General features: G+C 49.5%; 1 protein-coding gene across 2 annotated transcripts; it reads left to right on the forward strand.

Annotated features, from left to right (window-relative positions):
- The first annotated feature begins 11,908 nt into the window (after window positions 1-11,908).
- Tgfbi (transforming growth factor beta induced) lies at window positions 11,909-41,847 on the forward strand. 2 transcript variants are annotated; one of them, XM_038335292.2, is made up of 18 exons: window positions 11,909-12,104; window positions 16,663-16,761; window positions 25,499-25,563; window positions 27,355-27,515; window positions 27,782-27,946; window positions 28,182-28,328; window positions 30,008-30,149; window positions 32,816-33,028; window positions 33,734-33,871; window positions 34,390-34,535; window positions 35,315-35,451; window positions 36,123-36,253; window positions 38,638-38,762; window positions 39,696-39,798; window positions 40,232-40,311; window positions 40,524-40,548; window positions 41,215-41,271; window positions 41,483-41,847. In XM_038335292.2, the coding sequence occupies exons 1-17, from the start codon at window positions 11,971-11,973 to the stop codon at window positions 41,253-41,255; spliced, it is 2,052 nt and encodes a 683-aa protein (XP_038191220.1). In that variant the 5' UTR covers window positions 11,909-11,970; the 3' UTR covers window positions 41,256-41,271; window positions 41,483-41,847. The 2 variants fall into 2 exon arrangements, with proteins under 2 accessions (XP_038191220.1, XP_038191219.1); XM_038335291.2 differs by having other exon boundaries at window positions 41,215-41,847.
- Window positions 41,848-70,954: the final 29,107 nt, after the last annotated feature.

A 70,954-nucleotide genomic window follows, 5' to 3' on the forward strand; every position in this document is an offset into this window, starting at 1 on the left:
GGAAGGTCAGTTCTTTGAGGAGGTTCATAAGCAATGTATTTGAAGATCACTGGCTTTGAGCCAAACTGCCCCAGCTAAGACTCTTGGCTCAGTCCCTGAGCAGTGCTGGCCAAGCCCCGCCTCTCTGAGGCTCAGCCCTCGTGTGTAGAAATGAAGACAAGTGTCTCTTTTCAGCAAGGTTGTTGGAAAGATCAGATGAGCTATCCCAAGAAGAGGCCTGGCATGCAGCCCACTCTGCTGAATAGTAAGAATCGTTAACACAGTCGGCATCTTGGAAACCTTCCTGGCATGGGAGGTGGGGGTCCACTTAAGTGAGCTCTGCGCCCCCCCTTTGCTAAGCAGAATGGTTCCCACATTTGTTCCCATGGAAATCTCATGCATAGTGGGAACCTGATACAACTAGGTTCCATGTCTCCCATTCCCTTCCCTTCCCAAACTTCCTCAAAGAAAATCTCCAGACATGGCTTCTCCAAGAAGCCTCCCTGGGAGACGTAGGACCACAGTGGCCTTTCGTGCCCGTCATGGTGGGTACTTCATCAACAGTAATGGGCTGATGATGAATTCTGGGCATGGTGTAATAAATGAGGCAGGCGCTTCTCTCGCCCTCACCAAACTGGTGATCTAGTAAGGAGAACGGGAATGTCACCGGTTGGCATGGTGACAGCAGACCAACAGGGCCAGGGGAAGAAGCCCAGAGAAAGGTACCTGCCAGGTTAAGGTCACTACCAAGAGTGTCCTAGAGAAAGAGTTGTCTAAACTAAAGCGTGGGTAAGTGGAAGGCATGCTGGGTTCTGAGAGCTGAGATTTCCCTGACGCTAGCTGTGGGGATAAATATTTACTGGCCTTGAACTTGATGTCACCCACCTCCTTGCCTCTGGGACAATGGCATATACCTGGCAAACATAATCTCCTGTAAGTCTTATGTTTACCGGTCTAGTTGCTCAATTATGAAACAGTACAGCAAGCAGGCAGTAAGTGTCATTAAAAGGAAAAGAGGCCTTTCGGAAACCCTCGTGCTATGTCTTCTCTGGGCTTGGGCAGTGCTGCATGAAACCCGGTCTAGCCAGACAGAGGCTACCAGCATCCCACCTGCTGGGTCCGAAGGGATGAATCCCTAGGAAGCAATATTCTGATGTTCACAAGTGGCTCCAAAATCAGGATTTATCTGGGCGCACTTGGCCTGCAGAAGGAGTGTGTGTCCATGGATCCCCAGGCTGAGGCTCTGGGCCAGTGAGCGGCAATGACAAGACTTGTCTCAGCCGGCATCTGCTGCCCCAGACTAGAGAAGAGCAGAGTCATCAGCGGGGATGAGAGGGCAGGGTGGCCCGTTCACACTCGCTCGTTCTTAGCAATTCAGATCCAGTCACTCAGCTGATGCACTCAGCCTTTTCTTGCTGCCCCAAAATGACTGTTGACCTTTGCCAAACCCCCGCCCCCGGCCCAGCTCACTCATTTCACAGTATTCTGTTCAAGCCCTCAAAGTTCACAGACTCAGGGAAACAAGCGCTATTCACCCACAAAGCAAAGCCAACTGGGATTGGGGATTCCTTTTAAGACCCAAAATGAAGACCTTCTGTGGTGTTTCAGAATTTTTCTATTTGTGGGATATTCCTGGAAAGCCACAAACCAGAACTTCTTGTGTTCCTCAGAGAATGAACCCGATTCCCACACTGACAAACCATCCGAAACTCATGGTTGGCTCCAGGGAGTTGGTGGTACCGTGCTGGCAGCCTAACTTCCCTGTCCCTCAGCTGAAGAAGGCCACACTGAAGGCAAATCCATCTGCGAGTTTTCCAGCTTCCCACCTTCAGTGCTGATGCTCCCTGTGGTTACAAAGAAGTTGCTCAATGAGTGAGACTTCAGAGGAGACTGGAATCCAGGGGGGAATGGAAGCTCAGTGTGGGAAGCCAGGCCCAGAGAACTGACCTCAAAACTTGTGACCCACTTGTGAAGTATTTGGTTCATAGACCAGGGTGCTCAAGGCTTACCTTGCCCCGGAAACGGAGACCAGCCACTTAAACCAAGCCAGATCCAATTGCTTCCAGGGGACCTCTTTCATGAAAGCAGGCCTCTCCTGACTGAATTCTTTTATGTGCCTGTTTGTGGCCCCAGTCATTTGATCTGGTCCCGTGCATGTGGTTGGCTTTTGTAAGCATCCACAATCAGGAATAACACTCTCTTGCTTCCTCCCTCCTGGACCACAGAACAGACAAGCGTTTCATCTACAGCGAGAAGAGGCTGCTGATCTAATGGTTTCCAGGGTTCCATTTCCACAATGATAAAAGGTTTCCACCCCAAATTCAGCTCCTATTGTGACCCTGGCTAAGGACCACTTAAAAACATGCTGTGTTCCACAGCCTTCTTCTGGAGGGATCATCTGGCTGGTATGGACATTGTGGCTTGCTGTCATCCTCTCTAAGGCCCATGCCAGGTAAACATCCAACGTGGGCCAATGCCTCTAGCCAAGTGAGGCCGCTGAAATCAAAACACACAGACCCTGCTGCTGGGACCAGTAGCCACTTTCTGTTGGCCGGCAAAGGACTGCCATTTGTTATTGTCTCGGAGCTGACACCATGCCAATCCGCACATCTGGAATTGGTTAGGAAGAAAGAAGAGCATGAAAGCCAGGGTCTCATGACCCTGCCGTCTTCCTCTCCGCTGGTTAGAAGCAGTAAGTGGGCCTCCAGCGTAAGTACGGAGACTAAAGGGAAAAAGAACTCACAATGGCACAGCGGATTGTTTCAGAGGGGCTTCGGTGGGCTCCGTGTCTAAACAAACACTTGTTTGAAGCTGCACGCCATGCTGTTCTTTAGTCACATGCCAAGCCTTTGTGAGCCCAGCCTTGAGGTCCGTGTCCTTCCCGAACTTGGCCAACTCTGCCGCATAGTCCCAACGGCTCGGTAGAATTTGCACTTACTGGGTTTGGTCACACACAGAGAGTCAGGCCACAAAGACACACACTTGCTCCCTTCATCGCCTCCTTGAAACTGCAAGCAGTGTTCAGCAGGAGCCCGGACAGTACCAACAAGGGATGCTGATTGGTGGTCCCACAGATGACATCAGGATCCGACATCAGGATCCACAAGTCCTTGGTGGGGGGGGGGGGGCGCTACTTTAGGGCTTCTTGCTTTTGGAGAAGTGGTCCAAAGAAAAATCAGGTCTAATTTTGAGAAGACTGAATCAGGCCTAAGAGTACTGAGTATGTGCTATACCGCGGAGAAGAGGTAAAGGAGGGCTTAATGTGAAAAGTCAGGGTTGCGTTTTCTTTTGCTTTTCTTTTTTTTTTTTTTTTTTTTTTTTTTTTTTTTTTTTTTTTTTTTGCCAGTCAGACTCGGTACACATAAATGTGACTTCTCTGGACTCTCCTGAGTCTCCTGAATTATCAAGTACTAACAAGAACCAGAAAGCCAGCCCAGCAGTCTTGGCTCCAGTTTCTGCCTGAGGAGCTGCCGTCTACCTCACTGACACGGCTTCCTTTCGCCCAGATGATGAATCACCTCTTCTGGGAAGACTCTGGGACCCCTGCCCCCTCCCTGCTCCCCTCCCTGCCCACACCATCTGTATGGTGTGGCGTGTGGTTGGTACTTCCCTTAGGAGCTGCTTTTGCGTAGAGTCTTGTATTAGGCGCTGATTTCACTGTGCGCGCGTCTGGCTCTCTATGGGGCCTAGCGCCTTCCCCCAGGCATGACTCACTCCTGTCTGGAAGCAGCCCACTACAGGCTAGATCAGGCAGATGTGAAGACCCCATCAAGACCCACTTTCTGGAGTGTGCTGGCTTCTGAAAACTGTCAGGACATTTTTCAAAGGGCTGACTAATAGGATCAGCTCAGCCGCTAACGTGGCTGCTGAGTTAGAAATGAGGTAACTCTTTTGTTGTCTGAAGACTTTTATGTCCTAAATGTTAGACAATACCATTAGTTTAACCAGTTCTCATATACACAACTTATATTTGATCAGTATTGAAACAAAGTATTCAAAGTTTTTTCTTTCCGTATGCCTGGCATAGTGTTGCCACATGTCCATGGGCTGTGTGAGCCACCGCCTCTACCTGGGACCTTTAATTCTTAGTTCATGTGATTGCCTGGTATTTTGAAGAAATGGTGTCTGCTTCACAGGTGTGAGTTCTTCTCCAGAGTGAGCGGCACTGGGAAAAAGAGTTCTGCCCTGCCCGAGTCAGACAGAGCTTAGTGCTTTAAATGGAGAAGGCTAAAGAGGGGTCTAGACAGTCTAAGCAGGATGATAGAGGCTGGCTGTCACCTGCCAACGTGGACTTAGGGAACCCGAGAGCTGATGAGATTGCCCAGTGGGTAAAGACACCGCCAAGCCTGAGGCCCAAGTCTCATCTCTTATCTATCGTTGTGACCAATATGGTAGAAAGAAAGAAATGACTCCAACTTGGACATGCATCCTGTATCAGGCGTGCACACACAGAAAGTAAATAAGTAAATAAATAAATGTAAACAAAACAACTAAAAGAATCCCTTACAAGCTGAGAGAGTAAATTATTGTCTGGGGTCTAGACAACTCCTAGTGTGAGGACTGGGGGACCTCCCCTCCAAGAGGCCCAGGATTCAGAGAGTGAAATATTAGTCCTAAGTTACCTAGGTGTCCATGCAGATGCCAGGGATGTAGTACAAACCTAAAAATGAAGTCCCTCTTCACCTTGCAAGGTGAGTAGCTGCTTCCTCGTTGCACTTCTAGGGATGGAGCCCAGGTTAGCCCATCCTGGTTGCACTTCTAGGGATGGAGCCCAGCCTAGCCCAGCCCTCCATCATCAGGCTGCATCCCCAACCTGCTCAGTCACATTTTTAATTTTTTGTCAAAATCCTAGATGCTTCTTCAGAGTTAGCACCTGCAGTAGGGTTGTCAAGAGGGAGTAGAAAGTCACAGCTAGGGGACCAGCAGTGTAGCTGGCTGATTGGAATCCTCCTGAGAAGCCTGGGAAGCTCCAGTCCTCAGAGACTCACCAAGCTGTTGATAAGAAGTGTTCTTGTAGCCAGGCAGTGGTGGCTCACACACTTAATCCCAGCACTCAGGAGGCAGAGGCAGGCAGATCTCGGAGTTCAAGGCCAGCCTGGTCTACAGAGAGAGAATTCCAGGGCAGGCTCCAAAGCTAGTCTCAAAAACAAAACAAAAAGCGTGTTCTTGTATGCTGGGAGGTGAGGCCTGCTGTTTACTTGATAGGGCATCTCACTGTGTAGCCCAGGCTGGCCTGGGACTTGCTGTGTGAGTGGTCTGCCTGGGTAAGTGACACTAATTCAAACAACCTTGACTCTGAGGTGAACTGGAAGTTTGGCCCAGTAGCTCTTGGCTTATTTCACTCTGGTGAAAAGAACACTTGGCTACCACTCTCCTCACCAAAGCTGCTGCTTTCACCAGAGTGACTTGGAGAAGCCGGGAGGGTTTGCTCAGTGGACCTCTATGCAGAGGAAGTGATAAGGTTTCAAAAGGGTTTCAAAAGCTACATGGTGAGGGGCACATCTTCGAACACCTCCTCCAGGGACAGACCTGATTGGGGCATTGATGGAATGAAGAAAAGGTAGACACTTAAGAAAAGCTTGGATTGGGTGGGCGGGACTCTCTGGTGAGAAGCTGCAGTGTCTTGGAATCGCAGTGTGTTTATTACACACAGTTGAACAGGTAGGTGGGGTTATCACACACAGCTGAACTTGGAGGCAGGATTAGCTAATGTCTGTAGGAGCCATCTCTGTAGGGAAGTGGACTTTAAGCATAAACAGCTGTGGAGAGAAGGTTAATGATGGGTATTTTCTGCACATACTGTCAACGTTCACACTTGAATCCCCAGGAAGGCTTTCTATCCCTCTGAGCCTCAAGGGAAGGCTTTGCCATTTTCCCATGAATCTGGGCACCTGACATATATCCGTGCAGGATTTCACATACTCAAGTATTCCTCCACTACCTACGGGGCACAGCTTGCATGGTGGTTTGGGGTACAGCAGGCTGGGGCAGGGGGACTGCTTTCTTCATATGTTGACTTTGCTTTGCCGACTTTGTGGCCACTCTAGTGGGTTCCTTTGATTCTCTCAGCCTTGACTTCTTTGTGTGTGGAGTAGAGAAGATGGAAGTACCCAAGCTATAGGATTCTCTCGAGGATGGGAGGGCTTAGTGCATGCCTTTGCTAATCCACTGAAGGCTCAGCATCCCGTGTACACACATGTCCATTTCTGACGCTCCTCTTCTGGTTCTTCCTGACATCTTTCTCAGGATGTCTTTCTTCCACACAGTCTGGAGAGACCATGGAAACTGGTCCTTGTTTTTGTTGTGTTCAGAGACAATCATCCAAGTCTGTTATCTGTGTCCTCTTTATCACTACAAATGCTGTGCCCTTCGCTACGGGACGCCATGTGGTTTGTGTGCATCTCAGTGTCCACCATGTCCTAGGAACTCATCCCATGAGTGGAGCAGGGAGGAAGAAGGTGCCGGGGGAGATTTGTAAGATTGAGGGGTAGGGTGCAGCTAGCAGATAGAATACTAACAGACCTTCCCTTGGAGCCCATCTTCCTGGCTGGGCCTAGTGTCTTACTGGGTGTGGTTAATGAGGGTTGGGAGCAGTACAAACTGGGTTTCATATGGCTCTCTGTATGGGATTTAATTCTATCCTTTCAGGGCTGGGCAATATCAAGTTTCAAAATGTTGAAACACAATGACAGACTCTCACTATCCTGCCCTTCACACATCACTTACTGTAGTGTGGCTTTGAATGTCTGGGATGTTCTGGGCAGAGTCGGATGACCCCTAGAGAAGAGCATTCTTAGGACTGGGCCTCAGTTAGAAGGATGGCTGCTGCCGTCACAGCTGCTCCAGGCTGCCTTTCCCTGTGACAACATTGCAACTGAGGAAGTAGAGACTTACTTCCTCTTGGTCTTGAGGATCTGCCAGAGAGTCAGTGTGTGACTTTGGGAGTACCTTCTTGGGGACTCTCACCCCTTTATGCTTGTATGGGATGTCTTCAGTGGGCAGCCAGGGGAGGAAGCCAGGAATAACATTCCTCAGAGCCCTTCAGAGTTGTAGCTGGAACCAGAAGCCACGCATGGCTGTGTAGTCCTAGACATGCTGGCGAGCGGCCCCCTAAGCAACCCCACTGACGTCCCTCTCTAGTCTAGACCTCTCGACTGGAAAAAGCAAGAATGCACCAAAAACAGTTTAGACAAGACCTTTCAAAATCAGCAGGGCAGCCCACTAATGGGTTCTAAATATCAAGTTGATTCCATGCTGTCTTATTTTGGGGTACATAAAAGGACCACTAAGCAAACACACAGGCTATCTATCAAGTCAGACTTTCACCCTCAAAAAGAGAGGCCTCTTCAAGTGGGAAAACCCAGGAGGGAAAGCCAGCTGAAAATGCTCCAGCCCAGAGAAATTAAGTAATTTGCCTGAGCAAGACCGTTTAATGGTAAAGTTGGTTATGCAAGTGATAATATGTGTGCCCAAGACAAAGAAGAGCAGGGGGAAGCTGGTGTGGATCTGTGTGTGGGAGGAGAGGAGGAGGTGAGTCCAGCAGGAGCTGACCAAGTGCACATGCGCAAGCTGATGAGGGGAATCAAGGAGACTGAGTGTCAGGTGCACAGAAGGAGGCAAATAAATCATGAGATCTTTTGCTATTGGTGATATGGATGGATTTTTCACTGATCTCGTTTTCCCCTACATTTTCCAAGCTTTTTGTAGTAAAGCTGTGTTCCTTTTTCTGTACATCAAAAGACGAAAATAAAAAAAAATAAAAAAAAAAAAACCAACAGAGTAGTCTGGATCTTCTTCCATAAATAGTAGCCGTCAGGACTGTCCAGGCGAGCAGAGTTTGGGGGGTTGGAGTAGACGGGATGCTGGGAGAGTGGGTGAGAGAGTAGGGTAGGAGATGATGTTAAGGAGCTGGCTGTGGGTCAGTAAGGGAACGACAGCAGTCTGGGTGTTCAAGGGTTGGAGAGTGAGCAGAAGCTTTGAGGTGGGACTTGGAAAGAACGCTCGTCTTGGTAACAGAGGGCATATGGGAATCAGAAAGGGAGGAGGGTCAAATCCATATGCAGGGTTTCCTGCCTTGAATGGTGCCATAGGCAAGAGTATCAAAAAGATATGTTGGCCCAGAGAGCTGTGTGGATTCCTGGACTTTGGAATGCAAGGCCACCTGGTGCTATCTAGCTCGCCGGGGCCATTGCCTGCCTTAGAGAGAAGAAAACACAAGCAGAATGGCGTGGGTGAGGTTGGTCCCACAAGCCAGCGAACCGTCATCTGAGGGCATCACTCTGCAAAAGTATTTGAGGTTAGGCAATTAAACAACCCCAAGGACGCCTCCGGGTTCTCCTCAGAGATTTCAGCTGTGCCAAATCAATGAAGCTCTCTTTATGAAAAATCAATTTCCCTGGAAAACAAATTTGGGTTCAAACCAGCAAGTAGCATTTGGCAAACTCTCATGAAGAAAGCCAGTGTTTGGAGAAGCGAGGGAAACAGCAAGCCATTGAGCAGAGCAAGCCTGGGAGGGAGGCTGGTGCTGTTTCAGGCTGTGACAGCTGCTGTCTCCATCAGCTGGGAAATCCAAAGCTGTGGCTTTGTTTCTAAGATCTTACCACCACAAGCCATGGTTTGTCCTAGCCCCCCTCGGAGTGCTGGAAGTGGGGGAGGGAGAATGGAAATGACTTGGAGCCCCATTTCCTCTCCCTGTTCAGTGTGTAGAGGACACTGGCTATCAGCAGCAAGACACAGAGCAAAAACCACTTGACTGTCACACCTCAATGGACATCCACAATGGGAGCTAGCGTCAGCACGAGCTGAGATTTCCTCTGTGCTTGTTTCGCAGGGGCAAATATTCCAGGATGTTCCTTTTGGGTTAATCATTTGACTTGTACTCTATCGTCACCTGAAGGTTATCTGCCTAACATGACCCCATAGGCCCGGGCTTCTAGGGAACGACACAAAGGGACCCTGTCAAAATGTGGGGCCTGATTCTACAGGTCTGAAGAGAGTTTTAGAGTCTGTACTTCTAGCATATTCTCCGGTGGTGTGGATGCTGCTTTCTGGACATCACATCTGGAGTGGCAAGGCTGTGGCTCTGGAAAGTCAAATCCCACACAGCACCACACCTGTAGCAAATGTGGCGTCTTCTCGCCTGTGTACCTTACATGGATAGAAGCACTGCATGACATGTGACCCGGGAAACAGGGTTCCCAGATCTGACACATACACTCTTGGAAATCCCAGGCAAATATGCCTTCCTATTCCTTCTAGGTTGTATGTGGAGCAGGCTGGAGAGGCTGAGAGTCCTCTGGAAAAGGTCTGACCATTTCCCTTGATGCCCAAGCACTTGGGGGTGGAAACAGTAGAGCCAGGCCTGAGCTGGCCTGTCACCTGCCTCTCGCCCACAGACACGGGATCCCGTGCAGAAAGCTCGTTGGAAACAGTTTTGTCTTCTGCTACTGAAGGCCCATTGTCGAGTGTTCCCAAGTTGTTTACACATAGCTTCTGGCGATCTTGTTTGTGCCACAAAACATGAAAGCCACCGTTTTTCTAAAGTACCTGGAAGAAGTCTAGTAATTATTGTTCCAAACAAGCCTCATTTTCTTGTGTTTAGATTTTCTAACATGGAAAGAAAAAAAAAAGCTCCAAAATGAAAGGACTGTGTTTTGCCCTGGCAGCTCCGGGCCATGGGGCTGGAGGACCTCCCCACACAGCGACATCACCCTCTTTGAAGCAGCAGCTACTACCATGGGGGGTATGTTTACATTTCTCCCTTTTATGGGGCCTGGCCTGCGGTGTGGAACTTGTGGTGGAATTTTTAAAAATATCTAAACAGTAACTGAAGCATTACTGTGATCTCCTCGGTGAGCTCATGGAAAAGCTCAAGTCATCCAATGTTAGTTTTATAGAGAGGGGAGTGAGGACGGTGAGATCACTAACCACGTTCAGACCCCCTCCGCCTTGCCAGAGATGGAGGTGCTGGACTGGAGCGTGGAAAGCAAGCACTTCCCGGACTCCTCTCCCAAGTTAGCAGGGTTTCCTGGCCTGAGGGATGCTTTCTGGGATCAGGCCTGCACTTGACTCTCTATGGGTGTCTTCCAGCATCCTGGACCAGACAGTCATCGCATTCAGAGATGCTTTCTAGTAGAGCAGAGGTTGTTTGGCTCGGCTTTGTGTGCAGCCTTTCTCTCTGTTACGAGTGTCTCCCTCAAGGCCTCCCTCGTCCCACTGCATCTCCAGCCACGGGCTTATCAGCCTCTGCTCAGACCACTGAGCAGCTCTTGCCCCGTGTCCCCTCACTGGAGAATGGCTTCCAGGTCTGAGTCGCTGGATCAGGCTGCCTGTGAACATTCCACAAAGATGAATCACGTGTCCCTCAAACTCATCAGGTCCCGAGCTACTCATCTTTCCCTGGCAGGGTCCACCCATCTCCATGGCCTTCACTTGAAAACAGCCGCAGCGGCAGCCATCCTGAAGCCCGAATCCCAAACACCTCACTCACCCTCGATGCTTCTTTGCCCCCAGTACACAGTGTTTCAGTTGCTTTTCTCACTGCTGCGATCTGACAAGACACAGTTTCAGAGAGGAAGGTTTGTTTTGGCTCACGGTTCACCTGATGCCATTGTCCGTCCGTCCGTTGTGGCTGGGAAGGCAGGCAGTGGAGGCTGCTCGCATGCATTTCTGCAGATCACAAGGCAGAGCATGGGGAGTGCCCATGTTCACCTTGCCTTCTCTTCCCCCCTCTTTTTCCAACCCAGGACTGCAGCCTGTGGCATGGCACCACCCCTATTCCATGTGGGTTTTCCCCTTTCAGCTAGTCTTTGCGAACACCATGCAGACACACTCAGAGCTGAGTGTCACTGCTGCCCTGGGCATTCGTCAGCCCTAGTCAGTTGGTAGGCACAGTTAGCTATCGCATGTAGCTCGTATGTTCCTCGAGACTGCATATCTCCTAGACATACCTCCATCACTTCTCCCTCCAGCTCCAATTCCACCACAGTAGCGCAAGCTCCTATGTGGTCCCCTCCTGCTCACATGACCCTCCTGCCTCCCATCTTGCCTTATTTTACCTGATGCCCTCGAAGCCTGCTCGTGACACTAACTCTGGCCTTTGCTTGGGTCCCTAACACTGGCAGGATTCTTAGCTTATATCTGCGTCCTGCTGTTCACCTGTCTTCTGTCCAGCACGCTTGTCTCCACCCAGCACGCTTCAGTCAACTGACTAGCTTGGCAGCTTAATTTTGCCTGGCTAAATCCTGTTCAGCCTCCAGATCTAAAAGCAGATACTATGGATTCTACCTGATTGAGGGGCCTACTCCAAACTCCTAAGGCTCCAGCTTCCTCTCTCCATGGTATCTTCTTGGCCAGGCCCATGCTCTCCACATCTGGGAACTCATCCCTGGGGCTAGTAGGTAAGGGGAGGGTGATTAATAGGTGCCAGGGTGCCTGCTCACCTCCTCGCATGCTTTGAGCTCCTCCAGGGCACACTCCTAGCATCTATCTGGCATTCACGGGCTTTCACTGAAGCCAGGTGAGGGATTCCTGATTGCCAAGGTGTGAGCCCCGCCCTTCCCCACTTTTCTGTTTTCTGTCAACAGGAAGATTTGCTCCTCATCTACAGCAGATCAGCATGGGTGGTGCATCAGGATCCCAGAGGCCAGTCTGACAGGCCAAAGCTTGTGGGTGCCCGCTCACACCCTCTGGCTTCCTGCAGCCTAGGCTCCAGGCACGAACACCTGAAGAGAGAGTGAAACTTGAGGGTGCCTTCCTTTGGACCCGCACTTTGTGCGCAGTGGGAGGAGGGTGTGTGAGCCGGCTGGGCGGTGCAGGAGGGCTGCGGGTGCTTAGAAGTGGCTTGGCCTGGGAGGCGCCGGCCGCCCTTCCCCGCCCTCGGCCGCTCCCACCCTCTCGCTACTAAACCCAAGGCGCGCTGCCTGGCCGCTCTCACTTCGCCAGCGCCTCCCGCGCCTGCTTTCGTCGTGGGTCCGCGCGTGTTCCTGCTCCATGGCGCTCCTCGTGCAGCTGCTGACCCTGGCTCTGGCACTGGCTCTGGGCCCTACCGCGACCCTGGCGGGCCCTGCCAAGTCGCCTTACCAGATGGTGCTGCAGCACAGCCGACTCCGGGGTCGCCAACATGGGTAAGCCCCAGCGGTTCCTTGGTGGGCGGTGCAAGGACAGGTCGCTGAACTGCCAGTGCACTCTGCTGGGGACATCATCGTAGCCGACCTGAGTAGCAGGGGACAAAGCCCGACGGAAAACAGCCAGTGCACCAAGAGATTAGCCCTGCGTGGAGAGAGGAACTGTGGGATGATGAGATGCGGGGGACCCAGTGGAATGCTTTGTGGTGAAAGGATTGGGGGTGCTGGCCAGTGGCCACAGACTCAGACCAAAGTGCATGAAACAGCCTAGGGGACTTTCAATCTCCTCTCCTAACTCTAGGTAGAAGGGGGCGTTGGCAGCTCTCAGCACAGAATTCCCATAACCCTGAGAAGGTGTTTACTGCAGAGGGGAAGCCCAGCCAGATCCCACTGTCCAGTAAATCCAGGTGTGAGACTGGTCACACCAGGTAGCAGGCCCCTAGGTGCTCACAGCTCCTGTGCACCTGGCATTGCTCTGCACCCAAACACGCATGCCCAAACAGTGCTCTCTGGCCACCAGACCAGTGTGAAGAGCAGGAACGTTCACTTCATACTTGCTAGACACATAGGGTCCTGAGAGAGCCCCAGCCTGTCATGCAGGGTGCCCTGGAGCCAGCATCAGAATCTGTCTTGAAGCCATGGCCAGTTTTGTGAATGTGAGCCATTCGTGCGTCAGATACTCCTCTGGGGCACTGCAGATGTGTGGGCTTCAGGAGCTCTGGCGGAGGGTATGCCCTGATGAGGAGCCTGGCCCAGGCCCAGCTTGTGTAGTGCTTCTACATACAACCAGGCCATGGCTGCTTCGAACATAGCCCAGCTTTGCTGCACGTCCAGCCTACCTGGCTACACCAACATGGGTTATACTGAGGAAAACTATGTGGGAAGAGAGGAGAGGTCTGGATACCCCATACCCCAGCTCTCCAAGAGATTAGACAGATCTGTCCTCAGACTTAAAAAAAACACCCATGTGGCTAGTGAGGGTTGGCTTTGTAGGCTTAGACAAAATTGCAGGCCCCACACTGGGTATGCTCTGAACTTGGGCAAAGGCTGTTACTTTTAGGGAGCATTTACCCTTCTGCATGTGGATTTCTGGTCTTTTATAGACTCCCAGGTCTCAGCTTGGGGGAATCAAGCTGCTGGGTGTAGGACTGACCACTCTGCAGAGCAGAGCCCAGCCAGGTCATGCCATAGCCACACACCCTCCAGAAAGGAAGGAGGCAATCCAGAGGTCCTGAGTCATTTACTGCTTAGGCTGAATACATGGAAGGTTGGGAGGGCAGATCTGAAAAGTGCAGATTTGAAGTCTCAAAGCCAAACAATGACAACTGGAACGATCATCCCTGCCTGGGTCACCTTTGGTCCCACCACCTTTCTCGCACGCTGTATTCGGGTTCAAGGGTTCTGTTCCTCCTTCCTCTTAACCACCAAGAACAGCACACATGTGTGCATGCTACAGCATTGTCATCCAGAGTAGCAACGCCACAGCAACGTGCAGTCTCTAAAGATCTATCATAGATCTATCGCTGATGCCAGCCTCCTTCCCTTCAGAGACCAGGACACTAATAGGAAAACTCGAATTTTTAAAAACTGATGTGGATCAGGGAAGTGGCCCCACTAAGGCACTTGCTGCCAAGCCTGATGACCCACATGGAATGAGAGAACCAGCCTCTCAGGAGCTGTCTTCTGCCCTCCACACACTCATTGTGGCATGTGCCACCTACCCAAACAGAAAATGAGTAAATGATTTAGACCAACATCTCTGAGAACTTCTTGTGCTGAGTTGGAAGCCCTGTAGTAACCTGTGATAGGCTGAGTGATGGGGGGATGCCATGCGCTGAGCAGGGCAATGCATTCCCTTAAAGCTAGCTACTCCTGAGACTGGGGCAAGAGGTGGGCAATTTAGGGAGACCCTATCTAAGCATAAATATAAGGAAGAGCGCATCAGCACCCCTTCCGGAGGGAAATCTGGGTGCCCAGACACACAGGCCTTGGCAAATGGGCAGGCACTGTTGCATTTACTCTGATCTAACTGTCCCTGAAAAAACCACGGGACTGCCTGGCCTTGCACGCATGGGTGTGGTTCCCTGTGCAGATGGATAACCTTGTACCAGTTCCAGTCCTTTATTCAAAGTCAGAGCTGGAAGGGGGGGGGGATTTAAGGACGTGCAGGGTGTCCCACAAGGGAGGGAAAGGACCCCATACCTAACTCTGGGCAACAGTGCACAGTCACCTGTCACCCTGATGTGTTCACTTCCCCATGCCCCTGCCCCAGCACGGTGAGAGCCACTGCAAAGTTCTTATTTTACAGAGGGTGAAAACAGCCTCTGCATGCAAATACAGCCTTAGGATGCAAATACAGAAAGCTGGTAGGAGGGTAGGGGTTGCTGGGTGGTCTCTTGGCTCCCTGCTGTATCTGTGTTACCTTTGGAGCTGGCACACTAACGTAAAAGTGAAAGTGTAGCCACAGGTTTGAATGGCACCAGCAGAAACTGGATGGACGTTCTGGAAGTCCTTGGTTTTCAGGGTTGCTGGTCTTAGGGCAGAAGCCCAGAAATAGCCTGCTCGTTTTGATTACATTTCAGTATAGATTTCCTGTGGACACAGCTTACCCCCCACCCCCAGCTTCTGCTCCTGTGGCAGGGGCAGTGCAAACTCTCTCTGCCGAGGAGAGGAATGCTGGAGCCAAGTCCACAGAGACTCTCTGAGGAGTCGCCGGCCGCCCATGGAGAGCTGTGGGGAATTCATCCACAGTAATTATTTCCTGCTTAGCTGGACAGGAGAGCTGGGACTGTTCAGCAGTAAGGATGATTTGGGGCTGGAGCGTGGCTGGAGGAAGCTCTTCGGGGGTTATTCAAGGACTGTGAAACACGTGGATCACTGGGTGTAGAGTCTCTAAGCACCTGGGGAGACCCAGGAAGCTGGGCTGACCCAGCCTTTACCTGAGTCACCTATCAAGCTTGGCTTCTCACGGTCATCACTTCCCTAATGTCAAGCCCGCTGTGCTCACTTACTGCTGTCCTTTGAGCAACAACAACAAAAATGTAGTCTGCATATGGAGAAGAAACGAGGAGGAAAAAGAAAGGGTCAGAACGAACAACCACCCAATCACCCAATTGTGGACACTATCCAATGGTGAGGTGGTAGCCACAGATTCCCCCAAGTCCTATGCTTATCAAAGGAGTCTATGGATCACAGTTAGTTAGTTAGTTAGTTAGTTAGTTAGTTAGTTAGTTAGTTGAAGCAGAGTCCAGATTGTCCTCAAACTCACTGTGCTACCCAGGTTTGCCGTGAACTCAGAGTAATCCTCCTGCCTCCACATTGCATTTTTAAGGTGTTGAGAGTTGCTATTGAAGAAACTGCCCACATTTGGATGCACCTGATGCTGTGGGAACATGAAAATCTTGGGGACACTGTCAGTCTGTTTTCTCTGCTTTTCTGACTTGCACTTCAGTCAGATGGCTGCTGCCTGCTCAGAAAGAGGCTCACCTTTGTGACCACAGACGGCGGCTCCTTGCCCCACGAGCTCCAAAGAAGGAGCCACCACCACTGGACCTGAGCACCACTCTGGTTGCTCAGGAGAAAGAAATACACTCAAATAGCATTCTCCAGAATGCTGAAGGCTCCAGAAGGCTCCAGAAAAGCATTCTCAGCAGAAACCCGGCGGGGGGGGGGGGGTTGCTTCTGCTTTTTCATAGTTACTGAAGATCTTTTTAAAACTAAATTGTTATATAAACTGTTTCCACGAGCCTGCTCCCCACTGACTCTAACCAGGCCGAGAACTCTTGTCTTTGCCGCTCTTTTGAGGATAATTGGAAAGAGGGAACATTATGACATATCAGTCATGGGGTCTGTTTGGTACCTAGCACAAAATAAAGGCAACCCCTCAGGTTAGAGTCTGGAAAGGAGGCTGTTGCCTAGGAGCTTCCTGCGGGAAGTGGGGAGTGGCTCTGAGTACGGGCAATGAAGAGTTAAGTGAGAGAACTCACTGTCAGTCCTGGCAGCGGCTGGCCACGCACCCTGCTTTGCAGGGTGGATACTCCCAGTGTGTCGTCCCAGAAGCCAGGCAGCTGGTCTAGACATGCAGAGCCTGTCTGTTTATGGAGCTGGCTGAGAAGTGCTGAAAGCCATCCGCTCTTGACAACGGGACCTGTGACACACACTGGGATGCCAAGTCTGTGCCCAGGGCAGGTACAGAAAGAGGGAGTCTGGAACGTCCCAGCAATATCGCTTGGGTTTTGCTCATTTTCTCAATCTGTAACACGTAACCTCACTTTTTAAGGTGCTTCCACCTTAATTTAATAGTTGCCTGAGCCAGGGAAGGATGCTTAGTGTGTAAGACAGACTCGAAGCATTTTACTTGAGGAAAAGATTTTATGGAAAGGAAAGATGTATATAGACCATGCCAAAGTTTACCCCAGACCACCAAAATGGCCGTGTCTCCTCTCTTCAGACAGCTCTGCTAACCATAGGAGGTCCACGCGATGAGCTGGACCGCACAGGGACCTCAGTGTAGACTGACTTGCTGACCATCTCACCACACTGTCACTCTTGTTTCCAGCCCCAACGTATGTGCTGTGCAGAAGGTCATGGGCACCAACAAGAAATACTTCACCAACTGCAAGCAGTGGTACCAGAGGAAGATCTGCGGCAAGTCGACGTGAGTATCTGTAGCTGCCCAAACCACCGCCTGCCAAGGAGACCACAGTGTGCGTGTGTGTGTGTGTGTGTGTGTGTGAGAGAGAGAGAGAGAGAGAGAGAGAGAGAGAGAGAGAGAGAGAGAGAGAGAGCCAGCTGCCAAGGAGGCCACATTCTATGTGTAAGTATGTATATGTGTGTGCGTGAACCAGCCACCAACGAGGCCACCCTGTGTGTGTTATATGTGTGTGTGTGTGTGTGTGTGTGTGTGCATGTGTGGGTATGTGTTTGTGTGTTTGAGAGTCAGCCATCAAGGAGGCCACGCTGTGTGTGTATGTGTGTATGTGCATGTGTGTGGTGTGTGTTTCTCTCACTAAATGAATCGACTATTCAGAGGAGAAGCTGTGTGACTCTGGGAATGAAAAGTTGTCGGTGAACTTACCCCAAAGGTCAGCCAAGGTAAACACTTCTGAAAGTCTCCCTGTGTCTAGGAGTCACACTGGAAGCAGCGTCGCAGATTGAGGCTCAGGCTCTGACCCCAGCTCCGACCCTGGCTGTGCCACATACTTAGGGAGGGTTCATCTTTTGTACCCTCAGTTGCCTCGTGGGCAAAATGGACAGAGCAGAAGGACCTGCTGTTGAACGGAGGCTTGAGTTGAGCAATATACATAAGAGGAGGAATGAGGCACCTGGTACATCATAGCTACAAGTCCCAGAATATACAGATGTAAACCACACATGCAGAAGGCATGTTGTGGTCACAGTAGGCCTTGTGGGTGCCTCTGTTCCTGGAGGGAGGTGGCCTTTGCCTCACTGCCTGGCTGCCCGGTGGAAGCAGTTGAATGCATGTTCCAACAGAACTCTGGGAAACATAATTGGCTTTGGCGCTGACAGTCAACAGACCTCAGAGCTGGCTCTCTCTTCCAGAAGGGAAGATGTGCCATACCAAATCTCCTAAGAAACGTGTGGGGGCCTGACCTTCCTCTTTCAGACAAAATGGGAAGATTTCTCTGTACTTGCCCCAGTGTGAGAGATTTTAAGATGTGTTTCTTATGCTGTGGCTGTCAAGCAGCGATTGCCAGCTGAGAGAAGGAAAATGTTGTTCCTGTAATGTGTGCATGGAAATGAACACCACACTGTGTGGCTTGGATTATGTTAGGTCGGTCTTGGTCTCACAGACCAGAGCAGAAGCGAGGCTAAGCGAGGCTAGCAGCTCCCTGGGACCCTTTGTACAGCCCATGGCAGCAACTCCCACCTGTGGGCAGCCCGGTTTCTGAGCACTGTGTGAACTGGGACACACAGATGCTCAGCCCAAGTTGTGCTGCTTGTAACAAAAAGATTATGTAAATTCTGTGTGGAACATCCTTGCAGGACACCCAAGTTTTAAAAACCAACCCTTTCAGTACTGATAGATACGTACCTGATCTATTTAAACTTTTTTTTTTTGGTTTTTCGAGACAGAGTTTCCCTGTAGTTTCTAGAGCCAGTCCTGGAACTAGCTCTTGTAGACCAGGCTGGCCTCGAACTCAGAGATCCGCCTGCCTCTGCCTCCCGAGTGCTGGGATTAAAGGCGTGCGCCACCACCGCCCGGCTTCCTGATCTATTTAAACTTTAATTGCTTAATTAAACGTGAAGTCAGACCCCATGTCATTACTTCTCAGGAGACGGCCAATGTGCTGGTGCCAAGTTGCAGATCTTCATGTCATAGCCTCAGGGCCCTTGGGGCAAGCTGGCCACAGGGTGGCATTCACCATTCTGCATCTGATTGACCTGTGCTGTGGAACTTGACTGAGAGATTCATGGGAGCTTGATGACATTCCTTGAGAGTTTCCAGACACATGATGTTGACAGTGAGCTGTACTGATTTACTGACGCCTACCCATGTCTCTGTGGGCCAGGATGAGGCACAGGCCACAGGAGGGTGCTGACAGATTGTCCCTGAGAGTCCTCTCCTCTAACCTGATCTGGTTTTGAGAGCACAGTGAGGTAGCAGGACAGCCCTCTCGCCCCAGTGACTGCAGGAAGCCGTGGTGGTGGTGGAGGGCAGGGGCACCAGCTCCAGGAAGGGGAAGATCTACTTGGTTGTGGGTGGAAGAATGGTCTTTGTAGTGAGGTCAGTCAGAGCCCAAGGCCATCCAGGCTTTGACCTGGCTCACAAAACTGAGAGGAAAAAATTATTCACATCCAACTCCCAAATGTGGCTGCTGCTTTGGGAAACCTCAGGAAAGAGAAAGTGAGCAAAGAAAAACATGGGCCACTAAAAAACATTACAGTCCCCGTTGGAATATCACATGTGGTCTTGGCCTCAGGAGGTGGAGCTGATGTAGAAGGGACCCAAGGGACAAAGAGGGGAAGAGGGAGAGATGGGACTCATCTCTGTTGTCCTCCAGGACTAATAGCTTCAGAGGACACCGGCATACATAGGAGAGTGGTCTCCAAGGGAGCCGACCATCATATGGCCACAATTAAGTGCTAGGTGGTCGTGGGGGTGTACCAGCTGGAGTTGATGTCATCCGGAGACTGGGTACCTAGACATACTTAGTTGATCATGAATGGGGCTAGAAGAGTGGCTGTTGGAGCAGAGGAGTGTCTTAACAAGCCAGCATGGGCATTTTCTCAGTGAGATGTCAGTGGGGAGGCTGCAGCAGAAGTGTGTGTGGGATGAGAGGAAGCAGGACCTCAGGAGGCCTGAGACAGAAGGAAATTTTTGGTTCTGAAAACAGATATGACACAGAGGTAAAGGTCTGGCCTTGTGAGGTCACCAGAGACACGGACACAGGCATAGTGAATATGGAGCCCTTGTCTGTGCCTGTGAGGCTCTGGGTGCTGTCTTCCAGAGGGTAAGGGTGGCCCTGCCACACTCGGCGTGGTCCCTGCCACATCGGTGAAGCCTCTGGTCTTCAACAGTAATGGTCTGTATTTCCAAGGAGAGAAGAATCTGAGTCTTCAGTGCTGTGTCAATGACTCTGTCAGGCTGAACTACTGCAGGATGCAGTGAGCAGGGGACTTCTGTGTGGTGGCCTGAGCGAATTCTATTGCTCAGCAGTTCATCTCAGCCTTTGCCTCCGAGCTGTAGCCCCAGAGTGGCACAAGAGCCAATCAGACAAAGAGATTGTGGCTGACAGTAGCCCACTGTGTGATTTCAGGCCCTGGTTTGATTGGGAGTCATACAAGTTTTCTGTGTGTCTCTAGACCATAGAGAGAAGCCTGGCTGCTTCCCTGCAGGCCTCTTGTGTGAGGCCGGGGGATGGGGATCTGCTCAACAGACAGGTTGAGGCTGGCCTAGCTGGGGTATCACAGCCATGGGGGGCGCTACAGAATCCTAAATGTGGAACAAAGGGACAGTGTGTAAGCTAGTGGGCGGTGGTGTGTGTGAGAGGGGGGAAGCAGTCCACCCCAAAGCCTTCAAATTGCTCCCCTGGCAGCATGGTTCACAGATGAGAAGCCATTTCTGGAACTGACAGGACACTCTTGTATCTCCAGCAGCTCGAGCTGCTGTGCCTTTCAGCCACGTGACAGGGTTCCTTAGCTTTCACAGAAACCGGACATTTCCAGAAGCCATCCGGGATGTGGTGGCACTTTCCTGTTAGCTAGAAGGTCTACTTCTAGTAGATGTCATTCTGGCACAAAGACATCTGACAAAGCCCCCCTTTCCTCCCTCCCATGTGTCCCTTCACCTTGGCCCAAGAGGAAAAGAAGCGGTCGGAAGCAGTCAGCACTGTCCCCAGACCACGCCTGTGCATATTTCCTGTCCCCATCCATAACTTGCTCTAAGATAACAGAGACTGAGCACACCCCAAATACCCCATGACATGGTGCTTTCTAAAAGTTCTAGGTCTAGACTGTTCCGTGACTAGGAGTCTGCTTAGCTGGTGAGCAACTTTGTTCTGGCAAGAACTTTCACGAGCCCATGTACTGTGTGCGGCAATGATTCCCCAGAGATGCCCACATCCTAATCTGAAAGCTATAGACACTTTCCTTTCCATGGAAAAAGGGACTTCACAGACGTGACTTGGGTGTCAATCTGGGGTGAGTCTGGAACCATAGGACCTTGTAAAAGAGCAGCAGAAAGGTTGGAGTCAGAGAAAGGGGTGTGCTAAAATCCACAGCTAGTGTGATGCCGCCAAAGGCTGAGGAATCCAGCCACCTCCAGAAGCTGAAGGGCAGAGAGGGGACTATCCTGGTGGCTTCTAAAAGGAATATGGCCTTTGGTTTTAGGCCCATGAGGTCAATTTCTGACTCTAGCCTTCAGAATTGTAACACAATAGATTTGTAGTATTATAGGCCACAGAGTTTGGGGTAATTTGTCACGTCAAGCTATCGGAAACTAATTAACAGCCCTCGCTGCTGTGCTGATAGCTATCCTGGTGGGATTTGATCAGCTGTCTCATGCATGCCTTTACTTTAGATGAAGTTATGTTTGTTAGAGTATAACTGAGCTTCTGTTTTGTGATTTCTGTGAGGGTGCTTTATCTCCATCAGTTTGCTTTAGAAACTCCATGCTGAGTACTTAGAACACACCCCGCGTGGAGGTACTTCGTGTATGCTTGCCAGTTCAGTCCCTGTAGTCATTCTCAAGGCAGCTAGTGTGGGGAGAGAGGGAAAGAAAGAGAGAGAGAGAGAGAGAGAGAGAGAGAGAGAGAGAGAGACCGACCATTTGCAGATGGGAATACTGAGGCTCCAGAAGCCTACACATCCTACTGACAGCCATACACTGAGAAATGGGGAGGTCTGGCCCCTTTGTATCATCCCCAAGGAGAATCCAGCCTGACCGCTAGGGTCAGCAATGCCACAGGGAGCAGGCTAGAATCTAGGTAGACTGTCCTGAGTCTCGTTTTTACAGCCCCAGATCTGTAGCCGGGGTTCTAGAAACAAATCCTTTTGAAGTCAGAGACCTCGGGCCAGAGTCACTAGTCCCCCCCCCCCCCCCCCCCCCCCCCGCTCCCCTGCCTTCAAGTCTGGTGGTCACTATGGTGACTGATGGAGACTGAGAACCAGGACTTCTCCCCCAGACAGTGGCTGTGAGATCTGGGGGACAGTCAGCAGCCAACAGCCACCAAAATGTGCTGCTGTCCCTATGGAAAATTCCATAAGCCTGTGGTCTGAAGTCACTTCACATCTCCCTAGGCTCTGAAAGCCTCTGTTGGCCGAGGCCTTCACTGGGTCACAGTCGGTTAGGAAAAGCCCCGATTTAACACTAGGAACTTCAAGAATCAGCTTAGCCTCTATCCAAGGGATGGCTCATAGAAAATGAGCCACTTCCACGGGGCATGCCAATAGCTAGATGCTGTAACTGTGTGCTTGCTCCACGGTTCATCTCAGGCAGGGTGACACAGAAAGTATCCCCTATCCCAGGAGTCTATGCTGGGTCTCCACTCCTTACTCCACCTTCTCCCTCATGAGTGTAGCTAGTCTCCTGCCGCTTGTAGCTAGAACAGCAGCAAGACCCATGCTGTGCATTTGGGGGAGCAATTGTTTGGGGAGAAGGTAGTGAGACTTCTCCCCCAGTCAGTCTAAGTGACAGGCAGGGGACAAAGCACCCCACGCCTTGACCTTGTGTTGACATTATCTTCTTACATCCTTTCTTCGAATCGGGTACTGTCTCTCGTTTCCTTTTGCCCTAAAAAGCTAGAACAAGGTGACTAGTAACTCATTGCCCTAGCGTGTGCACTTAATCCGGTCTGAGGTTTTTATGTACCACTCTGTGTGTGGCCAAGCCAAAACCGGAAGTCTTTAATCAGAATCTAACTGATGAAACAAGATACAGAGACCAGTAGCCTGGTCCTTCCTGAACTGAGGACATTCAAGGAGAGGCATCCATAGTTTCTGTTCTTCTCTAGAGAGCAGGCTGAAGTTCTGTGTCTACAAAGTCTGCATCTTCTCCAGGGTGGGGGGGGGGGGTGCCTATGTAGAATGGAGCATGGCACAGGGAGGGTGGATAGCTCACTATGAGACCGCCAGCTCACAAAGTCCTGCTTAAGATTGTTCCAGTAATCTGCTTTCTCTGTGTGTAGTCTCCAGCTGTCCTCTGCGACCCGGGCCTGAGCCGGCTGGTTCTGAGAAGGGCTTATATGGTCTAGACAGCTAGGAGCATGGAACCTGCCAACAGCAGAGCCCTCCCGGCACATAAGGCTGATGTCCTCAAACTAGAGCCGGGTGTATAACTATACTCCCGGAGAGATACCTGGAATGGCTGCCAGTGAGCCCAGGAAGGAGGGGTCTCCGGAGCGAGAGCATTGGTGGAGTCTTCACAAAGAGCTGTGCTTGGTTACAGCCTATGCCTGGAGAAGGGCTCGCAGCCCTGGAAGTTCTGCTGTGAGGATGCCACAGTCCTCCACAGAAGTCACCCTGGTGTGAAAACAGGGTGCTCTCCAGCCCCTGTGAGAGTTAGGTGCAGTGAGCCCAGCAGAAAGGCTTGCCCATTCGCACTCAAATCTGGCTGCTTCCTCCAAATGCTTGCATGGCCGAGAGCAGTGGTCAAGGAGTTAGCCTCGATAAAATGGGAGAAAGCCCCATGTGTCTAGGCTCTCAAAGACCCTTTAGCCCATCCTGTCCTGTCCTTCCGAGACTGCTCTGCTTAAGTCTGTCCTGTCCTCACCAGCCCCCAACTTTCCACTTCTCCCCATGTCATTCTCTAACCCTCTTCTACACACATGTACACATACACTTTGGTGGGGGGGGTATTTTATCTTCACTGAAATCCTGGGGAGGCCACTCAAGCTGTTCAGTTGTCCTTTGGTTTGGAAGGGACTGGAACTCAGAAGCTAACATTTGGGGAACAAAGGGGCCCAGAGAAAACTCTGTGGATGGGACCGGTTTCCCAAATGCTTCTCTAATGCCGTAGGTTTCCACATCGTCACTTTGGGAAAGTGACTAAGTTGGGGGTGATGACTTTATCTGGTTGTATCTCCCCAACTCCAGTCACAGAACCCTGGTATTGTTTTTGCGTTTGTTGTGTGTGGGGTTGGGGGGTGGATGGCGTCCTGGTGCTATAGGCTCAAGGTTTGGGGAGCTCCCTGGATTTAGCCGGGAGAAGCTGGCAGATACTATTTTTCTTAGAGAGTCTTTGCCCCTTCCAAGTCCCTCCACTGACTGGGATGATCACCCTGAGGCTGAAGGGGCATCATAGAACAGCTGCTTGAACTGTACCCCACTCTGTGGATCAGAAAAGAGACCACAGAGAGAAGTGGGCTCCCCAGTTTACCCCACTAGTCACTGAGGGATCCTAGGGTGAGTCGCCTCGTCCAGGACGGCTTCTTCTACGCCTCTCTGCCTTGGCAAGTTCTTTAGCCACGGAGATGGCAGAGATGGCGCACGTTCAGAGGATAGCGTTGTGGGTTGATCATTGTCGGCCAGGCTGTGATCTCACCCCCTGTTTAAGGAAACAGTGGGAGGTGTGCAGGAGGGAGAGGGAGCAGGGCACATAGGAATGTATAGCTTGTCGCTCCTCACTCAAGGGGTCAAGCAGGGGCTGAGGGATGGGGGAGGGGGCAAGTCTAGCCAAGTGGCACCTGTAGCTCCCTGGCCGTCTGAGAACCTGACACATCCCCTGGGTAACAGAGGACCACGCTTCATCCTCACTTAACTGAGTCTTTCCTGAACCCATTCCAAATGAAGTCTCAGGAGCCAGCAGCCTCCTCAGCACACACCCCTCCCCCCAGCGCCACATTTCTTCCCGCCTGTCTGCCTCTTTTCTGATGATGTCATCCCCAAAGAAAAAGCCTAGCAAATCTCTTGTAGAAGAATGGAAGGGGAAACTGGATTGGTTGCATTTGCCTCCAGGCCTTGGGGGAGGGGCGGGAGTGGGGGGGGGGGATGCACACCTGTGGGCAGCCTTCAGCTCCTTGGCTGCAATGTTATTTGAGACTCTCTCAGCTTCGGGGCTCCCACAGACTATCAGGGTGGCTGAAGCGTGCTTTGTGAAGTCCAGACAGCAGCCGGCGCCCCACAATGGGCCCTTAGAAGAAGGAAAGCAGACAATCTTTAGTTTTCTGAATGACTGAGTTTAAAGTGCCCTGCATGTCTCCTGTTCATCTGAGTGCAGAGGAACTTGCCAGCTGCTGCCATTGGCTGCCTCCTGCAAAGGCCATGGGAAGGTTGATGATGAGGGCAGGTGAGGAGTAATTTGTAAATAATCATGAAGGTATTTTAAATTTGAAACCATAAACATGTCTTTAATAAGTTTTTAATGAAAATGAATAGTAAGGCAGGTGTCTTCACACAGAGGTGCTCTGATTGCATTTGAAATCTGGTTTGTAAAAGCTGAGCAGACACAGTGATTACCCATACCCTGCCTTTTGGGCTATTAAATCAAGTACTGGATGAGCAGGAAAGAGACAGAGACCAGAGCCCCTCCACCTCCCACACGTGTGTTTTACATATGTGCTGAGACCCAGAGAAGAGGTGGGACCATGGGGGGGCATTGGGGGTAAGCTCAGAGCTAGAACCAACACAGGAGTCCTCCCACCTCCTCCGCAGAACACCGTCTACCCAGAGTCCTGTGCATGGTTGTTGGAGGTCATTGCAGGGTGACTGATGGTTCTATCAGGGCTACTGCATGTGCCACCTTTGGCTGGTTTCCCGGTTGGTTGGCTGCTGGTGTTGGCGACCATCAGAAACAGGTTACAAGGCGTTGATGCTCCTAGTCGCTGATCAATACAGTCATGATCAGGAGGAAAGATGCTATGCTTGTTGCCCCTGGGAAAGCATCTGGGAGGAGGAGCGACACACTGAGGGATACTCTCCTGTCTCTATTTCAGAGTCATCAGCTATGAGTGCTGCCCAGGATATGAAAAGGTCCCAGGAGAGAAAGGCTGTCCAGCAGGTGAGTGAGCCAGGCCCTGCCTGTGGGTGGAAGGCATGGAAGAGTTACCCTGTGAAGGGCAGCACAGTCATAGCATGGTGGGGGCATGCGGTTGAGATGTCTCTCGCATGTGCTCCCTGGGCCATGAGGTGCAGAGGATGGAGGTGGAAACAGTACCTGTCCTGAGCTACTCCTGACCCTCAGCAAGCAGGTGGAGGAAAGGCCACTCCACTCTGCTCAGCCTCTTCTCTGTGGTTACAGGCTCTGGCCTTGTTGTTAGTGGCTTTCCATGGTTACAGGCTCTGACCTTGTCAGTGGCTCTCCGTGGTTACAGGCTCTGGCCTCGTTGTTAGTGGCTCTCTGTGGTTACAGGCTCTGACCTTGTCAGTGGCTCTCCGTGGTTACAGGTTCTGGCCTCGTTGTTAGTGGCTCTCCGTGGTTACAGGCTCTGGCCTCGTTGTCAGTGGCTCTCTGTGGTTACAGGCTCTGGCCTCGTTGTTAGTGGCTCTCCGTGGTTACAGGCTCTGACCTTGTCAGTGGCTCTCTGTGGTTACAGGCTCTTACCTTGTCAGTGGCTCTCCATGGTTACAGGCTCTGGCCTCGTTGTTAGTGGCTCTCCATGGTTACAGGCTCTGGCCTCGTTGTTAGTGGATCTCCGTGGTTACAGGCTCTGACCTTGTCAGTGGCTCTCCATGGTTACAGGTTCTGGCCTTGTTGTTAGTGGTTCTCCGTGGTTACAGGCTCTGACCTTGTCAGTGGCTCTCTGTGGTTACAGGCTCTGGCCTCGTTGTTAGTGGATCTCCGTGGTTACAGGCTCTGACCTTGTCAGTGGCTCTCCGTGGTTACAGGTTCTGGCCTTGTTGTTAATGGCTCTCCGTGGTTACAGGCTCTGACCTTGTCGTCAGTGGTTCTCCATGGTTACAGGTTCTGGCAAAGATGGCAAGATACCTGTGAATTTTACCAGAACCTTCACTGGCACACAGCAACTATGCAGGGCTGGGTTTTGTTTTAGCTTTGAAATCCAAGATAGTTTAAGATTAAGATAGGAACAGGAACTTAAGAGAAAGAGATTTGATTTAGTGGCAAGTTCATGATGCTATAGTTAGTATGGCCAGGGCCATGGCCTTGCTAACCAAAGGAGAAGGGCAGTTGAAGAAATAAAAAGGGATAAGGATGTTGACCTATAGGGGGGACTTAACTTTGGGGTGATCATTTCTGATGATTTGAATATGAACTTTAGTCTGTGTATGTGCACACATCTGTTATCCCAGCTGTCAGGAAACTGAGGCAGGAGGATCACCATGAGCTGAAGGCCACATAGTGAATCTGTCATAGAAAGCAAATAGACATTCCAGTTGCTGTCTCAGGGGACCCTTTTCAACTGCAGACATTTCCTGAAAAACACACGAGAGTCTTGGCAGATAGATTTACAGTTCTTTTGCTCTAGCAATGCTGTTAGGGAACACGTGGCAATAGCTGGGGAGATCTGCAAGGCCGGTGTGGAGTTTCCCGCCTGTTTCTACCCGCTTTATCTGAACACATAGAAACAGAAGCTCTGTTCGGCTGTGCTTAAAACACTTGGGAGCTGCCCATCAGGCTGGTCCACACAGGGCAGCATTTGACCTACTAGGTGGTTCTGTGAAGCATGTAATTTTAAGCGTCTCCATCCATAGACATCTGAGCTTTTCCCCACCCTTCCCCCTCCCTTCTTCCTTCTACAATTGTCTCCACCGTTCTTTCTGACGAAGAAGCACGGGCAGGTGTGTGTCTCGGATGGATTCACACCCGTCCCTCTGTCCTCTGCCTCTGCAGCTCTTCCCCTCTCTAACCTTTATGAGACCATGGGAGTTGTCGGATCGACCACCACGCAGCTATACACAGACCGCACGGAAAAGCTGAGGCCTGAGATGGAGGGACCCGGCAGCTTCACCATCTTTGCCCCTAGCAACGAGGCCTGGGCTTCCTTGCCTGCGGTAAGAGGAGCCTTCTGCCCAGGGCACTCGTCCTGGGAATCGCCTTTCTCCTGAGACCTGGGCACACAGTGGGATTCTTCTGCTGGGTCAACATCCTTTCCCTTAACCCCTGAGGGAAAGTTAAAACAGGGCTCCTGGGTGCCTTCCAGTGGCCCCATCCTCCCAGTGATGCTCACTAAAGGAGAGAGGCCCTTGGTGGAAGAAGGGTCTAGGTCCCCTTGGAGCAGGGGTTGCCGCTTCTCAACTGCTGTGCCCTTTCTTTCTAGGAAGTGTTAGACTCCCTGGTAAGCAACGTCAACATCGAACTGCTGAACGCCCTCCGTTACCACATGGTGGACAGACGGGTCCTGACGGATGAGCTGAAACATGGCACGGCTCTCACCTCCATGTACCAGAACTCCAACATCCAGATCCATCACTATCCCAACGGGGTAGGGGCATCCCCAGTTACTCAGCGCTGTTCTCTGTCCATAGCAAGCCCACCTCTGGCCCATCTGGGGTGTTTCCTTCTAGGGTTGCTTCCGTCCTGTGATTTGATAAACCGTAGACACGCCCTTGCCTCTGGGTCTTCTCCACAGACCCTCCCACTTCACACTGCTCCTAGCTGTGGGCCCACTGTTCGCCCTTCCCGCAGCCTTTGCTCATTCTTGCTTCTTCTCTGGGCAGATTGTGACCGTGAACTGTGCCCGGTTGCTGAAAGCTGACCACCATGCGACCAACGGCGTGGTGCACCTCATTGATAAGGTCATTTCCACCGTGACCAACAACATCCAGCAGATCATTGAGATTGAAGACACCTTCGAGACCCTTCGGGTAAGGCCCATGAGGGGGCAGTTGACCTCCCCAGAGGATCCTGGCAGGGTGACTTCTGCAGGAGGACCTGAGGATGTCCTAAGTGTGGTTAAATGGAGGAGATACTATGAGCATTGGGCTTGACCCACTCCGAGAAATGGCCCTGTTGTAAAGCTTCCCTTTCTTTGGCTCTTCTGGATAAACCAGCGATCTGTCACAATAGCAGCCGGAATCCTCCGAGCCTTAGGGCTGAGCTATGAAGTCCAGAGTGTGAGGGACCACCTCCCTGATTCTACTTCCCACACAGGGCACTATTACAAATGTCTTGTCAGCTGGCATGGTGCTTTTAGACCGTATGTCACCAGACTGGGGCCTCACACATATCTCCTGGAGCAAGACCTTGCAGAGAGGCTGTGGTGTGACTCAGGAGTGTAGTCCAGACTCCCAAGCTGGCTCCTGACTGCTCTGGCCGAAGGCGTGTGTCGAATAACTGGAAAGGCAAGCGGTTTCCTGTTGGCGCTGGCCACACAGGAGGAAGTGAACACAGGCTGCCATGTCAGGGGTTTTGCCTGATTCAAGGAGAACTTCCTAACCACAGAGCACACAAGAGGGAGTGGGCAGCCCCTCCTTGGAGATCTCCAACACAGAGACAAACACACAGCAGCATGGGCACAGAGAGGCCTTGGTGTCTGGGGAGAGCTCTGGCTGACTCAGGGGGGGCCCCAGGGAATCTAGCTCTCCAAGGGCTTCTCCCTGCCTTTCTTCTGGGTCTTCAAGGGAATGTTAGTCCAAAGTCGACAGCACAGAGTCCTATGAGTAGCTCCCCCTTACTGTGGGATTCACAGGAAAAAAAAATTCTCTTTCTTATTCCCCTTCTGCCCTCCCTGATACCCAATTTTCCCTTCTAGCATGAGTTTCTTATACCTGTCGCTCCCCAGGCCTAGGCGACAGGGAACAGAGGGAGCCAAAAGGCTGCCATTCTTTCTGAGGGTCTAGATGAGATGTGAACAAGGCAGGGCAGGGCGACGTCATTGGGGAGGGTCAGCGAGTGAATGGCGGGCAGTGTAGCCCAGGAATGGTGGCCAGGGATACTCTTAGCAGAGGGCTCTGAAAGATGAGACCAGCCCGCGTTTCACAGCCCCACTGCAGAAGCACCGCTGAGGTTGGGAAACCTGGAGGAAGCCTCCATGCCTTCCAGACTGGCAGAGATTCCCTACTGGGGAGCAGTGAGAAGTAGCCCAGCTCTTAGGACATTGTTCTAGATGTTGTGAAACCCCGAGTCACGTGATCTTTGCACACCGTAATCACTCATAAAGGATCACTGCTAACTGTGGAATTAGAGCTGGGAGGCATGACAGTGAGGTTCACATTCCTCTGGGGACCTGTGCCAAGAAGAATGGCGTTTTGGTCAAGGTTTGAAGGAATAGGAGTCCAAGACGCACAGAAAAAGAGGTGGAGGGAACTACTGGGATAAAGGCCTAGAGGTAGCATGGCGTGACGTCTGTCAACACCTGAAAAACAGCCAGTGTGGCTGGAGCATGGGCCCAGGCCTATGGAGTTTGGCTAAGACAGAACCTCGGCCAGGCTTCTCTCTCACTTGGACTTCTCTAGGTGTCTCTAGTCCCCATGGGAGGCATAGCCAGGGTGTGTGTGTCTTGCCAAGTAAGCCTAGGTAACACTTCTCCTCCTCGCCTGTGCAGGCCGCTGTGGCTGCCTCAGGACTCAATACCCTGCTGGAGGGTGACGGCCAGTTCACACTCTTGGCCCCAACCAATGAGGCCTTCGAGAAGATTCCCGCTGAGACTTTGAACCGGATTCTGGGTGACCCAGAGGCTCTGAGAGGTGAGCACCTTCGGCTCATGTTGCTGCTTCCTTGGCACAGCCCACCTGAACCCCGGCCTATGCTGATGCCACAAGTGTCAGGAAGTCCGCTGCAACCCTGGTTTATAGTGTTCCCAGTGACCATATCTCTGTGGAAGCCTAGCAGAATCAATTCTGAGAGCCCCTAGCTGACCCTGGCCAAATAAAGGGAACAAAAGCTGGAGTGGCCAAAGCTGTCAGGTGGACGTATGATGCTTAGAGAGCTTGGAAGAATCGGGTATGGGTGGCAGGTGGTGGTATCCTTCAACTAGAATCACCTTGGTGACCTTTTATATCTTCCTATATCTGACCAGAGGCTTCATGGGTAACCAAAAATAATAGTTAAGAATCGGTAATGGTCAGTAATTTCTATTGCTCGTTCCATCTTTCAGTTCCTAAGTTAGGCATGGAAGGTAGATTAGGAGTGGTCCACTCTCACCTCACCTGACCCCTTTAGTTCTAGAACTTCTGAAGGGTCACTAGCACCAAGCTGCCCGGTGACCCTCTAGATCCTGTGAAGTGCACATTCTTCCTCCCAAACATCACTAGGTGTGACTTTATTTAAGCCTGCCTTGGCAGCGTGCCATGTAAGGAACCTCGTGCTTTGCAGACACCCTGTAAATTTAAACTCTTCAGGCCAGGCACGGGAAGACAGGACAGGCATGGGAGGACAGGGACACTTCAGAAAGCACAGGTGGGAACTGTGCCTAGGTGAGTGTTGTCCTTTAAGATACCTGTCCCTGGCTGAGATCTGGGGTTCCGCAGTGAACACAGTCAAAAGTGTGTCTTCAAGGAAGTTAAAGTCTGGTAAGCACCTGGCTTCCAAAGAAGCTGCTGAGGTGTGATCCGGTGAGTGCCGTGTGGAGGGCAGGGCTGGGGTCCATGGCCTCAAGGGCTAGAAAGCTCCCTGAGAGGGATGTGGCTGCATCTCCGCACACATGCCTGAAGTGACCAGACTACAAGGAGCAAAGATTTCCTCTGGCTCACAGTCTTCGATGTGTTACTTCCTGATCACTTGACGCCATGGTTTTCAAACCTGTGGCTTTGTGGGTCAGGCACTAAGTGACTTAAAGGCCTCACAGTAGCCCTACCTTTTAAAGTTGACACGGCCCCCACTAGTACCACCCTGGGGCCAAACTTTTAATACACAGGCCTTTGGGGAGGGAGGACATTCAGCATCTACACTGTAGCATGCACTAAAAGATCTTTTGTACAGAGCACATCTTTATATTCGTTGATATTGGAATTCATTATAGACCCCAGATAGAGGCCTCTGGCTTATCTGCTTCTTCTATGCAATAACCAGTTTACTCCAGTCAGGGGCCTGACCTCTGCTGCTATAGCTACAGACTTGAAGGCAGAGGGCTGGGGTCTATATTCACAGTGCCCTGTTTTGTCTCTAGATGGTTGGTAGATAGGCAGGAAGCAGGCCTGGGCTGGCATATCTCGCTTGAAGCCTGACTTCTGGTCCTGTCCTTCTCATCCCTACATGACCCCTGCTTCGCCCCAGGAATTCAGTTTTACATCTCTAGGAAGTACGATCCCTCAAAGGCCTCATTCCTATGGGGTCTTCTTGTCATTTTCAGACAGGGCTTTCTATGTAGCCTAGGCTAGCCTCAAATTCAAGGCAGTCTTGCTTCTGAGTGATGGGATGACAAGCATACCAACATGCTTGGCCTGACATAGTCTTTTTGTCTCTTCTTTACTTACTGAGTTGGGTCAGTACTGGCTCTCAGGATCTGTTTCCAGCACCCTGGTGCCTCTGTCAGCCCCACAGTTTCCTCCTAACTGTGACAGGGCAGTTTTGGTTCCCACACTCAAGGATAAACTGAAACTTGCCTCTGTGGTGAAGCTGAAACAAAGGACCTTGGTGACACTGGAGAGGAGCATCTGGGAACCTGTGGGCTTGGGGAGGGGAGGGGTGGAGCCTGTCCTTGGCTGGTCCCTGCTGCTGCTTTCTCTGCACAGAGGTCATGAATGACCCTGAGACCCTGTTAGAGGTGTGGATGCAGAGGCTTCAGCTTCTGACTGCCCAACACATGCCTCCAAAGTAGAGCCTAGACTTATGAGTGAGGAACGGGCACAACCAGCCTCTAAGACAGATCCTGGTCACTAGGAAGCCTTGGGGTAAGATGAACATCATCCAGAAAACAAGGCATACAAATAAATCATACCTATCCTTGGGGCAGTGTTTATCAACTGCCTCAGCTGCCTCAGTCTATGTCTTATAAAGGCCTAAAAGACATAAAGACCATAGTATACCTATTGGAGGTTTCCTCTTCTCCCTGGCCCGTTAGGAGAATTTACCCTGAAGCCCAATGTTCATGAGCTAATGGCTGGTGTTTCTGTGTTGTGGAGAGGCTTGAATTTTAGGTCTAGGAGACAATGTTAATCTTATCTGATTACTCATAAGGAAGATGAGATTTAAGAAGGCTTAGTGGCTGGCCCAGGATCCCACAGTTGATCAGCAGCCAGGGGATTCAAACTCAAGTGGCCACAGAGTCCCAATAGTTTTAGATAGTGGTAGGCAAGAAATGGGAATGTGGGCCCTGTAATACTCCAACAAAGTCCTCAGCCACGGGCAGGTGGGGAACTGGTCCCTACAGAGGCCATGGCAGGCTCTAGACCTATGTTCTGTTCTGCCATAGACCTGCTGAACAACCACATCCTGAAGTCAGCCTTGTGTGCTGAGGCCATTGTCGCCGGAGTGTCCCTGGAGACCCTGGAGGGCACCACACTGGAGGTAGGCTGCAGTGGGGACATGCTCACAATCAACGGGAAGGCTGTCATCTCCAACAAAGACGTTCTGGCCACCAACGGTGTCATCCATTTCATTGATGAGCTGCTCATCCCAGATTCGGGTAGGTGGGCCTCAAGGGCATCCATCCTGCGCAGCTTCCCCCCTCTTCTGACAGCCCTGGTGACAGGGCCAGGGCTGTGTAGCAATCCTTTGGGCCATTTCCTGCCCTGGGTTCAGCACACAGCCCTGTACCTGCTGTGAACCTAAGGCCTATGGGAAGTGTGAAGCTTTGGGCTTCAGGTACAGAGGAGCAGACACTGTCCTTAGGCAACCAGGAATATGTTAGAGCACCTATGGAAGGAACGAGACACCATTGTTAGAGCCCTTTCTGGCCTGCATCTTGTGGTTAGGCCCAAAAGGCCATTTGCTGATATCACAACATCTTATTTCCTTAGAGAACCCAAGGCCACTGGCCCAGGGAAGATGACTGGATGGGCTTTGGTTTCCATTCAGAAAGGAAACCAGTCTCTTCCTGTGGGAGTATCTTCAGAAGCAGCCACACAGGCCATGCTGCCTCCTCCCCACCCTCAAACAGGCCCTGGCCAAGCCACCCTGGGGTCAGGGACAGTTCTGCCTGCTGCCAAATGACTCTTACCTCCCTGCAAGCTAGGTTTTCTGACCACACAAGCACGCTGGGCTCCACTGCATTCAGAGGGCTGGTGGTTCACAAAATGAGGTTCCTGCTAATGCCTGTCCAATCTGGGGTAGATCATGGCATATACCCATGGCCGTGTTATCTTTTGAACTCTGTTTCTCCCTCTTGCAGCCAAGACACTGCTTGAGCTGGCTGCAGAATCTGACGTCTCTACAGCCATCGACCTCCTCAGGCAAGCCGGCCTCAGCACACATCTCTCTGGAAAAGAAAGCTTGACCTTCCTGGCCCCTATGAATTCTGTCTTCAAAGGTAGCGTGGAGAACACCTTCTACTGTCCTGTTGTCTCTGGGACAGCTGCCCCATCGCTACAGCACTGCCCTGATTTACGACAGCCTTGAAACCTTCCACCCACCATAGCCCAAAGCAGATGTGACTCTCTCAGAAACTTTGGACTACCCATTGTTTATCTGAAACAGCCAAGAATGTACTGGGGACATTTCCCCTCGGAACCCAGCATTTCACTTCTGCCAAGAGTGGAGCAGGCTTCTGCTTTTTGTTTGCAGGGTCAACACCAGGGTATTTGGGCAGAGGCCAGCTGAGCTGCCACCGTGGGGATGGCAAGAAAGACCTTTTCCCCCCACTGAGGGCAAAAGTATAAACACCCTCAATGCCTATACCTATTTTATTTTCTATAATAGAGGCCGAATGTTAAGGAATTTTGGCAGCCACCCTTATTTTCTGTCTTCATTTCCAAACCAAGTGGGGGACGGGCTTCTACTATATGTGCCCCATTGTCCACTTCATCTCTGTGCACCCTTCGCTTGCAGATGGTGCCCCTCACATCGATGCCCAAATGAAGACATTGCTTCTGAACCACATGGTCAAAGAACAGCTGGCTTCCAAGTATTTGTACCACGGACAGACACTGGATACACTGGGTGGCAAAAAGCTGCGAGTTTTTGTTTATCGAAACGTAAGTTCTAGGACCTTACACCCCTTCTTTGGCTTCAAATCTACAATTGTTTTTTAAAGTCCCCAATAGCCAGGAACTTATGTAAGAACTGGCTTCTACTAAAGGGGAAGTAGTTTCTGGAGAGGGCAGGATGCTAGCTGACACTTTCTTTCCTGCAGACTTGGAGAATAAGGCTCAGACCTAACTGAATTACTGAGCACTGGGGCTACCTGGGGCTCAGCAGGATGGACAAGGGGGGGAGGGGCATGGAGACTTTGAGTCTTCCCAGGTTTATGCCAAGAGAAGCCCCATGAAGCTCAGACCTCTTTGATCCAAGACCTTCCCATATCAAACAGGAGGGATTGCTCCTGGCCTGGAATCAAACAGGACCATTTGGCCAAAGATGTTCAATGACTGGTGAAATCAACCAGTCAGCTACCTCTTGTCTGCCTATTTGATCTTTGTCAATGGACCTCATGTGGGACTGATATTGTCACGGAGTCCTTATGCAATTTTTTTTTCCCCAGGACGCGACCACGTGCATGGGAGGATTGTTTATTAAGGGAAGGAGGGTGCTCCACAGTGCGGGTCAAGGGAGGGAGGAAAAGAGGGGGAGAAAGATAGAGAGATAGAGAGAGAAAGAGAGAGAGCGTCCTTATGCAATTTTAAGAACCCCTATGGCCACTCTTCCTTGTGGAACACTTCTGTGGGTGATGCTGTTGCCACTGGCTCAGAACAAATCTGGAGGCCCCTGCCTGAGAGGATAACCATCTCCCTTTCTCTCTCCCTCTTCTGTGCAGAGCCTATGCATTGAAAACAGTTGCATCGCTGCCCATGACAAGAGGGGGCGGTATGGGACCCTGTTCACCATGGACCGGATGCTAACTCCCCCAATGGGGACCGTTATGGATGTCTTGAAGGGGGACAATCGTTTCAGGTAACCAGTCTCATCCTAGGGCCAGGCTTCCGTCAAGTGGTCATGTTGGCCCTCAGCTATTCTATCCAACTTCCCAAGGGGGTGACCTAATGCTAGTGACGCACTGGTGTGATCTTCCATGTTTGGGGTGTGGCGAGAATGAGGGTCTCCTTGAAACCTTGGGTTGGGAAGCTGGGCTCCTGCTAGCAGTATAATCTTCATACCCATTGTAAGGGGGAGACATTCTTATTACTACACAAGGGTGTCACTCACACCAGAAAGTCCCCCAGTGAGCTGAGGGCACAGGTGTGAAGAACTTGTCATGTTTTCCTCTTTCTGCATTTTATTTATAGGCAGCTGAAGCCACCAGGTCACTTTGCTTCCTTGCCTTGATCCCTCTGTTTCCAACTTGCTAGTTCTCCAGTGAGTGCTGTCCAGCCAAGGGTTTCCTGGGCACTGGCTTCAGCCGCCTGCCCAAGGGCTGGGAGACTGGGCCACTGGCTATGCAGGGTCACGCTCAGCAGACACTAACTCTGCCAGGCTCGGGGACAGCCACACCAAGTCCCACCTCTCTGCTCCCCCTGTTCCCTCTGTCAATATTTCCTGTGTATGACATTCGTTCTCGTACACGGTCTCCCTCCTGCGTCGGAGAGGCCATGGAAAGCAAACTCATCTTCTCTGTTTGTCTACAGCATGCTGGTAGCTGCCATCCAGTCTGCGGGGCTGATGGAGACCCTCAACCGGGAAGGGGTCTACACTGTTTTCGCTCCCACAAACGAAGCTTTCCAAGCAATGCCTCCAGAAGAACTGAACAAACTCTTGGGTAAAGAGCAGTTTAAGCAGATATTCCCATTTCCCTGAAATAGCAGCCCATCCCAGCCATGGCAGGAAACGAGGGATGCAGGGCAAAGGGACTTAGTGATGAGGCCATGTTGTGGACATGTGGGCAGAATTAAGGGGACAGCAAATGGTGACAACAGTGGACAAGGGTGGGGTGAGGGCAGGGGCCAGGGAGACTTGAAGGACACAGAAAACACCAGAGCCATTTACAGTTGTGACGGGGCCATGGCAAAGAGGGATCCTTGAGTATCCCTTCCTTCCTTTCCTCCCTTGGGCCAGTTGACTTTCAGCCGGATGTAGGAGGGCAGAGGTGATGCCACTCAGTTTCCTTAGACACGGTGCCAAGCAAACAAGAAATTAGCCACTGAGGAGCTGTGATGACAGAACTGCATTAAATGTCCTCAGAGATGGAAAGTCCGTCTTGGGTAACTTCGGCTGAGGGTGGTGGCTAAGCGTGCAAGCGAGCTCTGGTGAGCTGCTGAACCTCCCCGAGCCTCAGTTTCCCCTTTAGAAACATGAGGTTGGCAACAGTCCCTGACTCACTACGATACAGATTAAATGTGGCACACGGGACAAGGCACACATGTTCCATTAATAGCGGTGGTGACAGGGAAATGGGATCAGGTGATGGGCGTTACCTCTAATGTATACCCACCCTCCCAGGAAGGAGGTCAGGGGAGGAAGAAAGGAGAGCGAGGAAGCGGCCTAGCCAACCTCACTCAGAACAAACACAGTGTATGTCTCCCTTCCTGCGGGAGAACAGAAGGCTCAGGCTGCAGTCAGCAAGGAACTAAGTTTGTGTCCTGTTTAATTTTCCCGATTGCCAAGTGCATGCCTGTGTCCGCGCTGCTGACGCAGGTTCCTGAGGAGAGGGGAGAAGTTCAGTCTGCACATAAACGTCCCATCCTCTCTCAGCCTTCTAAGAAGGGATTATTCCCCAGGTGGCCTGCGCCTGCTCAAGTTCCCTCATGTTCAGCTGTTATGTGAGGTCGGGGAGAGGGTATAGGGAAAGTTTCCTAAACAGCCCCCAAGTCCTATGGGTAGGATAAATGACACCCGAGGGAGGAAAAGTGGCCCTGGTGACTCCAGGGCACTGGCTTGACTTTGCACCTCTGGGCCATATTTTTGTGGGAGGGGAATCTCTTATCAGCTTCAGTGTAGATAGATGTTCAGGAGACCCTTACAGGTGGCTGTAAACAGAGATGGCGCTTTAGTTTCCCAGACGCCCAGACCCCAATAATCACAGAGAAACTATATTAATTACAACACTGTTTGGCCAACAGCTTGGGAGTATTTCTAGCTAGCTCTTATATCTTAAATGAACTCGTTCCTATTATTTTGTATTTTACCACGAGGCTCATGGTTTGTTACCTCTTACTTCTTGGGCAGCTACATGGCGTCTGCCTGACTCTGCCTTCTTCCCTCCTCTATCTCTGCTTGGATTTCCTGCCTTGCTATATTCTGCCCTGCCACAGGCCAAACCAGCTTCTTTATTAACCAATGATAACAAAACATATTCACAGCATAGAGAGGGGAATCCCACACCAGGTGGCTCCATCCCCCAGCACACATAGATGAGTCGATAACCAGATGAACTCTCTGAGTTGTTTTCAGCTTTCCTCTGGGTTTCCTGATCCTGGGAACAGCCACTCATAAGCCCTGGAGAAATAAGCCACTGGCTGTCTATGGGAGGATCAGAACCAGAGGGTAGCTGGCAGATGTCAGTGCTGCCTCTCATGTAACTTGGGAAAGGTATCGGGTGCCTGGCCCAGTTGGCAGAGAAACTGATGCGGCTTGGAAGGGATGTGCTGAGGAGGAAGGATGCTGCAGAGAGAAAACGGCCTCGGCCCTGACCTCATCGGCTCGGTGGCTCCTCCAAAGCACAGCTGTTGATTCTTTCAAGTCCTCCCTCCAGGAAATAGCTAACTCCAGCAGAAAATGCACTTGAGGGCATAATGTGTAAATATTTCACTACTGTGTTATAGTCGGCAGGAGCCACGTCAATGGTGAGGCATCCCAGATGCCGATGCTGGAAAGGTCCCTGGCTTTCCAGGCAAATATTTAGCTCATGGAAGCATGAGTCATACATATAGAGGAGTATGGATTAACTCCTCAGCTGCCATGGAATCCTGCTTAACCCAGCCGCCTGCTGGTTCCAGGGCCAGCTCACAAACAGGGCTGTCTGCTGACCTTTAGACTGATAGTGGGTCATGTGCTGTGCACACAGTGGGCACTCGGTACGCACTTCTGCTTGTTCAATGAGTTGTTCTGCTCTGAAGAAACCACTGCTATCTTCTCTTGTCCCTTAACCCCACCAGTCGCCAACCCTTGTGCATAACAGTGTCTCCTTCTTCCGCCATTGTACAGCAAATGCCAAGGAACTTACCAACATCCTGAAATACCACATTGGCGACGAGATCCTGGTTAGTGGAGGAATCGGAGCCCTGGTGCGGCTGAAGTCTCTTCAAGGGGACAAGCTGGAAGTCAGCTCGGTGAGTGCACCAGGGGAAGGTTGGCTGTGTGCTGCTGTGAAGTCTCTAGGACACGCCTCGCCGTGCACACTATTTTTAAGATGCTAATCGAACCTTCGAGTATGGTTTGTCCAAAGAAAGAGAGAAAAGAGAAGTGCCCAAGGGACACCAAGAAAGATTATCTATAGATGTGTGTAGGAACATCCAGATGTTCAGGGCAATCAGGCATCTGACGTGGATTGTGAAGAAGTCCCTTAGAAAGTAGGAAGTGGTCCCCAATGTCAGGCACTCACTGACCTGTTCAGTGGCTGACATCTTAAGAGGCCCTTCCGTCCTGATTCTGCTCTGGATGCCATTTCTCGCCCTGTGGTGATGGTACTGTTCAGCTTCGGAGCTGGGTTCAGGGTGTCTCTACCTCAGAATGAGAATGTAGCCAGCCTGACTCAGCAGAGGCCATCCGTGTAGATGGGAGCTGGTGGCTCTCTGCTTCTTTCTCTGGATGGTTGCTGTCCCTTGCTCACCAGTTCCTTGGAGAGCGTGGGAGGAAGGCTGGGAGAGATCTATTTAACTTGAGGTCACTCAGGGTTTCTTGGGACTGAGTTCCATATGTTGGGATTCCGTCTGTCATAGGCACATGGGCTGTTCAAGACAGCATGTGCCCTAAGGGGACCTCCCCACCTATGTAGCTTCAAGGGGCTGTGTGGCCTTCCTTGCACCTCAGCTCCCAATTCTGTTAAGAGACAGGCTCTATCCTTGCCCCGCATTGGGCGAGGGCAAGAATCCTAATTGCACCCAGCCTCCATATGGCAGTGGAAGTCTGCAGAGAGCAAGGGCTGCTGCTCCCTGGAGAAGCCCTGCCGCCCTTGCACAGAGTGGGTGTGTGGTCAGCAGGTGCCTGCAGAACGAGCAAAGCCAGTAGGCTCCGCATTTAACAACTGCTGTCTCTTCTCTTAGAAAAACAATGTAGTGAGCGTCAATAAGGAACCTGTTGCCGAAACTGACATCATGGCCACCAATGGTGTGGTCCATGCCATCAACAGTGTTCTGCAGCTGCCAGGTGAGATCCTAATCTGTGGTCCTCATGAATGGTGGCCACGAGCACGGCCTCCCTTGGGCTGAGGAAAAGTGCATCAGGAGCTACGGTTCCCAGATGACATGCCACAGAACTCGTGGGCCTGTTTCTTAGCGAGCTGCCTGCTGTGTTACCCCAACTCTGACGTTTCACATCATGTATATTTACATGGATGCTGGTGGCAGACAAGGCCCAGCTGTGTGTGTGTGTGTGTGTGTGTGTGTGTGTGTGTGTGTGCGCGCGTGCGTGCATGGCGACACTGGTGGCAGACAGGGCCCGGCTGTGTGTGTATATGAGGACACTAGTGGCAGACAGGGCGTGGTTGTGTGTTTACATGGGGACATGGGTAGCAGACAGGGCCCAGCTGTGTGTCCATTGAAATGGTGAAAGCAGACAGTGGGCTTCTCTTTCTCCTTAGCCAACCGACCACAGGAACGGGGAGATGAGCTGGCGGACTCCGCCCTTGAAATCTTCAAACAGGCATCGGTATATTCCAGGGTACGTAAGGGTACCAGTAAGCGTGGCTGAGGAAAGCAGCCCTGGGACCCACCTTGCCAGTGGGGGCAGTGCACCCCGAGTTCATGCTGTAGCAGCTTGGTCTCAGAGGAAGGATGGTTGGGGGTGGGTACAGAGGGAAAGACAGAGACGGAGGGGCCAGAAAGGAAAAATAATGAAAAGAAAGCCTGACCTGCGTGTGTTTGTCCTTTCAGGCTGCCCAGAGGTCCGTGCGACTCGGTAAGTGTCTGGTCTGCTGTCCCCTCTGGGCTAATGAGCCCGGCAGTCCCTAGCAGAGCCAACCTGCCATCTGTTATCCCACGAAGTAAGAGAAGCCTGGCCCTCAGGGTCAGAGCAGCAGGGTCAACTGGGGTCAGACAGGCAATCTAGTTTCCTTCTCTGTAACATGAAGATAGTGGAGTCGGGGTGGATGTGGTTTGGGCTCAGGGAGCCTGGGAAGATTGCACAGGGCTTGGCAGGCCCCTACACTGAGGAAAACATCCCAAGATGACAGATGAAGAAAAACCCAAAAGATCAACTATTGAGTAAGACATGAAGTTCCACAAACCCCAAAGCCCCAGCTGTGTACCTGAACAGGAGAACATGGCTGAGGGAGGCCTCACAGCCTCAGGAGATCCCAACTACTTGGTAGTCTGAGGCAGGAAGATTGCAAACATAAGGCCTAGATAGGCTATGGAGTGAATTCAAAGCTGTCTGATCAATCTGGCGAGACCTTGTCTCAAGAATAATAGAAAAGAGGGATATCACTCACTTGAGAGCATTTGAGAAGCATGCTATCCCCTAGTACCTCCAGGACAAAAGACTAAGCACCCAGACAGATGGTGGCACAGCAGATGACAGTGGGACCCCTGCATCTTACCTGCTTTTCATGCTTCTTCTTTGCAGCTCCTGTCTATCAGCGGCTACTGGAGAGGATGAAGCACTAGCAGCAGGACCAGCTAGGTGTGTGCTGCAGCAGCTCCCTGCCAGTTTCTCCCAGTTTGTCGAAGAGACCGTTGGATGTTTTTGAAACCAAATATCACACTTCAACCTACAAGGGCAACACCATATTGAGATCTGAGCCTTGGACGGGTAGAGAGGGGGTGGAGGAGAAACGGGCTCTTTTTAGCTTTCGGTCCCTCTAAGCATGGTTGTTGACCCACTGAATCCACAGATTATCTGGCTCTGACATCCAGAAAGGACCTCTCCAAAGCATGGACTTTTCTGACTGTGCAGAGGGCCTGAACAAAGGGAGCTGCAGCATTGCAGAGCTCACAAATGTGAATCAAGCGACTCCACACTCTGGGAAGCCCCGGCAAGTTTCTGTAAAGCTCTTGTACAGCTGGAGAAATGGTATCACTATAAGCTACGAGTTGAACTGTTCCTGTCAGACATGTCTTGTATCCACACATGGCTCGGACACTTCTATATGGCCCTGCCCAGGTAGAAAAGAAAGAGTGTATAGAACACGTAGAATGCAAATTTCCTGGGTGCGATGGAGCCCTGGTGTGTTTGTGATAATAAAACCAAAGAGATATGTGTCCGTATGCTGGTCGGATATTGGGGATGGGTTCTGCTCCTCGGAACATGCAAACTACTTCATGCCTGAGTCTTCCGAAGAGCAGTTCAGCAAGGAACCCTGAGGGTGGTTAATCGGTACAGTTCCAGCAACTGGCTCGTGGATGCCCAGGCAGCTTGTGCGGGTGTGAACTAAGCTTGGACTGCTCTTGTTTCTGCCTACTCCTAACTCCTCAGTTTTTAGCACTGTACCCCTGTATTTCTATGAAACCTCCTCCTTTCAGGGATGAGATGCCCTCTTTGTGTTGGACTTTTGACAGCTTGGTTTTGCCAACACAGACCTATCATTCAAGGGATCAGATGGGTACTCGGGACAGGGAGAATGTTGGTAACAACAACAATAGCCAGACTCATGCTGGAGCCCATCTCCTGGTTCAGAGACCAGTATCTGACAAGAGAGCTAATCCACATTTCCCAGGCTCCACCTTCTGAGCCAACCCACGTCCAGATCTCTTTCCTGCTCCCCCAGCCTGTGCCATCCAGATGTGCTCGGTACTCTGGGGTCAGCACTGTGTGACTGGGAAAGTGATTTAGCTTCCTGGACCTTCTATGTACCAGGGTGGTGACCTGCTTCCTGGGTTAGATACTTGTGGATGCAAGGGTAAGGTAAGACATGGTCTATAGAGTACCTCACAGTGCCATGTCCTTATTGTTATACCTTCTGGGAGGCTCAAGATCCTTGCATCCATAGTGTGGGTCTTTCCTGAAGGCAGCCTGCTCCCCTGGAGAATGGGATAGCCCTGTTCATACTTTGTACGCGCGTGTGCGTGCACACACACACACACACACACACATACACACACACACACATACTAATGTAGCTAAAGCACAACACCAGTCAATTCTGGGACTAGACTGTTAGAAGAGGCAGGAATGCCTTTCTCTTACATACTTTTGAATCTAAAGAAAGATATTGTACCAGTCTATCAAAATTGACTGTCCAGGGGGATGGGCAGAAGGCTCAGTGGTAGGAGTACATGCTGTTCTTGCAGAGAACCCAAGTTGGGTCCCCAGCACCCATGTCCTACACCTCACAAACACCCATAACTCCAGCTCCAGAGAGTCCAGTACCCTTTTCTGCTCTCTGTGGGCACCTGTGCCTATGTGTACATAATCACACACACATGCACACAATTAAGTGACTCATTCCTCATGTGCACAGATAGCTTTTGAGAGTCACAAGCATCCATCTTAGGTCCTGGGTAACAGGTACAGCTTTGTCGTCATGAAGCTTCCCTATAGGTGGAAAAGAGAATAGTTACTCAGCTAATGGCCCTGCTGGTGGCATGAGGAAGCACAGAAACACAGCCCCTTAGCTCTGTGACAGATGACGAAGGAACCTGAGGAAGTGGGGGTGAGAGGAATGGATAGCCTGGAACAACCACTATATCCAGAAGTCGGGGGGTACTGAGAGGGGAGACAGTGTGCTGAGAGGTGAGACACAGCCCTGGGCCTTGCCAGTCCCATTGCTTCCCTGTAGCTCTGGCCTGCTCATCTGGCCTCCTGGGCAGTCCCCCGGCCTGGGACTGTGGTGACCTTGCTCTTGCTGGGTGTCCTGCAGCTGTGGACTTTGAGTACACACAATACCCAAGATTCCAATGGAACCCAAAGGGATGGCTGTCCTAACTCTTAAAACCCATTACATTTTAAATAAAACTCTATGCTGGAGAGATGGCCCAGCAGTTTAGAGCACTGGCTGCCCTTAGAAGACATAGGAGGTTTCCAGCTCTTACACAGTGGCTCTCAACCATCTGTTACTCTCATTCCCTGGGGCTCTTCTGCCGTCTTCTGACCTCCATGGGCACATATGGTGCACAACCATACATGCAGGCAAAAACACTATACACGTAGAATAATAAAAGAAATCTTTAAGCGGTATTTAAAATAAAACCTCCCACAGGATTCCTTAAAAATGCCAACCAGGGTTTAAATCCTTCCCCAGCCTTTTCTCCATTTGCCTTTTCCACATCTTTGCCTCAACCCTTCCAGTAAGGATTCCACTCTTCCCTAAACTCTCTCTTCAGAGTTTTCCTGTGGCTACAGCCCTAGCTGCTCATAGCCCTCTGTGGGGACCTTAACTTGAGTCCTTTCTGCCCTCCACCCACGTGCTGGTTTCTCTAAAGTTCAGGCTCAGTTTAAACGTGTGCTGCCACCTGGAGGCTGGCCTCCTAAGGCTGAGGAATCGGCCTATAGCTGTTCCCTGGGGTTGTGCATCCAAGGCCAAGAGCAGCCCAAATAGGATAGATGTTGCCCAGGCTTCACCTGAGTCTAGGCTCCTGAGCCTTTCAGTCCAGGGAGGAGATAGAGGTTGAAGGAGAAGGGGTTCTGCCTCTTGTTGCTGTCTTCAGGGAGCCAAGTGAAGCATGGCCCAGTCAGTCCTGAGCAAGTGGGCACAGGCAAAGGGGACCCAACCATGCTGGGATCACCCCTTCCCTAGCAGGCTGAATCTCTGTTGCACTTCCTTGACTGTAATTTGCTACCATACCACCAAGGGACTGGGGTGGGGGAGCAGCCACAGTCGCGGGACCCCAGCAGTGCGCGCCAATGCTGCCAAAGACAAAGGGATATACCTCTGTGATGGAACCGCGATTCAACTCTGGGCTTTTGAAGAACTGCATGGAACATTGTGCTCAGATCTGTTTCGAAGCCAGGAAAGACAGCCCTGGAATGAAGGGTGGGCCCAGTGCCCCACCCACCGAAGTCAAACGGGGCCATTCGTTCATGCCTGGCAAGGATGGAAAGTCACTCACTCCAAGACAGGGCCCTGGAATCCCCTACACCAGCTCCCCCATCCTCCCCACATCCACACTCTACTCTCACACCCACAGCACACTAGCACCTAAAAGGTCTGAGACAGAACGCCAGCCATGAACAACTGCACCCCTCTTCCGTGGAGTAAAAGCATCCCATGACCACTGTGGAGTAGAAACAAACAAAATAAAACCGATCCTGGGTGTATGATAATGAGCCTATTAACACTCCCTAGTAGAGGGTTGGGAGAATTCACAGACCCTCGCCTGGGATTCAGCACCGCCCCTACCTCCTGCAGCGCATGCTCTGCTCTGTAGGGGTACTGTCTTGTATTAGAGGTAGAAGGTTAGCTGAAGGTGGGACTTCTTGACACCCTTCTCGGAGAAACCACCGTTTGTTAGTCTGCCCACTCTTGTACACTCTTCACACCCACACTGCTGGGGCCTGGGGTCATTTGACTTTCCAACCCTTTGGAGGAGGTAGGTGGCTCTTACACATTCCCAGAATCCTCCCTGCCCGCCATCCTCGCCAACCCCCGTCCCCCACCCCCGCGCGCCCTCTTTTTATTTCCAGGAAGTTCTGAGATTTGGAAGTAGCAGAGAAGGACTTCTGATTAAATGCCCTCATTTGGGCAGAAATGAGGTTTTTGCATGAACAGATGGGAAAACTCCTCTTCCTCTCAGTCTATGGCGCCTGCGGTCCCGACAGCTTCTTGAGAGCCATGTGTCAATAATTGAAGTTCAAGGAAACAGAGCCCTTGAGTTTCCGGGGATCCTCGGGACACAGGATGAGAACAAACCCTGCTGTTTCCAGCCAGCTGAGCGGAGCACAGCTACTGCCCGGATGGGGAAGGACGGATACCCCTTGGTGCTGAGATTACAGTCGTGGGCCACCATTCTCGGTTTAAATGCAGTTTATATTGGCCTGAATTCTGCAGATCGTGTGCTTGTCAAGTGGAGAGCACCTTCTACTGGGCGGCGGTGCACAGCAGGCGTGCACGAACACAGTCGCAAGCCAGCTTCTTTGCCTACAGCAGGAAAGAGAAAGAGCCTTCATCCTCAGAGTTCATGGTCCATCCATCTTAGTAAGGGAACTTGAAGGACTCTGCAGGTGCCGACATGGAAAACCTTGACTAAAAACTCAGGACTATTTCACCTATGGAGAAGATACACCAATGGGGCATTCTGGGCCATTAAGGGATGGGAGGTTATGCTGTAAGTGGTTTATCTATTAAACCCACAAGAAAATTTTCCCACCAGAGATCTCGTACATTTATCAATAGCCAACTGCCTGTCATGGAGATCACAGAGTTTATACCAGTGAATGACTTAAAGTAAAATCCCATTTGTCGCCTTCTTAAACTAAATGTTTAACTTCAGAAAAAAAATACTTTGGGTGCTATGAGAGGGGCTTGAAAAACAATGATCCTCACTTCACAATAAGAGTGCTGGAGCCGGGCGGTGGTGGTGCTCGTCTGTCTTTAATCCCAGCACTTGGGAGGCAGAAGCAGGCGGATCTCTGTGAGTTCGAGGCCAGCCTGGTCTACAAGAGTTAGGCTAGTTCCAGGACAGGCTCCAAAGAGAAACTCTGTCTGAAAAACCAAGAGGGAGAGAGAGAGAGAGAGAGAGAGAGAGAGAGAGAGAGAGAGAGAGAGAGAGAGAGAGAGAGAGAGAGAGAGCGAGCTGGGGACTCAGCATAGTGGAAGTGAGACAGAATGCCTTCATTTCTACAGAAGTCAGACATAGACATCAACCTGCACAAGAGGCAAAAACAATCATTACCATGACTTGATGCAAAAGTGAGGTTTTTATATATTCCTAATTGCATTTTCCTGCCCCTCAAACTCCTCATTGATTGAGCTCTTCAGGAAGGTGTAGTCATTCCTTCTAATCTAGCACAGTCCCTTGCTGTGGTATAATGCTTTTGTGCACTGTAAAGATTTGTCACTCATTTTGGTTTAACGAAATGCTGATTGGCCAGGCAGGAAGTATAGGCGGGGTGACCAAACTAGGAGAATTCTGGGAAGAGGAGAGGCAGAGATATTCAGTCACCAGCTAGATGCAGAGGAAGCAAGATGAGAATGCCTCACTGAGAAAAGGTACCAAGCCACAAGAATTATGGGCTAATTTAAGTCATAAGAGCTAGTTAGTAATAAGCCTGAGGAATAGGCCAACCAGTTTATAATTAATATAAGCATCTGTGTGTTTCTTTGGGACTGTATGGCTGTGGGATCAGGTCAGGTGGGACAGAAACTTCTGTCTACAGTCTCCACTCCTACTCCCCACCCCAAATTTTCCATCCTCCTAGCTCTAGCTCCCATCCCTTTGTCTGAAACAAGAGTTGAGTCATGGAGTTGATGGTCTGTAACTTTTCAGCCCTAAGATAACTAAAGAGTGTCCGGGCAAGCAAGCATGAGATGACCCGCCAGCCAAGGAAGACAGGAACCCAGTGCCTTCTGCTCATCTGTCATTCATTGCTGAGCTCCAAATGTCCCTCATACTGATATGGACCTTTTTTTTTTTTTTTTTTTACAATAGCTCAGTGGTTAAAGCATTTGCTATACAATCTGGGGGTTTGAACCCCCAGAACCCACACTAAAGCTGAGACACAGATGTCTGTAACACCTGTTCTCCTACGTGCAGATGGAGCGTGAAGACAGCAAAAGCTTGTGTGCTAGTTAACCTGGCGCACACAGCAGGAAACAAACAAACAAAAAACCACAGAAGCCCTGTCTCTGACAAGACGGAAGGCGAGAACCAACCCCTGAAACTCGTCAGCACATGCTCATGTGCCACATTCAAACACGAATGTGTGCACACACATTCATATAGCATATGGAGGGGAGGAAACTTTCAGTTATGGAAATAAATAAAATAATTGCCCACTGTTTGCTCTTGTCTTTCCCCTGAGTTTGATTCTTTTGCCATGGGAGGCACAGTCCCAGCTGATTTCATCCATAAAAACTGTTTTCCTTGCACCACAAAGTCATCTCCGACTTCCTGTCCTCTGCCATCTTCCCTCTCAGCAGGCTGTCTCTTTGTCCCTTTGATCTGCATAGCTGTGTACACATCTATAGCACACCACTTAAATTGGTGTTAATTTCATACCTTTTTAATAGCATCTTATAGACTTAGATCTCATTAGAGCTCTTTCTTTGTGAAGATAAGTTGGGTTTTTTTTCTCTTTTCTCCCCCAAATTTACACTTTCTTCTTGTAAAAATTCTAGAAAATGTAGGACGCAGAAAGAAAAAGTAAAAATATTTATCATTTTACCAGTGGTGGTCATGTAGATCTCCTTCTCAATTTGTCTTCTGAGGAAAATGTATCCATCCAAAACATATTGTACCCCCATGCTAGAAATAAAATGCAGACCTGTGCACAGCAAACTAACACTCAACACTCTACCACCAGGCTGTGTCCCCAGCTGTCATCTTCCATTATTGTGCTCAATTACACTTCAAAATAAAAATAAAACCCATCAAAGTAGGAAGAACTCCAAGGCAACTTTGGTGATTTTTGGATGTTAGTGATGTTCCCCTGATGGCATCAGGGGGAATCAGCCGGCTGGATGGATATCACAGCCCACTCAAGATAGATGTTTGCACCAGTTGGTGGCAGAGTGGGACACCAGAATGAAGTCTGCAAAGAACTCCAAGAAAAGTTGCTGGTTTGAATACAGATAGAAGGGGGACCAAGAAAGAAGGGACACAGACAGCCTGGAGTGGGAGTGAGCAGTCCCCAGCTGACAGCCATTGAGGACACTGACCCCTCTGATCTAAAGCCACAAGGAACTAGATTCTACCACCAAGGCCAATGACCCTTGGCAGGAAGTCTTCACTCTCTGAGCATCCAGTAAGAGCTCTGTTGATGCCACGGCCCCTGTCTAAGAGACAGACCTTAAGCAGAGACTCCAACCAGCCCCCTCCTGGAGAATTTCCACTTTACGGAGGTAAGATGAGGAGCAGGCATTCTGTGAGGCAACTAGTACAACCCTCCCCTGGTGGCTTTACCGTGAAGAACAATGACTCTCTATCCAGCAGCCCGTAGGGGTCTTGTTACAAGTACGGATTTCTAGACTCCAACTTGTCAGATTATACTCCCGTCTCATTTGTATGAAAAGGCCTAGGAATTAAAACAAACAAACAAACAAAAACAAAAAAGGAAAAAAACAAAAACAAACAACAACAGAACCAGAGTCTCATGTTTCCTGTAGCTAGGCCAAGCTGGCCTTGAACTCCTCTTGATCCTCCTGCCTCCATTGCCTAAGTTCTGGAATTATAGGCATGTACCACTGATACAGGGAGAGAAGTGGGGAAGGATGAGGAGATCCTAAAAAGAAACTAAAGCTTTCCTGCCTCAGCTGGGCAGTAACTCAGGCGCTGGAGTCCTAGAGAGGCAAAGAAAGAATTTCACAGAGAATCAATGTGCTCTTTGGCTTTTACTGTCGAGTTGACACAACCTAGAGCCACCTTGGAAGAGGAACTCTCAATTGAAGAGTTACCTCCATCACTTTGCATGTAGCCATATCTATGAGACAAGCTAACAATTGATATGAGAGGGCCCAGCCACAGTGGGTGGTACCATCCCTAGTTACAAGTTCCCTGGGCTGTATAAGAAAGCTAGGTGAGCGTGAATCACAGGAGAGCAAACCATAACAGGGTTCCTCCATGTGCACTGCTTCAGTTCCTGTCTCTAGGTTATCGCCTTGGGTTTCTGCCCTGATTTCCCTCGGTGACTGACCATAACCTAGAATTCTGTGTAGGCTGAAATAACCCCTTCCCTCTCCAAGTTGTTTTTGGCCATGGTGTTTTTCATAGTAACAGAAAGGCACCTGAGAGCAGTGAGCTTTGCAGAAGGTGCACTGTAGTCAGAGGTGAGTGCTACGGCTGGAGAGTCAGAGTGTGCTCCAAAGAGGGATTGCTGCTGAGGGCAGGTGTCTGGAGTTAATAAGGATTGTGTAGCCTGAAGCATGGGGCGGGGGGGGGGGGCGGTGAGCATTACAGCTCTGAAGGGAAAGGTATCCTGAAGCCAGGCTATGCCTATAGATGTATTCCGGTGGTTTCTCAGCAGGAACGTAGCAATCCTGCTCCAGAGAGAGAGAGAGACAGAGAGAGAGAGACAGAGAGAGACAGAGAGACAGAGAGAGACAGAGAGAGAGACACAGAGAGAGAGACAGAGAGAGACAGAGAGACAGAGAGAGACAGAGAGAGAGACACAGAGAGAGAGACAGAGAGAGACAGAGAGACAAAGACAGAGAGAGAGACACAGAGAGAGAGACAGAGAGACACACAGAGAGAGACAGAGAGAGACAGAGAAACAGAGAGAGACAGAGAGAGACAGAGAGAGACAGAGAGAGACAGAGAGAGACAGAGAGAGACAGAGAGACAGAGAGAGACAGAGAGAGAGACACAGAGAGAGACAGAGAGAGAGACAGAGAGACAGAGAGAGACAGAGAGACAGAGAGAGACAGAGAGAGACAGAGAGACCCAGAGAGAGAGAGAGACACAGAGAGAGAGAGACAGAGAGACCCAGAGAGACAGAGAGACATAGAGAGAGAGAGAGACACAGAGAGAGAGACAGAGAGAGACAGAGATAGACAGAGAGACACAGAGAGAGAGATTACAACTCAGCTCTGCTCCACTCTGTTAAGGGGATTTCGGGCAGAGATGTTCTTTGCTTCTCTGCTCTGGCGAAAGTGTTTCTTCTCTGCTTCACTCTGGTAAGGGGGAACCCCCATAGAAATATAGCAGTCTGCTCCTGCTCTGGCAAAAGTTGTTACTTGTTACTTCTCTGGCCTGCTCCACTCCTACGTAAGAAAGAAGGTCTTCACCCAAAACTCATTCAAGAGATTTATTGGGAGGGAGGAATCCAAGAGAGTGGTAAAGGGAGCTCCCAACTGAACAGATACAGGGTTTATATAGGGCTTCTTAGGGCAGAGTTTTTCCAGAGTGAAGATTTTCAGGGTGGGAATTGGTCAGATTTCAGTCTCTGAATTTGGACAAGCTCAGAGGGTGGGCTGGATTTCATTCTCATAGATTAGCTGGTTTTCCTGCTCAGGGATTGGTTGTTCTCTTGTACTGAGTTGGTCAGGGGTAGATTGTGTTTTTTGCCTAGGGTTTCAGGGCCAGGGTATGTATTTTTTTCACTGACTCTGGTTTCAGGGTGAGGGTGTGCCCTTTTACCCTACAGGGGGATCCAGTCAGTCCAGTTGGCCCAACCTCTGGGTGTTGTGGGATAATCTTTTTTTATATTGTGAAAATGTGTCTCTGCTAAGGCACCTTCTGATTGGGTTAATGAAGAGCTGAATGGTTAATAGCTAGGTGGGAGAGGGTAAGACTTCTGTACATATATAGGAACCCTGGAAAGGAACCAGAAAGACGGGAATATGTCAGTGAGACGTGGAGGAAATGGGAAGCACAGTATGGAGGAGAGGTAACAAGCCACATGGCAGAATGTAGATTAATAGAAATGGGTTCATTTAAGTTATAAGAGCTAGTTAGGAACAAGCCTAAGCTAGTCATGCTTTCATATTTAATAAGAACTCTCCGTGCTATTATTTGGGAGCTGGTGGTCCAAAGAAAGTCCAACTACATCTGGGAGTCTATGTACCTCTCCCATTCCAGGTTTCAGTCAAACCTTCATGCTCAGCTTCCAGTCACCCGTGTAGAAGAAGAAATATAACAAGGAATCAGAGCCGCCGATACTTCCCTGGCTTCTGACCAAGGATAAGAATGGAGGTCCCTGCAGGCGGAGGCTGCTTGTTCATTTCTCGGCCACCCAGACTCCCCAAATAATCACACAGAAATTATATTATTTAAATCACTTAAGCGTATTGGCCAATCGCTTAAGCATATTGCTAGCTAGCTCTTACATCTAGAATTAACCCATTTCCATTATTTTATATTTTACCTACTGGCAAGGTTCCAACTAGCAGCTCCTGTCTTTCCCCACTGTTGGCTCCATGGCATCTCTGACTCCACCTCTTTCTTTCAGTATCCAGTCTAGTCCCACCCCCACCAGCTCCTGCCTTATCACAGGCCAAGCCAGCTTCTTTATTCATCAACCAATAAAAGCAACACATACGCAGAAGGACCTCCCACACCAGGTCCCTGCCCCTGAAGCTACCGCACCAGTTTCTTTCTCATGACATGACACCCAGCTCAGTATATTTAAAACTCTCCGGCTCAGTGTCTCTTAAAAGTCATGAAAATAAGGATTCTGATGCCATCACTTTGGGATGGAGCCAGAGCCTGTTGCATCTCATACAAGGTGACATTGATGCCATTGATCCCAGGAGCCACAATCAAGGCCAAAGTCTCAGCAGGTTCAGAAGGTCTGCCCTAGAACAAATAGGCATTATCTAGTCTAGTCATGGGACTGAGAGCATCCCCTAGGACAGTGACTCTCAATTTGTGGGTCGTGACCCCTTTGGAGGTCTCATATCAGATATCCTGCATGTCAGATATTTACATTACAATTCATAAAAGTAGCACAATTATGACATAGTAACAAAATAATTTTATGGTTGGAGGGTCAGTACAACACGAGGAACTGTGTTAAAAGGTTACAGCATCAGGAAGGCTGAAAACCATTGCCCTAGGGACTTGTTAAAATCAACTTTGGGGGTCCCTGCTCAGCTCTGTTGGATCAGACATTCCCCATAGTGTCAGGAAACCCACTAAGAGTTGCAGGAAGCCTGGGAAGCACTGCCAGGGTTGGGGAAACACATTTGCTGGGACAGCAGCAAGGCCTGTGTTGGAGGGGATGCCTGGCTCTTTTCAGCTTTGTTCCCAGGGGCCGAGTCCCTGGGGCAGGAAGCAGACTAAGATCTGCCAGCGCAGCTGGGTTTCTGCTTCCTGATAAGGTCAAGGGCAGCTGCGTGGGCATCATTATGTAAATATGAAAAAAGCAACATTCTTGGGTGGAGGGGGAGTCCTTCACTCTGTGGCCTTAATGAGCGGAGGCTCAGGCCAAGCCAGATGTCTATTCTACTAACAGCTGTCCGAGAGATAAAAACACATCTGATTTGTTTGTTTTCTCTCAGTGTGATGTATCAGTTTCTAGAGTCTAAATACCCATTTCTGGAAAGCTGTGGGATTTCTCTGCGAGGAAACAGGAAAGCATCTTTCTGAAAGGAAGGGACAGGTTTGTCATTCCAAACTCGCAGGCACACGTTCTTCCCGTAATGTGCAGAATGCCTGCCAGATGGCAGCCTCTGTGCTAAGAATCCGAGACGGAGGAGCTGTTTATCCTGATAGTAAATGGTGTCTTTACAATTATTGTCTCGTTGTAACCAGCTTGCCCGGCAGGAAGGAAAATACTCTAAAGAGACACTTGTTTCCTCAGTTTGAATCAATGAACCCCAAGAAACTGGAAAGCCCCCAGGGAGTTCATGTTGGCAGAGAAAAAATCAGGGAGACTGAAGCCTGGTGCAACCAGAGGAGAGAAGCTTGTCTTCCAAAATGAGCTGCATCGCACATCCCATCACACCACCTTGCAGAAGGTACTGGGACTATGTGGGGTCAGTGAAGGGACCACACCTTGACCAAGATTGCTTTTACCCTCCAACCAGCTCCCAAATCATGACACAGAGACCTAATATTAGTTATGAATGATGAATTTATGCTAATTTCTTGCTAGCTCTAATAACATGTTTCTCTTCATTGACATTTTGCCTCAGGACTTTTTATCTTTCTTTACTTTTTAAAAAATATTTATTTATTTATGATGTATACAATATTCTGTCTGTGTGTATGCCTGAAGGCCAGAAGAGGGCACCAGACCTCACTACAGATGGTTGTGAGCCACCATGTGGTTGCTGGGAATTGAACTTAGGACCTTTGGAAGAGCAGGCAATGCTCTTAACCGCTGAGCCACCTCTCCAGCCCCTTTCTTTACTTTTGTATATCTTATTTTCCTGCTGTCTCCATGTCTGGCTGGCTAGCAGCTGCTTGGCTTCTGGCCCCAGGCATGTCCTTCTCTTTCTCCCTCATTCTTTCCTCCTTCTTTTCTCTCTTGAGTCTAGCTTTGGTACAGGAGGAAAAAGTCCTGGATAGAACCCAAAACCACAGACACTAAGATCAACAATTAATAAATGGAACCTCATGAAAGTGAAAAGCTTCATAAGGCAAAGGACACCATCAACTGGACAGGACATCAGCCTTACAGAATCAGATCTTCACCAACCCCACATCTGACAGAGGGTGTATTTCCAAAATATATAAAGCACTCAAGAAACCAGACAATAGAAAGAAAAAACTCAAATAAATAATACAATTAAAAATTGAGGTACAGGTCAAAACAAAGAGTTCTCAATAGAGAAATCTCAAATGGAAGAAAAATGCAAAGAAATGTTCAACCTCTGTTGTGGATATTTAACTATGTCAATGTGAGTGGCTAAGAAGAAGCCTGATATATTTGGTGCCTAATGTAAGGTACAAATGTCTACATAGGGCCTGAGTATTTTCTTTAATTTTGCCAAATACAAATGGACTGTATATTGTAAACATAATTGTTACTTGATAACTGTTCTTACTGTATCTAGTCTTACTATGTTAAAGTTAAAACCTTTCTTTTTACTTAGACAAAAAGGGGGAAATAGGGAATATTTAACTATGTAAAGAGTGTGACATTTGTTTATGCCGTGGAATATTACTTTAACTGTGTAAATGTGTGTTACATTTGTTTCCTTGCCTACCTAAGGCACCTGATTGGTCTAATAAAAAGCTGACTGGCCAATAGCTAGGCAGGAGAGGGGTAGGCAGGACTGGTGGGCAGAGAGATTAAAGATCGCCACTATATCTTCTATCAGGTTCAGTGTTTCTGCTTTTTTGTTAAGGTGTTTGATCCACTTAGTCTTGAGTTTCGTGCAGGGTGATAGGTGCAGATCTATTTGCATTCTTGTACATGCTGACATCTAGTTAGGCCAGCACCATTTGTTGAAGATGCTTTTTCCCCCATTGTATAATTTTGGCTTCTTTGTCAACAATATGGTATCCATAGGTATGTGGACTTATATCTGGGTCTCCATTTCAGCTGCATTGATCCACCTGTCTGCCTTTATACCAATTCAGTTTTTATTACTGTATTTGTGTACCTAACTTCACCACAGGAAAGAATTTTAAGACAAGTCGGTATGAAGCTGAAACAAAGTAGGGATTTTTGTGGGTTGTGTGTGTGTTTGTGTGTGTTTTAGAGACAGGGTTTCTCTGTGTAGCCTTAATGTCCTGGAACCCACTCTGTAGACTAGACTAGCCTTGAACTCAGGACCAACCTACCTCTGCCTCCCCAGTGCTAGGATTAAAGTCCTGTGCCACCCCTGGCCTGCTGGAGCATGAGTTTATTTAAAAAATATTTTAGGGTCTGGAGAGATGGCTTAACAGTTTGGAGTGCATACAGTTTTGTCAGAGGATTAAAATTTAAATCCCAGCACCCAGCTCACAAATGCCTGTAACTCCACTCCAAGGAATCTGTTGCCCGCTTCTGGCCTCTATCGGCATTCATGTATATATACAAATGCACACAAACACATAAACACACACCCACACACATACATAAATAAAATAAATCTTTTCTTTATCTAAAGAAAAGCTTTGAACAGATTTAAGCATGGCTGCCGTAGGCACAGAGGGAAAGAGTATTACAGACAGAAGTGTGAACATGGGTGTCCCTGGAGAGAGCTAATGATATAAGTGTCCTAATAATAGCCGTACATGGTTTTGGTGATTTTGGAATTTACATAGTTTAAACGGTGTCTAAAGACCTTAGCTTTTATTTTTCAGTAAATGAAGTCATAGGTTGATCTCCGAGATGCATTGGATAGGTGTTAGAATATGGCCTATACCTTTAAGCCTGATCCCATAGCCTAAATCAGGCCACATCTCCACGAAGCTTTGTCTGATTCCATCTGCCGAATCATGGCCTAGCCGCAGCCCCCAGTCTTCCACAGCACCTGGCTCCTCCGCGCTCCGAGGCTGCACTAAATCAGATGCCGTGAAACATCCTTCTGTCCTGAAAAGATTGTAAGTTAGACTTTGCTTCTGTTTAGGGAAATGGTCAGCGAATCCTTGGAGATGCCTCAGAGATTTGGTTCCAGAAATGAAAGCTGCTCTTTGAAGAGGCTCCTCTGACCTCTACCTGGTCATAACACACACCCGCAAACACAATCCCCCCCACATCAAACCACACACACACACATAACACCCCCTTCCTTTTATCTCCCTCTCATTCTCTCTCTCTCTCTCTCTCTCTCTCTCTCTCTCTCTCACACACACACACACACACACACACACACACATCCTTCCTCATTATTAATTAAGCTCCCCTTCAGTCTTAAAATTAAGTCTCTCTTTCCTTTGAGGCCCCATTGTGTTTTGAGATCTCTGTGTGTGTTTTGCTTCTTTCTCCCGTTCTCTCTTTCTCCTCAAGGTCCAATCACCGCTTTCTCATCACGGCAGTCATAATGATGAGATTACAATGGCCGAGCATCATTACGAACCTCCTCCTCCTCTCTGAACCTCCTCTCTGAAGCGGCAGTCTGTGTCAGCTTCCTTTGCACACCAGTCACTGCTAGTTCATATTTCGCTGAGAAGGTGAAAGCCAGGGTCACAGGGCTGAAGGGAGGCTTACTGTCGCTGCCTGAAGGGGACTGAAGATGTGGTTTGACTCCGAGCAAAGTTCATAATCTTGTTTGTGAGGTTCTCGGAAGGCATTTGCAAACTGACAGCTGGAGAAGGAATGAGGTTAAACTCGAATGTCATACATCCTTGGGCCCTCAGCAGGGTTCCTTGCTATTTTAACATTCTTATTTGAAATAGCTCTGTAAAAATGATATGTCTCTGTGCAGATGGGCTTTACAGCAATTAGTGTTAATTATGCTGAAATTCTTGACTTCAAGCTAGCAAAGAGTCTTCTACCAGACTCCATAGCAAGACTCCCCTCCCCTCCCCACGTCTCTTTCATTTTCCATCTTTCCATCCTGCCTTATACCTAGGAGAACTTGGTACAGCATCTGTTCTTCATTTATTTCATGGCTGTGGTCTTCTCACTGGCCCTGCTACCATAGGCACGGTTCTTGTCACTGGGCACACAGTGCAGGCGAGACAAACAGAATGATGGAGAAGGTGACTTTGACTTCCAGCCTAGACTTCAAGATTAGTGGCTTCTCAAGAGACCTCATTCCACCAACCACACCCACCCCAGAGGTCATAGGTCAGAATCCCAACCTGTCCAAGTCATCAGTTATGACCTGGGAAGGGGGTGATTTACAGTTCTCAAAATTCTCCTTTTAAAAACATTTCATTTTAGCCTATATATAAGTGTTTTGCTGGCATGTATATATGCACGTATGTATGTATGTGCACCACATGTTTGCCTGATGCCCACAGGCATCAGAAGAAGGCAACTGGAGTTACAGATAGCTATGAGCCACTATGTGATGCTGGGACTAGAACTCAGGTCCTATGCCAAAGCAACAAGTGCTCTTAACTACTGAGCCAGTTTTCTGCCCCGCCCCCAAAAGATCTTTAAAATGCAAGCCTCAGAAAATCCATGCCTCTCTGAGCTGGACCTCTGCCCTGAATTCAGGGCCTCCTTACAGTGGAAAATGCTGAAGAGGAAACAAGGGCCCTGGGCCATAGGGGTGGAGGCAGCAAGACTTGGCCTCTTGTGTTTTCCTGGAGTGCATCCCCACCCTCCAGCTTCCTCCCTCCTGTGGTCTAAGAGGTCACAGGAGATCTAAGAGATCTAAGATCTAGATCTAAGAGCTTTAAAGTCACACTGCTCTGCCTAGTGATGGTGGAAGCCTTTGCAAAGCAGGACTCCTGCATGAGGAGCCGATATGAAGCAGCTCACAGGTCCCTAAGGGAAGAGTGACTTCTGCACAGAGCAGTGGAGTAATGTGGTGTGGGAGGCCCTTCTGTCTTGGTTAATGAATAAACTGCCTTGGCCTCTTGATAGGGCAGAACTTAGGTAGGCAGGAAAGACAGAACTGAATGCTGGGAGGAAGAAGGGTGGAGTCAGGGAGAGCCACTATGGAGCCAACGCCAGAGTAAGACATACCGAATTTTACCCAGTAAGCCACTGCCATATGGCAACATGCAGATTAATAAAAATGGGTTAAATTAAGATGTAAGAATTAGCCAATAAGAAACTGGAACTAATGGGCCAAGCAGTGATTTAATTAATATAGTTTCTGTGTGGTTATTTCAGGGCTAAGCTAGTCTGGTGGCCAGAATGAACACGTTGCTCTCCTTGCAACAGTAATGATTCTATGCTTCCGTTTCAAGTCTGAGATGGAGGGAACACAAAGAGCCACACACCAATGACCACAGAAGGTATCCAGTCGGAGCTGTGCCGGAGCAGAGGGAGAGCCACCTCTATGCCACCTCCCACCAGATACACACCTAAGGCCTGTGCATTGAGATGCAGTGTGTTTGCAGTCATCCTGAGGGTATGTACAGTGGAGGTCCCATTTAGGGGTTCAAATTAGGTCAGTTCATCCCGTATCTCTCCAAGCCAGTTAGTGTCTGTATCCTAGTATGACCCCAGGAGCTTTGAACCATTTCTTGCCTCTTCTGTAACAGAAAACCAGAAGAGACCAATCCTGGTACATAGTGAGCTGGCTCGTGCTATGGGAAAGCAGGGAGCCAGCCACATGGCTGGCAGGATCCTGCTGAAAGGGGATGGAGTCTGGGTTCACGTGGCTCAGAGTTCAGTGGCAACGAACAGTGACCTCATTCAGGACATGTTATAAAAATGGAGCCAACGGGGCTTATTAATATATTGACTGGGAGTGGGACAATGGAGGAGGAGAATCACAGAGAGGGCCTAAAGGTCTGACGTAAGCAACCAAGTGGGCCATCTTGTCACTTCCTGAGGCAGGAGGCCAAGGAAGACCAGGCAAGGTGGGCAGGAGGGACTTAAGAGTTCTGGTTCCCCCAGTTTGAAACATCACCACAATCCCTTACTACATTCGTTAGAATTCCTTAACCATCAAAATTCTATTTAAATTGTTTTAATTAAGTAATTATACTATTATTGTATAAATCATTGCTAAGTAGTACAGCTTAAGAGGAAATCATCTTCATAATAATCCACAGGTAAAAATGCCCAGTAGAACTAGATATTTGCATGAGATAATCATACTACATTAAAGGCAGTGGGGATACCCCCACCCCCATTCACACCATGCTGGAATGGATATGAGAGGAAAACAAAGTAGTGGCAAACATGTAAAGGCACAGCAGTAGTAGCAAGAGACATTCTGGAGCCAAAGCCCTCGGGCCTTGCCTAGCCTAGATTCACCCATCGGTGCCTTCATTCTGGTGGGCTGAACTCCGGAAGTCAATCGCCACCTACTGCTCCTCTGACAAGGCCATCAGCAATACACCACACACACACACACACACACGCACACACACACACACACACACACACACACACACACACACACACACAATTCTTTAAAAATAAAATAATAAGTGGAGGCTGCTTTAAGGTTCCAAGGCCCTCCTGGAGCACTTGGAGTGAAATCTCGATAAAGCAACACTGTGTGGTTTGTATAGGGATGGCCCCGTAGGCTCATATATTTGAATGCTTGCTCACAAGGGAATGGCACTCTTAGGAGGTGTGGCCTTGTTGGAGTAGGTGTAGCCTTGTGGAGGAAGTGTGTCACTGGGGTTGGGTTTTGGGCTTTCAGATGCTCAAGGTACAGCGTCTCTTTCTTCCTGCTGCCTGTAGATCTGAATGCAGAACCCTCAGCTACCTCCCCAGCGTTATGTGTGCTGTGTGCTTCCATGCTTCCTGCCATGATGATAATGAACTAAACCTCTGAATGTAAGGAAGCCCCAGGTTGTCATGGTCATGGCATCTCTTCCCAGCAATAGAACACTGACTGAGATAAACAACACCAAAGCTTGAAGTCCAGTATCTCTGTCTTCACAGTGTCCCCAGGCATACGGAACTGGCACCAACGACTGTTCACTATAGGATCTAGAGAGATTGTATGCAGAGAAGTGACCAGTGACCTTAGCAGGTCTCCAAGTCATCAAAATTATATTAGCAACCATTGGATTAAGCAAATTAAGAAAAAACAAATTGTGCCAAGTGGTGGTGGCGCACACTTTTAATCCCAATACTTAGGAGGCAGAGACAGGTGGATTTCTGTGAGTTCAAGGCCAGTTTGATCTATAGAGTGAGTTCCAGGATAGGCTCCAAAGAGCAACCCTGACTTGGAAAAGAAGAAGAGGAAGAAGGAGGAGGATGAGGAAGAAAAAAAGTAAAAGAAAAAGAAAAAGAAAAAGGAAAAGGGGGGGCTGAAGAGATGGCTTAGCAGTTAAGAACACCGGCTGCTCTTCCAGAGGTCCTGAATTCAATTCCCAGCACCCACATGGTGGCTCATGACCATCTACAACGGGATCTGATGCCCTCTTCTGACATGCAGGTGTACATGCGGAGTACTCATACATAAAATTAAATAAAGTTTAAAAAAATTTTAAAAAAAGGAGGAGGAGGAGGAGGAGGAGGAGGAAAGAGGGAGGGAGGGAGGGAGGGAGGGAGGGAAGGAGGGAGAGAGGGAGAGAGGGAGGGAGGGAGGAAGGAAGATCGCATAGCTAGTCTTCAAAATGAGAATACAGAGCTCAGGGAAGCCAATCAGACTATGTCAGCAGGTCTCAAACCCAGGATGGAATGAACAGGTGAAAGCTGACCAGGGATTTCTAGCATTCAGGAGGCCTTATAATTGCTCTCCCAAGGATACAGGAAGATGGCACTATTAACAGTATTTGCTAATGGAGGCGTCTAAACCCACCCAGTCCAGGCAGCCAGACACTGTAGCTGTTGTCAGCAGTTACGGAAAACATTGTTATTCCCCATCCCCCATCTCCAATCCCCTGCCCCGACTTGTCTCTTCTGTTCCTGTCTTTGGGGATGGAAGAGGTTGGGGAAAGCCTGGGTATTTTAGGAATAAGAATTAGCTGGCAGGAAGACAGAGTCCAGCCCTGTATCCCAGATGCTCCCCCTGGTGGGCAAATATTCCCGGACCACAAGAAAAATCGCCCATCTTTGGGAACCGGAAATTCTCTTGTTAGTCTCCCAAACCAATCCAGACACCTCTGGCTGCAGGAGCTGGTGCCCGCCTGCTTGTTCCACAGTCCCAGGGACCTCTCTCCACTGCCCTGCTCTGCTCCAATCACAGGTACAGTGTAGGTGTCCCGAGGACCGAGAACACCTTCCCAGGGTCTGCTTGGCGTGAGCAGCCCTAACAGGTGTGAAAACAAGGAATAAATGTAGAGCGATAACTCACAGACTCAGCAGTGGAGCACTGCTCACTCAGCAGTGGAGCGCACTGTGGGTCCACACATCTTCCAGGGTTTCTGTTCCCTGCCCCGACCCACATGCGTCTGGAGTAGCAGGAAGGGGACAGTGGTAGAGAAACTTCTGGAACACACACACCCTGTTGTTTGAGAACCCAGACCATTTTGGGGTGTGTCTTTCTTCCTCTCTCTTTAATAAATGCCAAACTCTGCTTCACACTGGCAAGTCCTAAAATATGTCACCAAAGCTACAGATCCCTGTTTGGAGATGGGAATGCCTCTGGCGGCTGTGGGTAATAAGGAAATGTGGTCTCTTTCCCTGCTCCCACGCCCCCCCCCCCAGCCTTAATTGTTCATGACCTCAGAGTGGGAGGTTACAAGTACCACAGCTGAGAGAGCTAAGGAGGGCTACATGCATGTGACCAGTTGAGAGTTATCATCCCTGCTGAGTGAAAGCCTTCCCTTGTGGCTGCTTTAAGGCCACCTACATCCTGCTGTGGGGCTGCCCACCCACTGCTCTGTAAGTAAACTTAATAAATTCCCGGGTTCCCCGGGGTGAGCTCTGGTGAAATCATACGTGGATCTGTTAGGGGTGGGGTAAACATTGTCTCTCCCAGGGGAGGAATTTTAGCAACAGATAAGAAAGAGCATGTCCAGGGCCATACGGCCTTCGATAAATTTTAGCAACAGAGACTTGCATCCGCACCAAGGAATCTGAAAATAATTACGTGGAGAGGAAGGTGCCCAGTGAAGACAGTGCTACTCTCTGGCTCCACTGACATAAAATACTCTGAAACTGGTCTGTCCTGAGAGAGTAGAACAGAGCTGCCTGGGAGTGAGAGGGGCAGAGTTGGAAGTAGAACAGTTTTACAAAGGGGCGATAGATGTTCACCATCTGGGTTGCCATCTTTCCAAGGGTCTAGATGAGCTCTTCTTAACACCTGGGGTATAACTCCTTGGGGGGGGGGGGTTTCACATATCAGATATCCTGATGACCCTCCTCCATCACTGCTCCTAGTCTTAAAGCTCAGCTTTTCCCAACTGAAGTCCCACCAAGTTCATCCCTACTCCTTGCGCAACCCAAGGCTACACAAGCAACCCTGTGGATGATAAGTCTTTGCAAGAATATTGCATTGAGTTGGGCAGACAATGAACTGCACCTGGCGGATTTTGACATTCCTCTAGACAGTGGTTTTTAACCTGTGACCCTTTAATACTGTTCTTTAGCTGTGGTGACCTCCAGCCATCAAATTATTCCATTGTTACTTCATAACTGTAATTTTGCTGCTGAATTATAATGAATCATAATGTAGACATTTCATATGCAGGATATCTGATATGTGTTTAAATGAATACAGTTTGTGTGTTGTTATTTCCGGAGCTAAGCTAGCTGTGCGGGAGCCAGGCGGGAATGCAGCCCGCCGCTCCTTCTACAGAGCAGAGGGGCTAGAGAGCTGCCTTAGAGACTAAAAGCACTCACTGCTCTTCCAGAGGACCCCGCTTCAGTTCCCAGCACTGACCTTGCTTGACCCACAGCTGCCTGTAACTCCAGCTCCACGGGATCCAACACCTCCACGGGCGTTTGCACTCAGGTGAGTGTATGCCCACAGACATATACACATAATTTAAAGTAATGGAAGAATTCTCTGAAAGAGATGAGGAACAAAAGGCATTCCCAGTGTGGGATATGTGTGCATGTGTATATGTATGTGCGTGTGTATATGTGAGTGTGACTGTGTATATGTGTGTTTGTATGGATGTGTGTGAATGTGTATATGTATGTGTATGTGTGTGTGCATGTGTATATATGTGTGTGAATGTGTATGTATGTGTGGATGTATGTGTATATGTATGAACGTGCGTGGGAATGTGTATATGTATGTTCATGTGTGTGTGTGCATGTGTGAATGAGTATATGTGTGTGTTTGTATGAATGTGTATATGTATGAATGTGTGTGTGAATGTGTATATGTCTGAATGTATGTGTGAATGTGTATATGTGTGTAGATATGTAGATGTGGGTTTGCTTATGTATGTATTCATTTGTGTATGTACGTGTATGTGTGTGTGTGTGTTCATGAGAGACAGAAAACTGACCTTTCTCAATTACCCAAACACCTACAGGTTTCAAAAGCCACCAGATACTGTAATGAGCAGCAAGTCTTTCTGATAGAGCTTTTATCAGATTCTTACAAACAGATACAGTGACCCTCTTCATACTGTAATGAGCAGCAAGTCCTTCTGATAGAGCTTTTATCAGATTCTTACAAACAGATACAGTGACCCTCTTCGCCCTTCTGTCATACCGTTTAACAGAGGAGGCTCAGCAGTGTCAAGTCTGCTGTCCAAATTCACAGCAAGGAAAGGACGGGGCCTCAATACGTGGGACTGAAAATGGCCGAACCTGGTTCCTCTCCCTAGGACAGGGCCCCTCCCTTCAGGCAGCTCCCAGCTGGGTGACTGCAGGTCTCTGACTGCCTGTGGTGGGTGTTGTGACAATGGGCCAAGCCTGTCCAAGTGTTCAGCCCTCCTAGGTTAACTATAGTGCATAGTGCTATATATAGCAGGTTGTCAGAAAGAAAACAAGATTTACTTTTTGAAGGTTCAGAGGATCTAGGTGGCCAGAGTGGTCCTGATGCTTTGGAGGAGGCCGAGAGGCCATTGTCTGAGCACAGCTGGTGTGTGGTGTGGGCTGGGAGGTGGCCTGGCTCAGGAAGGTGTAATACTTGGCTCTGCTCAAAATAGAGACTGGCCATTTCCTGAGTGGGAGTTAGCCGGAGATGGGAAGAGTGTCCAACCCTGGAGCCTCTGCCACAGTCCCTCAGAGAACAGAAACTGGACAAATGTTCAGGGTCCCTGAGGTCTCGGGCTGGGCGGAGATGACAGGCGAGTTGGGTAGGTAGGTGTGTGGGTGACAAGGACAGGCCTTGGAAGACCCACGCGGCCGAGGCCACCCAGCCGATGGTGCAGGGGTAGATTTTGGAGAACAGCGAGGGCGCTGTAGAAACACATAGTGGTGGGGAGCTGGGGAGGGTGAGCTTCAAAACACTGGGCACGGGGAAAGCTGATGATTCCCACGTAGAAATGGAGCTCACAAGGATCCAGAAAAGGAGGCAGAGACCAGATAATAGCTTCACTCGTGTCAGTGGGCAGTGAGCCCGATGGCTACTGAGCGAGCATCAGAGGTGGTAGTTTAGAACGCCCACAGGATGTGGCTCGGTTCCTGTCAGTAGTTTTTCATTGGAGCTGAATCCTGGTAGTTAACTGTAACTAGGAAATGCCAGATTCCCTTCTCTGGTAGTTAACTGTAACTAGCCACTGCCTGAATGCCCTTCTCTGGTAGTTAACTGTAACTAGCCACTGCCGAAATGTCCTTCTCTGGTAATTAAGTGTAACTAGTTAATGCCAGATTCCCTTCTCTGCCAACAACTCCCACAGCCTCGTTCTGACCCCACCCCATTACCTCCCACAGACCCCACTACTAGGGATTTAATTCTTAGTTTCCTCTGATTGGCTGTTTGTCAGGGTTTGAAATAGTGGACTATCACTCAAAGAGAGTAACAGCCACCTTCTGTTATTGGTTATATACCAGGCCTCATTCTAGCCGGCGGTTCACTGCATCAGCAAAGAAACTGACAAGCACTGGATGCTCATTGGCTGTTGTGCCGTGTTCTGTACTGACCGTGAAATACAATGCCCACCCATTCATTCAGCATTAACCCTCTTTGATCAATTTTTAAGACGATGCTTCATCCTCAAAAGAAAAAAACCCCTAAGGTTCAATATGCTAGTCATTTTTTTGTCTCAATGACAATACCTGAGAGAAATAATGTAAGAGAAGAAAGAGGTATTTTGTACCATGATTTCAAAGTTTCAGACCGCGGTTGGCTAGACCCATTGTTTTGGGCTGAGGGGGAAGGCAGATAACTTGGCTGCAAAAGGTTGTAGAGAAGGAGGCTGCTCACTTCATAGCAGCCAGGAAGCAGAGCAGGGAGTGGAGACAGGAAGGAAATGAGCCGGGTGTGTTTTCAGGACAAGCATTTCAGAGTCTCCTTCCGCAAAGTAGGCCGTGCCCCCAGCCCCCCCCCATGCCATCATACTGTGAATCTATCTAGGGATTGATCCACTGATCAGATTGGAGATTTCAGAACCCAGTCATCTCCCTATGACTATACCTATCAACTGGGGACCAATTCTCTAACACATGAGCTTCTGCATTGTCCAAACCTCAGCGCAGGTAGCGACAGACCCCGTAACTCCAAAGCTGTGCCCTAGAATCCCTCTACACTGATGGGAATTTGAAAATGCATGCAGGGTTATCTGGGAAACTGTGGCTGTTTGAATGAAGTGGCCCCCACAGGCCCCTAAGCAGTGACATTATTGGAAAGGATTAGGAGGTGTGGCCTTGTCGTGGTTGGGGGTAGGCTTTGAGATTACAAATGCTTAAGGCAGACCCACTTACATGGGTCACTCTCTTTTCCTGCTGCCTGCCGATCCCAATGTAGGACTCTCGGCTACCTCTCTGTCACCGCGTCTGCCTGCATGCCACCATGTCTCACTATGATGACAACGGACTACACATCTGAACTGTAATGACACGTTTTCCTTTATAAGAGTTGTCTTGGCCATGGTGTCTCTTCACAGCAAAAAATCCCTAATGAGGACAGAAACCGCTGTTCATTCCCTCATCCACATATCCGCTGGGCACACAGCACCCTACTCTGCGATTCCTCCCACTTTGCTGCTTCATGTTCCTGACACCGCCCTGGAATTCCACAGATGCTACTACCCTCGTGCTGTGAAAATCAATTAGATTGTGCCTTGCATCTCCGAGAGAATTTTCTGTTCCAGTGGCCTCAAGCTCTCCATAGAGGATGTGAGGCCTGTGACAGTCCCCAGTCTGTGTGGTCCCTTCCTGGACACCTCCTGTCTCTGCTTCTTCTGCTATGCTGAAGTCAAAGTGAGGCCACCCTTCTCGGCAGCATCTCCTTGCAGGAATCCTTGAAGATACCCTGTTGCTAAAAACAGCATCCTGCTGCTGTGTCCAGGAGCCTTTCCACGGACTAATGACGGGCAGTTTCGTATGCCTCGTTGCTCAACAATTCAGGAAGGGCAACCATTGTCGGAGCCTGTGGATAAGTGAGCCACGGAAACCAGACCCTGCCCAAGACATTTGCAGACGAGGGAAAGAAAACAACATTAGACATATAATTACAGAAAGGAGCAAAATGATGTCAGATCTTAAATGGAAGAGTCAAGGACATAAGAAGAGGAATTAGTATGACTAACAGCCAGGCTGACACATGAAATGGCTGGGAGAAAGGACAGGTCTCAAGAGCTGCCTGGGCAGTGGGAAAAGTGTAGGCCACGGCCCCTGGGCTGAGGTCAAAGTTCGGTATGTTTCAAGTCACAGAAGATAGAGCAAGCAGTGAGAGGGTTGGAGCCAGGGGATGAGGATGACAGATCCCTGGGAAGGGACTGTTCTGGGAAGCACAAGTGAGGACTTAGTGCTGAAGAGTCCAGGCAACAACCCCGCAGCAGCATCCTTGGCACTGGGAAGGGGAGGAGTCATAAATGTCCTTTTTCCCCTGCGGTCCCAGCCAAGGAAGGCATCCTGCATTACAGTAAGCCCAGACAGGCCACGGTTCAGCATTGTGTCTAAACCTCTGGGGTCCAGACTGCTGCCTCTTCCAGGATGCTTCTAGCCCTCAGAGGCAGAAGTAGCTGATGTGGTTCAGGCTAGAGACAGACAACGGGAGGCCCAGGGGAGCCAGCAGGAGTAGAGAAGCTCCAGCGGCCTATGTCCTTTAGGGATCCCTATTTCTCTGCATCCTTTTCTCTGCCCTTCTCTTTTGCTGATGACTTACCTGACATGAAGATGTCATCCAACGACAAAGATAGCCTCAGGCTGTTTCAGACAAAAGAACCCCACAGAGATGTGAATTCTGAATGTCTCACTTACCTGCCCATCCTCAGGCAGCTGCCCAAGGGGACAAAAGTATCCAAAGGCTCTGGGCCAGCATTGCCTTAACTACTGGGTCAGACTCACTTTCCAGGAACATGGAAAGTGAGAGTTCACCCCCTGAGGAGGTGCTTCTCCTTCCCTCTCTCCTTCAAGGAGAATGTCACCCTTCCAAAAGCCATGCATGTTTCATACCTGTAATCCTAGCACTCAGGAGTCAGAGGTAGGAAGAACACAGGTTCAAGGCCAGCCATGGCTACCCATGATGGGTTTCAAAGGCCCACATCAGGTCCAGTTGTGTGTGTGTGTGTGTGTGTGTGTGTGTGTGTGTCTATCTCTCTCTGTTTCTTTGTGTATGTTTCTCTGTCTGTCTGTCTGTCTGTTTCCCTGTTTCTCTCTCTCTCTCCCTCTCTTTCTCTCTCTCTCTGTGTGTGTGTGTGTTTCTCTGTCTGTCTCTGTGTATGTGTGTGCGTGTCTATCTCTCTCAGTTCCTGCCCTCACACCATGCCTGCCGGCTGTCACTCTCCTCCCCATGAACCGTAATCAAGCTCCCAGTTAAACGGTGTCTTCCATACGTTGCCTTGGCCATGGTGTCTCTTCACAGGACTAGAGCAGTAACTAAGACACAAAATATTAAGTTGCCAAAGAAATGCAACCCTGTATTCTTCCTTTCAGTCGCATCCTCGGTGGAACTTTCGTTGCCTCACCTCACAGCTTTGACGCTCTCGTTCTTCTCAACACCGATGTCAGCATCCTTGGTTTACTTATATGTATGCATAAAGTACACACATATGAGTGTGTAGGTGTACCAGTTTATTTGCATGTATGCATAAAGTACACACATATGAGTGTGTAGGTGTACCAGTTTATTTGCATGTATGCATAAAGTACATACATATGAGTGTGTAGGTGTACCAGTTTATTTGCATGTATGCATATGATACATACATATGAGTGTGCAGATGTGCTAGTTTTTTTATTTGTATGTATGCATATGCTACATACATGTGAGTGTGTGGGTGTAGTCTTTGCTCACACGTGCAAAGGCCTGAGCAGGACACCACGCATCATCCTCCAACTTTCTGTCACCTATTCCCTTAAGAAAGGGTCTCTAACTGGCCCGGTGCTCACCATTTCAGTTACACTGAGCCTTTACGATCACCTTTCTCAGCCTCCCCAGCGCTGGGGCTGCAGGCACATGCGGCCGTGCCCAGCATTTTACATGGAGTATTAGTCAGGGTTCTCTAGAGAACAGAACTTATGGAACGAATCTCTCTCTCTCTCTCTCTCTCTCTCTCTCTCTGTGTGTGTGTGTGTGTGTGTGTGTGTGTGTGTGTGTGTGTGTGTGTTCATTAGAACGACCTACAGGCTGCAGTTCAACAATGGCTAGCTGTGAATGAAGAGTCCAAGAATCTTGTAGCTGCTCCTTCCCATGAGGCTGGGTACCGCAGCTGGTCTTCCGTATGTGCTGGAATCCTAAGAAGTAGCCTCCAGTGCCAGTGAAGGAGAGGGTGAGCTGACAAGGCAAAAGCAAGCAGGCAAAGAATAAACCCTTCCTTCTTTCATTGCCCATAGAAGGTGTGGCCCAGGTTAAAGGTGTGTATACCATCTTGCCTCAAGAGTCACATCACAGGTGTGCCCTCCACTTCTGGACGGCAGTTCATTCCAGATATATTTAAGTTGGCAAACGAGACTAGCCATCACACATGGTGACAGGGACTTGAACTCAGGTCTGCATGTTTACAGAGCAAATGCTTTCATCCGCTGAGCCACCTCCCCAGGAGTCCCCCACCCCCGCAGTCGTATTACCACAGCTTTAGGTGTGACCATATGTTACACATACACACACCCACTTGATCACCCCTGATTTGAGCTTGTGGTTTTCACTTTCCTATTGTCATTTAACCTGGTCAGAGTGCACAGCGCTGCCCCAGGAAACAGCTGTCTGAGTCATTTTCCTTTGTAGGTGACCTTTCCCTGTGCCTGCAAACATAGCAGAGTTCTGCCTTACTCTCACATTAGAGAACCCTTCCCGAGAGATGGCTGGGGTTTTTGCTTGTTTGCTTGTTACTTGGAATTTGATTACCCTGTCCTAAAACTGAAAGCTTGTCTTTCTTTGCCTTTATTTTTCAAAGAGGGTCTTGCCGTGAAACCCAGGCTGCCCTGAAAGTCTCCATCCTCCTGCCTCAGCTTCTTAAATTCTGTGGTTACAAGCCTGTGCCAATATGCTCAACGAAATGCAGGTTTTCTACAGCTTAGACTTCTGTTATTTCTTTTCTTTTTAAACGTGCATGTTGTGCCTGCCTGGGTAGATATGTGTATGGTCGGTCACATGTATGTGCAAGTATGTATACATCTGTGTGCATGCATGTGGAGGCCAGAGGTTCGATGTCAATGACTTACACGTTAGCCATTGAGGGAGTCTCTGCTGACTAGGCTGAGCTAGCCAGCTTGCCTTGGGGAACTCTGGTCTCCACCTCAACACAGGGATTTCAGCTGTCTTGCTCCTCTTCTTCTCGCGTGGCTCTGGGCATCCAGATGTCAGTGCTCACACCTGTGACAAGACCTTTATCCAGTGAGGCAGCCCCACCCTTCGCTTCTTAACGGTTTATCTCTTTTGCCAGTTGCCTAGGTTACTGAGATACCAGAACCCCTGCAGCTATTTGTTACAATAAATATTGATACTTCTTATATTTAATACTCATTATCGTTTGATTTGTGTGTGTGCGTGCACATATACACATATGTGTGTATACATGTGTGTAATTGGTTTGTGTTTTCTAGTGTGTGGTGTGTGTGTGCATACACATGTGTGATTGGTTTGTTTGTTTTTTGGAGTCTGTGTATGTGTGTGCATGTGTAATGAATGTGTGTGTACCTGTCTGAAATTGATTTCTTTGCCTTTTGTAGTGTGTGTGAGAGAGATTTCTTTCATTTGATTTTCCAAACTGTTAACTTTTTTGCTTTTTTAGATTTAAAGTCAGCCAGGCTGAATGATTTATTAGCATTATGATAATACCCTAATTATATTAGGTATATATCAATCACCAACAGAAGCAGAATGCTTATCTCTAATGTTAAACAAATAAATCCTAAAAAAAAAAAAACACTGAGAATTTTCTGGTTATATAAAGTAATTTTCACACTTGCACATAAAGAACTTGGAGCTTCTTCCATCCCCAGCCTGCCCCCCCCCCACTAGTCTGTCTCTCCCATTCCTACCTTGCTCCCAGCCACCACCACTGGTTCACTTTCCCCATCCCCCATCCCACCCTGCTCTTCCCCCACTCCACTGGCCTGTCTCTCCCAAAGAAAGACTTTTCTGGGTAGCCAGGGAGCAGCACACGTCCATCTAAGAGAAGAAACACTGGTAGATTTCTGATTTCTTCCACTAAGTAAGCCACGTGGATTTCCATTAGGAATTGTGGTACTTCTCGAAAATGATGAGGCAGCTACGACCTGGCCCTGTTGGCTTTGCACTGGTTACTTCCCAGCACTGTGACTCTTTGTCAGCTGCAGGAACCTCTGATGGCTGCCCTGGGCTAGAACAGAAGGAGATCTGTAGGACTCAGGACTCAGGAATCAGGTCTCAGCAAAGGCAAGGTCAGGACCACATGGACCAATACCTCACCTCCCACACTCAGCCGGGCTCTCAGTGGGAGGCGTACTGTTGCCAAGTCTTCCAGCTGCACCGAGTAAGAGGTTCGACAACCCCCTTGTGATCTGCCTTACCTCCAGTCTCCTTTCATGGGGGCAACCTACTGTATTTGCCTCTGCCCACTCCCCTGCCTAAGCTGTTTCCTAGGTCACCAAAGTGTGTATCACAGCTGGTAAAGCCCCGATGGCAAAGACTGCTTGAACAAAAGGACAAGGGCCAAGTACTTCTGGCTTCTTCCACACTTGCTCTATCCTGAAATCCCCCTTGGCCCAAGCTTTTCACTCCCAGCTGCTTATCTGACAGGTTTTATACTCAGGCGAAGAAAACACAGAGTTTTGTTGCAAAACAAAAATGAAAAGAACAATAGCCATAAACAAAACAAAA

Source organism: Arvicola amphibius, chromosome 6 (genome assembly GCF_903992535.2).
Source record: "Arvicola amphibius chromosome 6, mArvAmp1.2, whole genome shotgun sequence".
Lineage (NCBI taxonomy): Eukaryota > Metazoa > Chordata > Mammalia > Rodentia > Cricetidae > Arvicola > Arvicola amphibius.

Bases quoted from the DNA above. Each gene is read 5' to 3' on its own strand.
- Tgfbi (XM_038335291.2), top strand. From the start codon at position 11,971: ATGGCGCTCCTCGTGCAGCTGCTGACCCTGGCTCTGGCACTGGCTCTG. The intron at 12,105-16,662 runs GTAAGCCCCAGC...TCTTGTTTCCAG, and splicing joins CTCCGGGGTCGCCAACATGG to CCCCAACGTATGTGCTGTGC. The intron at 36,254-38,637 runs GTAAAGAGCAGT...GCCATTGTACAG, and splicing joins AGAACTGAACAAACTCTTGG to CAAATGCCAAGGAACTTACC.